The 72,089-nt window shown below is 48.9% G+C and overlaps 1 protein-coding gene across 1 annotated transcript; it reads right to left on the bottom strand.

Annotated features, from left to right (window-relative positions):
- Positions 1-27,625: 27,625 nt before the first annotated feature.
- LOC144160710 (uncharacterized) lies at positions 27,626-35,218 on the bottom strand. The gene is made up of 2 exons (XM_077691909.1): positions 33,757-35,218; positions 27,626-27,643 (listed from the first exon to the last, which is right to left on the bottom strand). Exons 1-2 carry the CDS (start codon positions 35,050-35,052, stop codon positions 27,626-27,628), a joined length of 1,314 nt encoding a protein of 437 aa, XP_077548035.1. The 5' UTR covers positions 35,053-35,218.
- Between the last annotated feature and the right edge of the window lie 36,871 nt (positions 35,219-72,089).

Here is a 72,089-nt window from a genome sequence, read left to right on the forward strand (position 1 = left end):
CGACGACCTCCGGGGAGCTTTGTACGGCGGGCAGCGTGCAAGCCGGGATCCCGGAGCATGCGGAGGCGCTGGCCATTGCGCTGGCGCTGACGAACCCGAGGTGTCCGACAGTTGTAAGCGACTGGCGGAGTGCGATCGTGAACTTGGCGACGGACAAAGTGGCGAGGGTGTGCAGGCGAGGGTGTGCGGCGAGGGTGTGCGGGGCCCTAGGACACAGAGCGGTGCCGGGGATGGTGAAATGGTTTCCCGCACACATAAGCCCGGTGGACACTGGCGGTAACCCAACGAGGAGGCGGACCGGGCGGCCGACCTGCGGAGGACGACGGCAAGATGCTGCTGATCGCCTCGTACAAGGACGTGCTGGAGTGGCAGCGGGGTGCAGGCGCACGTACCCGCCGCCCCACCGTAAGCTCACGAGACAGGAGGTGGTGACACTGCGGCAACTACAGACGCTAGCGCTGTGTACACCGGTGGTAGTGAAACATGTGTGCCCGGAGGTGTACGCGAGTGATGTGTGTGCGGTGTGTGGCGAGGACCGCGCCACCATGGCGCACATGCTGTGGCACTGCAAACTGGACGACGGTTCGGAGGCTGGGCTCGAGTAGGTAGCCAGCGCCGGGTCGCCGTCAAGCGTAACGTTTAAGCCGTGTCTTTTTTCCGGACAATAAAGATGTTGTCTATCCATCCTAATGTGCTGTTTTCTTCCTTCACCAGTACGACCGGCACAGGCCACGGACTTTTCGATGGCTGTATAATGTCGTCTGTACTGTGACTGTCGGGTAGGTCTGGCTCCCTGTTCGGTTATTATTCGGTGCATCGCTACAGGTGTATGACGTTGTTTCGAGTTCGACGAAAAACACTCGCTATAGCAACGCAGCAAAGCCAATAATTTGTCCCGTTGTTCCTGCGCCAGCGCCGGATTCACGTCGAAGGGCTGCTGAAGCTGGAAAGTGTCTTATGGTGTGCGTTCAAAGTCGGCCACCGCGATCACGTCTCTTGCTTCTGGCGTGTTTTCTAGGAACGCAATTGCCGCGCCCTTGTTTAAATGGTGGTACTAATCGGTGAAATTATTGAACAAAACGTGGGACTGGTGTTCCGTGAGGTGCGCAATGACTCTTGTGACAGATACCGCGGTCGAGAAGCAACCATTGATCACTCGGTACATAGCGTCGATGTCAGGAGGAGCATCTTCACTGTAGACCGCGATCAACAAGCTTGCACGAGGAGGGGGGGCGCAGGGTGACAATCATCGGCAATCTTCATTGCAGCACAATGCTCGGGGTTTGGTTCCGGCGTCATGGAGTGATCGGGGGGGAACCTTATTGGCTTGGTCCGCAGATAGATTATTGCACCGTTGTCTAATTAAAGTCCAATCCAAGAATAACGTCGCGTGAGCAGTTGGGCGAAATGACGAATGCAGCAGGGTACGTGGTGCCGTCTATGGTGACGCGTGATCCGCACGTTCCACTGGTCGTTACAAGATGGGGTCCTACTGCGCGTATGTGCGGACCGTCCGATCTGGTCGCAACATTCTTCAGCTTAGCCGCAAATGATCCGCTCATGACTGAGTAGTCGGCTCCCATGTCTATGAGGGCAACTGCATCAAATCCGCCGATGGACAAATGTACGTCGGGCGTCGCCTTTTTTGAGTTACGAGTGCGTCGTGGCGTGGTATCTCGGCTTGTGCATCTTGACGGTTCGGCCCTATGCGTCGTCGTTATCGTCGCTTCTCAACAGCAGGCTTCAACATATCAAGTACGCGTCGCGCCGTGTGGTGGTCGTCGTGTTCGGGAGCCACCTCCTGGTTATACGGGGTCGTCGGGCTGAGAGCAAGTCATGAATCATGGTCTTCGGCGAGTCGTTGCATCGTTGGAGGGCTTTCAGGTTTCCGCCGTTGTGCAACTTCACCTCCAGATGTTGCTGCTTTTAGTTTCCTCCGCGTGGGTTGAGGGAACTTCCATGTGCGCACTCAGCATTGATACGGGGGTTCGGTGACTGGTATTGGTAGGGCGCCGGTGAACGGTTGAAACGGGCTGCTCCATGGCTGGTGTTAGCCATGTACTCTTCATATCAGATTGGCGCTGGACGGGTTGGGAGCGTGGTGCGTCGACGGAGAAACTTCGCAAACCGAGCCTCTTGTACGGGCAGAGAGGGTAGATGTGGTCGGCCTCTCCGCAGTGATTGCACAGCGGGCGATTGTCGGGTGTTTGCAGCACGTGTTTCTTTCTTGGGATGGGGTGGTCGGGGTGGCTGCAAGGGGTATGGCCGGAAACAGGGGACGACGGTACGTAGCCTCGTTACGATAGGGCGGAGGTGGCCGTGGCCGATGGACAGCCGCCACATAGGCCATCGCTTGCGGCTCGCGGGGTGCTTCTGTTGTCGTTGGAGTTCCCAGCACTTGCTGCACTTCTTCTCGAATAGCGTCGGTAACAGAAGCGACTTGTGGTTGTGGCGGCGTTGGGAGAAGTTTCCGCATCTCGTGCCTGACTAATGCGCGGATAGTCTCGCGTAGGCTATCTTCCATAATCCGCATGCTGTCGACGTAGTTCGCATTGGCCGTGTCGACGAAGTTGCGGTCGTACTGCTTAGCGCACATTTCGAGAGCCTTTAAATTGTGCTGGCTCTAATAACGAATTCAGCGAAAGTTTTGGGCGGATTGCTGACAAGTCGAGCAAACCGTTCTCTCTTCACACCGCGCATTAGGAAGCGTAAATTTTTTCTTCCGCCATGCAAGGGTAAGAACGCACGAAAGAACTGTTCATTTCTTCGACGAAAAGAAGAATGCTTTCGTTAGGGTTTTTTGTCTGCGTCTGCAGCAATACTTCGGCCCGCTCTTTTCGCACAACCGTGGTGAAAGTCGCTAAAAAGTGTGTTCTGAATTCGTTCCCAGATTCTAGGGTGCTCTCATTATTCCCGAACCAGATCCGTGCTGAATCTTCAAGGTAGAAGAACACTTGTCTCAGTGTCTCCGCGTCATCCGATCGGGTAAACAGCCTGACAAGTTCGACTTGCTCCAGTCGGTCTTCAGGATCTTCCGAATGTGACCCATAGAATGATGGGGTTCCCTGGGTTGCTGAAGAACAAGGGCAGGATTGGTAGCGTTGGTCATGGTGCCTGCGTTGATCATTGTGGTGGTCACGACGTGTTTTGAATTCAATTTATGCGAAAGAAGCCCAAACTCCCGCTCAAGACCTTGCGGTCAGTGGCTAATACGAGTGGGGCTTGCTTGTCGGATTGGCGAGGACTTAGGGTGCATTTACCCAGCACCTACCAGGTGTCATGAAGTCAAAGACGACGCAGTTGTCTTCATGGAAAATACGTTTATTGCAGGGAACTTTTGCTCCCCTAGCAATTCGAAGAATACACAGGGGGTGAAGCGGCAGTCGACAAAGTGACCAGTGCAGGCGAGCTCCGGCAATTCGAATGCCGTAGCTTCTGCTGTACCGGATTTTATCTTTCGGCGCGAGTGTTTCTGAAAGCGTCGATTTGCACCCAGAACGTTGTAGATCAAGGGCTATTATTCTGGGCTAGGTACGTCAGGGCGACACAGTCTTCTTATCTGAATTGGATAGCCCGTGTGGCTTAAAAATAAAGAATGAAGACGCGCATCCCTTTGGACACAGATGTATGAGCAGAGCGTGGCCGGGCAGCAAACAAACAATAAACAAACCCAAACGTGGTTCGCAGCAATATTTACAAGACTCGGAGGGGACTAGCGAAGAAGTCGGCCACATCAGTCCGCAGAGACTGGCACGGTGGATGTAGCGGAGAATAATCGTTATGGATACTTTTTCATTTCCGTATCTCCCCACCAGGCCATGGAGAGAAGGCGGCCTACAGCGACTACACTCGCACGCCACGTGTGCCTGAACGTCCACGTCAGTGATGTGTGCAGTGTATGTGAGCGAGAACGGGCAACTTTGGCCCACATCCTCTGAGACTGTGCAGTGCATCCTGCAGAAGCAGCCGACCTCTACGGCCGGTTGTCGGGACACCATCGTCATTGCCGCGAACTCACCGGACCAGACCTCACAAACCTTCGCCGTCCAGCAGCTCGAGGCTGCTCTCGCCAGGTAGAGGCGGCGAGAGGCGCCGACGGGGGGGGGGGAGGGGGAAGGGTCGAGTTCCCGAGTACCTTTCGCGCGCAGCTGTCCCCGACGCCGGCGGGGCCTAGTCCCTAGGGCGACGTAAACGCGTCGGGGGGAGGGAGGGACTCTGCGTAGCCCGGACCTCCCCTCTGCTGGCATTGAATAGTCTTTCTCTCTCTCTTTCTGCAGCGACTCTCGTCACCGTGGCGCTGCGGTTGGGAGTTACGCTAGAGAAGCGAGCGTCGTATGCTAGTGGGGAGCGTTTCTAACGGCATGTCCGGTTCTCACCACTCCTGGCTGGGTACTAAAGAAGAAATAACTATTCTCGGAAGTTGCTCATCAGTTTGTTACGGCCATTGTAAATAGCGATTTATGTGAAACGGACGGTATTATGCAAGTAGTACCGTACGTATGCAAACGGATTTGAAGCGGTGGCTAAAATATCAAGTACGACAGCGTTTTAAAAAATTATTCGCGTTAGCAGCGGCTGTCAAGCGCACACGAAAATTCGCTTGCCATGCGACTTGCGAAAATTCATTGCATCACGAATAATATTTCCTCAGACGACTGTTGGAGCAGCTTCCAGTTTCGGTGGACCACATAGGTGTTGTCGTCCCGCCGAACAACGCTCTTCACGATTGTGTAGGCCCCGCTTTCATTCCGGCCACGTCAAAAACAATTTGCCGACGCTGCCCCGGTTCTTTTTGGAGTGCTGACGTTTTCCAGGTGGCTGGTATTTGCCGCACCATTCTCGTCTGTCTGAGCAAAATGGGTGCACTGCTGGGGAACAGGCGCCTCAAGGTGTGACAGCTCCTCTTGTAGCTCGGAGAGCAAGTGCTCTGATTTTGTAATCCCTTAGTTTGTGCGTAGATGTTGCCTCCTACTTTTCGGAAATCGCCGCAGAACCTGCTTTCTCAACAAGTTTCTTGGAAGGTTGGCAAAGTTAACGGAAACTGCGCCTTCCTTCAGCACTCAGTAAGCCCGGTCGGACAAAAGGAAGAAACTTGTCCAAACACGCAACTACTGTGCAATTTTGAACTCAGCCGACTGGAGCACTCGTATATGCTCTTCTGGAAGAGTGGACTCGGAAGTACCACACAAGGGGCAAAACCGTTTCGTTGCCTCTGTTTATTGTAGCTGTTTGCTTCCAAGAATGTACACAATTACCAGATGAGCGTGCGGTCCCACACACGCACAGCAAACGTGCGGAGCGCCTAATTAATAATGTGTTTTGCCATCCTGCCCCGCTTGGAAGGTGAGCAAAACTGAAACCGCATGTGAGCGCCGGGATGTGATCTGGCAAGAAAAGCTCAGTGCGCTTGCACCTAGAACGGGCAGGAAGAATAATAATCGGCACCTCATGAAAACGTCGACTTGACGGGGCGCACGTGCAACGCCTTGCAAATGCAGCGTGAGCGAGAAAAAAAAAGCGGCATAAAATATAACAGCCCGCAGTAAAAAAAAACTACGTGACGTATTACGTTATGTAGGGTTAGTGGTCAAGTGATATTTTCGCTCATGGACTACTTCGCCCTCGTCCAAATGCCTGCCCTCTCGTAGCGTTTCGCCCCGGCATCTCGGGGTGTGACCAGCTCTGCCTGCGTAATCCAAAAGAAATAACTGTTCTTGGGAGTCTCAACATATTGTTGCCGCGCTATTCCAGTTTGGCAATTTATTTCAAAGGGGATGTATCATGCAGGAGTAATGTAAGTACGCCCAGTAATTTTTAACGGGGGCTAAAATATCAAGAACGAAAGCGTTTTATTTGAATTTTCACGTAGCAGTGACTGTCAAGTGTATACACGAATTCGATTGTCATATGGCAGGCACTTTAAATAATTTCAGCACAAACGATATTTCCTCATACCCACGTGCGGCAACTGCATACTTTCATTTATCCTTTACCACGTATCCTTTATATTCAAAGAAATCAAAGCTAAACCGAAATCCTGGTTAGATCACGAAGTTTGTATGGAGATTTGACTTGTAGGTTTTCTGGTTGTATTATGTTAGCATTAGAAATTTTGGTGTTTTTTTTCATTAGTCTGTTCTGCTTTAATAATTGTTTTTCTAGCATGAGGAGGTAGATTCTCTCCTCTCATAATTACGTAAGTAAAACTGTATAGAGTTGTACATTTTGTAAAGGGCACAAGCATTACCCCATGGAGTATGCATGTCCCCAGCCTTCTCAAAAAATCACTGCTAAAGTGGGCTGGAAAATCTCATACAACCGGATGCACATTAAGCAGGTCGGCATTGAAAGAAAACACAGCCCGCTGACGCAGTCACTAAATGCTTTCGCACGAGGCCGCACTGTTCAATAGCACCCCAAACCAAATGCATTGAAAAGGCTAGGTCCTCGCAAAGGGGTGAAGACACACGCAAGCGAAAAGAAGAATCTTGTACAGCAGACATGCAACTACACCACGGTCGAAACTGAGCCCAGCGGACCGGCACCGCACGCCGTCAACGCTACCGCCGTAGCGGCCGCCACTGCTGCCGACACAGCGCAACGCGCTACCGGAGCGCCCTCTCCGCGCCTAGGGGAAACTCGCGCCCGCTTTGGTAGGCGGAGTTCCGAAACTGAAAAAATATCTATAAACGTTGGCGGAGACGGGCTGGTGACTTCGCTGAGTCGATGCTAGATGGCAGTCGGTCCACGGAGCTTACGAGCTTTGTGCGCCGAGAAATTTCGAGCCGGAGTTATGTTCCATAGCAAAGAACTTGGCAGTGCCGCGGCGGTAAGAGAGAGTTTAGGCCCGAAACGAGACCTCACTGCGCGCCCTCCGTGTCACCGGAACATCGCTCACTCGTGGGCCCGACACCGCCTTCTTCCGGCGGCGCCCACGGCTATCGTCGTTGTTGTGTTGTGGGCGACGGTGAGCGGCCTCGGCAGCGACAGGAGCGAAGGGGCACCGCGCCGGCCAACGCACAAGCCCGCAAGAAGGAGTGCGACCACGCTGTTACAACCCCAGACAAAGAATGATTTATTTTACATTACGACGGCACCACAGAAACGCATGCGCAGGTGATTGGAGCATTCCCCTCAAGTGTGTCGCACCGCAACGACATCTAGTTACAAACTAATATAACATAAGCGCACACAGTGCGCCGGGGCTCAACTAGAGGGCGCCACTACACCACACCACTACACCCCATACGCTCGATGATACAAGAGAAGTTCAGAAGAACGGAGAGAGGGCTACAGCATTCAGGGAGTGGGGCAAGCGAAGTGCGTACAGATAGAGAGGTAAAGTTGGAGAATCTAAACAGGAAAAAAGCCGAAGAAAATTTTCCAGCAAATACGGCAACAGGGACGGATGAAATTCCTATTCGGCTGGTCAACCTACTGTGCCCAAAAAGCAAGGCACAACTGATTCGAGCAATTGAAAAAGTGATAAAAACTAAGCAAGTACCGGACAATTGGCGTAAGAGCAGGATGGGGATGATATATAAAGGTAAAGGAGACAGGACTGATACCAATTCGTACAGGCCTATTACAGTTACCTCAGTGGCATACAGGCTGGCAATGCAAGCTATAAAAGCGGAACCACAGGCGTGGATAGAGGGGAACAGCATACTGGGAGAACTACAAAATGGTTTCAGACGAGACAGACGCTTAGAGGACAATTTATTTGTCCTCACCCAATGCATAGAGGTGTCAATGGTTCAGGGTCGACCTCTATGGATAGCATTTCTCGATATAAAGAGAGCCTACGACAAATTAGATAGAGAAATTCTATGGAGCATACTTGAGCGGGAGGGATTAGGCCAGGACTTTATACAGCTGTTGCAGGAAATTTACAACGAGAGCGAGGTGCAAATTACCTGGGAGGACCAAAAGTGCACGGAACCGGTAGTCACAAATAGAGGTTTGTTGTCCTCTGTCGCCGTTGCTGTTCATGCTGTACATGGCTAGACTAGAAAGAAAGCTTGAAATCATTAAATAGGTTTCAATCTATGTTATAGCCGCAAAGGACAGGAAGTGGAAGAACATATCCCGGGACTGATATATGCAGATGACATAGTTCTACTAGCAGATAGAAAACAGTGTCTGCAACAACTTTAGCTTTAGTTTTGCAACAGTTTGAGTTTTTAATGACAACGCCCGTAACGAATAGGCGTTCGTTCAAAAAGCAGCAATACCGTGGTTAACAAAATGCAAATATCTGGGCATACGGTTAAACGAACGTCAGGCGTATCTAAAAACTCATGAGGAGCATTTAAGAATGAAAGGCAGAAGAAACGCCTCTATAATGAAGCACAGAGCACTGTGGGGATGTAACAGATATGAAGAAGTCAGAAAATCTGGAAGGGATTAATGTTACCAGCACTCACCTTTTCAGACGCAGTAGTGTGTGTCAAATCAGGGATTCAATCATGGCTAGAAGTAAATCAGAGGGCCGTAGGTCGATTGCCATTAGGAGCACACAGCAAAACAACAAATGAGGCAGTTCAGGGAGATATGGGATGGGCATCCTCCTAAGTGAGAGAAGCACAGAGCAAAATATGTTTTGAAGAACGACTTAGAAATCTGGATGATCAGAGGGGGGCCGCCAAAGTGTTATGGTATCTTTAAATGAAAAGCGTGGACACACAATGGAGGAAAACAACCAGAAGGCTCAGGACAAAGTATATGAAACCTGGAAGTGCAGGCGAAACGACCAAGGCAATAAAAATCAAGTGAAAGAAACAGAAACAATGACCTGGAAAAAGAGGATGGATGCGAAGACGTCCTTAGATGTCTACAGAATCGGGAAGCAGGAGATCACAAGGGAAAAGTTATTCGAGAATACCAAAGGGAGTGCATTGCTTTTTGAAGCCCGAGCGGGTTGCTTGCGGACAAAAACGCTTATCCGCGAGTCGGTACAGGAAGAACTGTGCGCAGGCTGCGGAAATGAGCCAGAAACCATGCAACATATTGTAACGGAGTGCAAAAGTATCCGTCAAGTCCTCAGTGATGGAGCCATCCAGCTTCCGGAGGCCCTTGGCTTTAAGGTTAGCGGAAACGTGAACTGGACAGCAGTAGAGGTTAGTAAAAGAAGGTTAAAATGTTGGTGAGAAAAGAGCAGAGAACAATTAGGGAAGACATGCGAACAAAGAAGTTACACTAGCACAAAAATTTCAGAAAAGCTTTTTTTTTTATTTTGACATTTTTTTATTTATTTCTTTTTTTGTATTTTTGGCGAGGTGATTGTACAGTGGCGTTGCGACTAAGGCCCCTGTGCAACGCCACCCCGTTACAAAGGGGAGGCCCCTAAGCATCATCATCATCATATCTCCCCGTGCAAAAGAAGGTCGCACACTCTGTGAAATACATACTCCACAACATTCCCTTGTGCTTTAAAAGACTGACTGCATATTGCACATGATCCACACAAAAGCAATCAGTGGCTCAGGACAGTCCTACATAGTCCCACAAAAGCACTATCACTTGCACAGGAGCAGTGGAAGTATGATTAACAGATTCGCGAACACTCATCTAAGTTGCCACACGACACGCAACACAGTAAGACTTTTTTAGGACCCATTAAGAAAAATCGTCCAAAAACACTTTCAATTGTGATATGCGACCGAACACAAGACATGACACGTCCAACATGACACAAGGCATGAACCCTACGTCTACCCTCTACCGCACATAGTCGCGAAGACACTGAGCCTGCTTAGACTTACGGCGCGGACGCGTAGACGTTGAACTTCATTTAACGGCTTACTATACTTTAGAACGGCTTACTGTAAATGGCTTACTATACTTCAGAAATCCTTGCTTATGGAACTTTACTTTCACGACTTCTCCTACCTTTTGCGGGTCTGCTGCGCACCTTTCCTCCTGTCAAAGTACTGTTTAGCTTCATGCTGCTTCGCGAAGACGAGATTTCGATCATTAGGCAGAAAATTGTCCGATTATTCTGCTTTTTTACGTATCCTGAAGTTGCTAATATCCACTTTGGAATGAGGCTGACGTTTATGCAGCAAAAAAGCTGGAGAAAGACCTGTTACTGAATGTGGTGTGACCCTATACGACGCAAGAAATTGTGTAGTGCTTTTGGAAGCATCCTTGCCTTCAAGTCTGGCTACCTGTAAATGTTCTTTGAGAACCCTGTTAAACCGTTCAACCTGGCCGTGTGCCTGAGGGTAATAATTCGACGAGAACACGTGGCGGACACCTTTCTCCTTTAGATACTCTTGCATTTGTTTGGAGACAAACTGAGGTCCATTATCTGTCACTAAAACATCAAGGAGCCCCTCCCCACTGAAAGACCAGTACAAAAACCTAATGACATCCTCAGCTGAAACAAAATTTGTGCCCAGAACCTCAGGCCACTTATAGTAATCGACTAGTGTAACAAGAAATCGGGGGTACGACACATCTAACGAACCGACGATGTCCATTCCCAACTTTTGCCAAGGCCCTTCAGGCCATTACACTGGCTGCAACGGAGCTACATGAGCCTTAGCAGACTTGTCTGCCAGCTGAAAAACGTGACAATGCTTTACATGTTATTCAACATTACGATCTATTTGAGTGAGGCCACCAGTAAGGTTCCCAGAGAAGTTGTTTCGTACGTGCTATTCCTTGATGAGTTTCATGTGCTAACTGGAGGGACGTAGGTACAAGTACACAAGGAATAACTACACGGTCATCACGCATGAGTGAACCGTCCACCACAGAAAGTTCATTCTTCACATGAAAATAAGGTGTTAATTCACTGTGTACATTTTCTTATCTGGCCAAGCATTAGACATACACTCTACTGCCATCTGCAACGTCACATCTGCCTTCGTTGCCAGCTGCACGGTTTCTTTATCGACTACTGATGTTACTAGTGAAACCATCTCTTCCTCCTTTGAAAAGTTCCTGACCTGTCTGAATGGGTAATCTCGATAGAGCATCATCCACCAGATTTTCTGATCGTTTGCAGTACTCGATGTCAAAATTGTAATACAGCAGTCGAGCCGACCACCTTGAAATCCCTAAAGGCCTCCGACCTGCGTCTCCTGCGGCTAACAGCGCAACTACAGCCTGATGGTCAGTTCTAACTGTGAACCGTCTACGCCAAAAAAATGTGCCACTTTTCACACGAGAACAAACAAGACAGCGCTTCGCGCTCTCCCACGGAGTATTTTCTCTGTCTCCGACAAAGTACTACAAGCAAAGACTACGGTTTAAAGGCTAGAACCATACCGCTGCTGTAGTACCATGCCAATTCCAACATCAGATGCGTCGGTAGTAACTACTACAGGCAAGTCAGGTTTAAAGACCTTCACGGCAGGAGAACGAGTGAGGCACGCTTTCAACTGATTGAAACTGCGCTGAGCATCATCAGACGAACAAAACGTCTGACCCTTCCTGAGCATGAGGCGCAGTGGTGCAACTATCTCTGCATACTTCTTTATGAACTTGGCATAGTATCCTGCAAGACCTAAAAATGATTGCAGTTACTTTATGTCCGTAGGAGCCGGAGCATATACTATAACTTTTACTTTGCTTTCCAAAGGTGAGATGCCCTCAGCCAATATGCTGTGACCCCAAAAATCAAGTTCTTTGACCGAAAATAGACATTCGATGATGATGATGGTTGGATGTTAATGGCGCAAGGCCAACTAGGGCAAAGAGCGCCAAAACAGTGGTTAAATATGAGAGGTGAGAACTTAGACACTGAAATCAATAAGCAAGAACAAAAGTAAAATCAATAAAAGACAGTGAGGATGGCTGGTGTAAAGGGCCAGATTTCATGATGCGTGATAGGAAATGAGGTTTAAAAACTTCACGTCGGACAAATACTCAAACACACGTTTCACGGAAACAATGGCATCATCACCTAGGAAAAACGATGGATGTAGGGGAATATGTTGTCTGTAGAGTTCTCTGAAGTGTTTGCGTCGTGTTGTGTGAAGTGCCTTGCATGTTATTAGTATGTGCACTACGGATAGGGCCTCTCCGCACCTGCTGCACTGGGGTCTAGGAGATCCCGTCAGCAGATACGAGTGAGTTGCATGCGTGTGCCCTATCCGTAGCCTACCCAAGGCGACTTCCGAGTGTCTGTTGTGTGAGTCAGATATGTACCGTCCCAAGTGTGGCTTTATTACATGTAGTTTGTTGTCTGTCTGTTCGTCCCAGTGTGTTTGCCATGTTCTTCGCAGGTGTTGTCTTATGTGTGGCTTGAGGTCTGTGTAGGGTACTGTTGCTATGTCCGGTGTATTTGTATGTGCAGCAGCAGCGGCCATCTGATCAGCGGTCTCATTTCCCGCAATCCCAGAGTGGCCAGGAACCCAACACATGATCACCTCGAGATTTAATGCATACGCGGACATAATGGTTTTATAGACTACATTAAGAACATGGTTTTTAGAAGACTTGTTGGATGACAATGCATGTACAACACTCAGTGAATCTGTGAAAATGATAGACTTGGGTATTTCATGTTGCACTATGTGATTTAAAACAAGCAAAACGCCATGAGCTTCTGCCGTAAAAATGCTGGTCTTCGAGTTCAAGGTCTTAGAGACTCTAAAATCGGGTCCGTGCGCCGCACAGGACACAGTAAGGGCAGTTTTTGATGCGTCACTGTAAAACTCTGCACATTCATACTTGAACTGCAGGGACAAGAAGTGCTGCAAAATAGCAGTTTGTGGTACCCTGGTTTTATCAATTTTCACGAAGGACAAGTCACAACACACAGGTTGAAGCTCCCAGGGTGGTAAGACGTCAGTAAAAGAAGATGTGTGAATGTCTAAAAAGGAGATGTCGAAATTTGAAGCTTCCTGTCTCACTCTAAGTGAGAACGGCAAAGGAACAGACGGGCGATTTACAAACAGTGGCGATGTGGATGTATCATTAAAAACACGTTTAAAAGGATGGTCCTTCAAAGACGAAATTTTAAAGGCGTAGAGAAAGTCCACATACGTCCGTTGGTACTCAAGGCACCACTTATTACATTCAACATATAGACTCTGGGCCGGGCTAGTGCGGAACGCACCCGACGCAAGGCGCAGACCCAAGTGCAGTACTGGATCAAGACTTTTTAGCGTTGTTTTCGATGCCGACCCATACACGACACTGCCGTAGTCTAATCGAGACCCGACTAACGCGGTGAAGACCCGGAGAAGCAGTTCTTTGTCTGCACCATAGGATTGGTGGGAGAGGACCTTGAGAATGTTTAGTGTTTTGAGGCATTTATGTTTAAGTGTTTTGACGTGAGGTATAAACGTGAGCTTGTTATCAAATATGACACCTAAAAATTTGTGCTCCCGTTTAACAGGAATAGGTGCACGGTTAAGCGTAATCTCAGGGTCGGCGTTAATCCCGCGCTTGCGGGAAAATACAACACAAGTACTCTTGGCCGGGTTCAGTTTAAACCCGTTAAGGTCCGCCCAGCCAGCTAGTTTCTTAACACCGAGTTGTACTTGACGTTCGCATATTGACAGGTTACAGGATTTAAAAGATATTTGCACATCGTCTACATAGATGGAACAGGAAATGGTCGGCGGCAATGACTTTCGGAGGGAGTTCATCTTAACTATAAACAAGGTGCAGCTTAGAACTCCACCTTGCGGCACACCATTTTCCTGCAAATATACAGTGGAGAGTGCACCACCAACCCTCACTCGAAAGGTTCGTTCGGCCAAATAACTACAAAGAGTGTTCATCATGTTGCCAGAGACACCAAATGACTTAAGGTCCCTGAGGATGCCGTAGCGCCAGGCTGTATCATAAGCTTTTTCAATATCGAAAAATACAGTAAGGCAGAACTGGTTATGGACAAATGCATCTTTTATGTAGGATTCCAGTGCAAGAAGTTGATCATTGGTAGATCGCCCCACCCTGAAGCCTGCCTGGCAGCCCTCGAGAAGACCATTGTACTCCAGAAAGTACACTAGCCTACGGTTTATCATCTTCTCGAGGAGCTTACACAGGCAGCTTGTGAGGGCGATGGGACGATAACTTGCGGGAGAGGAAGGGTCCTTCCCCTCCTTCAGAAAGGCCACAACTATAGCCTCCTTCCAAGACCTTGGAAGCTGCCCCGAAAGCCATATTCTGTTGTAGAGGTGTAGGAGTGTCTCAAGAGTGTCTGTGTGTAGGTGTTGTATCATGGTGTATGTAATGCTGTCTGCCCCTGGAGCTGAGGGCTTACAGGTGGAAAGAGCAACCTTCAGCTCATGAAGTGTGAATTCAGAGTTGTAAGCAGAATTCGACTTGTTCTTGTCTCGTAAGGGCTTCTTTTCTGCATTAGTTTTGTGTTGCATGAAAGTATTAGTGTAGTGTGCTGAGCTGGACACGTGTTGGAAGTGTTGTGCGAGTGTGTTAGCCTGGTCTTCCAGTGTGTCCCCTGTTGTACTAACCAGGGGCAGGCTGTGTGTCTGTTGTCCTTTTAGTTTTCGTATTCGTGTCCAGACTTTGTGAGTGTCGGTGTATGAGTTTATGGAAGTGAGGAAGGCGCGCCAACTCTCCCTTTTTGCCTCACGACGCACTCGCTTCCCCAAAGCCTTTGCCCGTTTAAACGAAATGAGGTTATCTGACGTGGGGTACCGGCGAAGGACACCCCACGCCTTGTTCTGGGCCTCTCGCGCCCGCCTGCAGTCCTCGTTCCACCAGGGCCTCCTTGGGTTGCGGGACGCACTGGAGGCCTGGGGCATGGACTTTTCGGCGGCGTCGACTATGTGCGCCGTGACGAGTTGGGCTGCTTCCTCCACGTGTAGGTGTTTTATGGTTGTGTGGTGTAGTTTAGATGTTTCTGTGAATGTACTCCAGTTTGCTTTTGATTCATTAAACCTTTTATGGGCAGATGGACTGCATGGGCCTTTACCTCTGTATGTTAGGGATGTGGGGAAGTGGTCACTACCATATGGGTCCGTGCCCACGCCCCACTCAAGACATGGAAAGAGAATTGCAGAACCAATAGCCAAGTCGAGATATGAGTACGTATTATGTCCTAAGTTATGGTAGGTAGGCTGTTTTTTGTTGAAAAGGCATGCTCCTGAAGATGTAAGAAATTTCTCTATCAGGCGACCTCGGGCATCCGTTCTGGAGGAGCCCCAAAGAGAGTTGTGCGCATTAAGGTCGCCTGTTAGTATGTATGGTTCGGGCAGCTGGTCGACCAGCGCCTCGAAATCAGAGCTCGAAAGTGCATGATCAGGAGGAATGTAAATGGAGCACACCGTTACCAACCTATTAAATATTATTGTTCGAATTGCTACAGCCTCGAGGACAGTGTTCAGAGTGACAGGGTGGCAGGCTAAGGATTTCCGGGCGACAATTGCCACACCTCCTGAAGAGTGTGTGCAGCCAACCCTGTCCTTTCTGAATACCATGTATCTATTTAAGAAATTTGTCTGTTTGGAATTGAGGTGAGTCTCTTGGAGACACATGAGACTTGGCTGATTGGCATGCAGGATATCATACACATCATCAAGATTTTTAAGGAGGCCTCTGCAGTTCCATTGAATGATGTTTTCTGTTCCCATTATTTAGGTTTAAGAATGAATGGAGTGTGTGTATGTGTTCATGTGTCGTCTTTCGGGGCTGTTACTCTGGGGTTAGGCTTTTTAGGCCTGTCTGTAGGCTTGGAAGTCGGTGGCCGCTCCTTGCGCTGCGTTGCAGGCAGGAACGGCCCGACATCCATCTCGTCGTCGGATGTCCGAGGGGTGCCCGACGGACCGGGCCCCCCGGACTTGGCCCCCCCTCGGGAGCCCTTCGTTTGAGCCGCCACCGCCGAGGGCGTCCGGGGCACCAGAGGTGGCACGGGCGGTGCGGTGACGGTGGGAGCCGGTGCGGGGCCCGTGGTGTCCATCACCTCGGTACCCTCCAACGGACTGGAGGACGGGGAGACAGAGGCGGGAGCGGCACCGGTCCCGACAGAAGTGGTTTGCACCACAACCGCTGCTGCCTCAGCAAGCGGCGTGGTGCCGGGTTGGGCTGCGTGAGGCAACCCAGCGGGGGGCGGGGGCGGGACCAGGTCAGACTCGCTGAACTGGGTCCCTGTGGAAACCAGACGCCGCTCCGCCCCCCGGCGAGCCGCGTCTGCGTACCTCCCCAGAGGAAAAGAGGCGAACCTCTTTCGCGCCTCTGGGAAGGTGATGTTCTCCGTGACCTTGATGTTAATTATCTTTTTTTCCATTTGGAATTTTTCACACTTGCGGGAGTACGCTGCATGCGGACCGCCGCAGTTCACACAAGTGAGGGTTTCGGATGGACAGTTGTCAGTCGGATGATCGTGCGCCGCGCATTTCGCACACGTCGTTCGGCCACGGCAAGAGGTTGTACCGTGCCCGAACCGCTGGCACTTAAAACAGCGCCGCGGATTCGGGATGTACGGACGGATGGAGCAACGGATGAAACCTGCATTGATGTGTTGTGGAAGAACTGCGCGGTCGAATGTCAAGATAATGTGCTTGGTGGGAATCTCCTTGTCGTCTCTGCGGATAGTGATGCGTCTCACGGCAGTGACGCCCTGATCCTTCAAGCCGGCAAGGAGATCCGCATCCGTTTCGTTCAGGAGATCTGTTTCGGATATCACACCCTGGGAGCTGTTGAGGCTCCGATGGGGTGTGACCCTGATGTCTAGATCAGCCAGTCTAGTCTGAGCTAGAAGCTTCGTGGACTGCTGCTTGTCATTTGTTTCGATGAGGAGTTCACCAGACCTTTGTTTTTTGCACTTATATGATTTTCCTACTATGGCTTCAAGATACTTGGCGATCAAGAAGACTGACTGAGATGCTAGAGGGTGGGTTGGATTGAGCGATTCCATCACAAGAAATCGAGAGAAATTATCCGGTTCAGGAAATGTCAAAGATGGCAATAAAGGAAAAGATACTTCGGTGCGGCCCCTTTTCAGGGACCGATCACGTTTGGGGGGGGGTTTAGAGAATGCCATACATCATAGTATAGAAGCAGGGGACGGGGGTTCTTTCTTCTCAAACCTTACCCTGATAGCCTGAGAGGTCCCGGAGCTCCCTGCCTGGTAAACAGACAGGGAGCCCATCCGCCGGAGCTTGACCTGGGCTCCGACGGCCACCGTTCATGGTTTCTAACCCTCCACCTATAAACACATCGCCACGGTTGGATCCAGCTTATGTTTGGGGGCTCGGGGTCCGCGGTATCGCCAGTACCGTCACCAAGATTGCTCAAGGTGCCCCGTGCGGGGGAAAATAGACATTCGTCGTTCAACTTCATGCCACTGTTTGCTAAACATGTTACGACTTCAACCAAGCTCGCGTCATGCTCAGACTGAGTCGTTTCCTGCACAAGAATATCATCAAGATAGCAAACGACATTTTTGATATCTTTCCAGATCTGGGCCATCACTTTTTTAAAGACCGCAGGCGCCGACGCCAGACCAAAACACTCCCTCTTAGACCTGAATAGGCCTTCATGAGTCACGAAAGTAGTTAAGTCCCTACTTCCCTCTTCCAGCAACAACTCATTATAAGCCGACGCTATGTCGAGCCTAGAAAAACAAACAGCCCCATAAAACATGTGCAACAGCTTCTCGACATGCGGCAAAGGATACCCATCAATGATAATTACCTTATTCGGTTCCCGGAGGTCCACACACAGCCGAATGTCACCGTTCTTTTTCCGGACGACGACGAGTAGCGAAACCCACTCCGAGGCGCCGACACGTTCCATGACATCATTGTCCTCGAGGCGTCGCACCTCGCTGGACACTGGATCACGGAGAGCAAGAGGCAATCTTCGTAGCTCAAACTGGAGTCAGACCTGGCCGCCGTTGGATCTTATGCGAGACGTCTTTGACAAGACCCAACTCGCCGTTGAAGAGATGTTCGAAACCCGGGGGCACGTTCACGGGACACTGCACTGCACACACCGATGCTATTCGACAGGTAAGAGACGCACCTTCGATCTGAGCACCACTTTGCTGGATGACGTCGAGTCCAAAAAGCGATGTCCCTTGGTCTGTGACGTAGAATGTGATGGAACAAGACCATTGCAGGACATGAACAGGAGCTTGGAATGACCCACAGATGCAGATACGCTGCTAGGAAAAATTCCACAAATCAACGGAGGCCTTCGAAAAGGTATGCTGTTTACTGAAATGACCCTTGAAATCTTCGGCGGTTATCAACGACACGGATGCTCCGGTATCGACCAAGAGTTGCATGGTCACTCCGCTGACTTCGGCGTGTACGACTAAGTCTTTTTTTGGAGGATTGGTGATGCTGACTTCCGCTTGGACGACTAAGTTTTTCCTCGAAGAAGTGCTGACTGTTAAGACCGAATATCTCGAAGATGAATTGATCTTCGTAGATGTTGGATGCTGTACAGGTTCCCGTGCCGGAGCGGAGCCCGTAGCTCCCTTTGAAGAAACTGGATACACTGGTGCCGGCTTGCGGCACATCCACGCAAAATGTCCCCACTAGCATGGCCACTGGATGAAAAGCGCACTGACGTGTGGCCTGCCGCGCGCCTCCAATGCGGCGTGAGTGCGCCTAAAGGCAAATACTGCCACCGCGGCGCCACCGTTCTGGGACTGGTTGCGGTGAGCACGGCCAGCGGGACCCCGGCTTTCGGGCCGCTTATTTCGAAGTGTTGGCTTATCATCGGCGTTCCACGCTCCACATAAGGCATTTACCAGCACTAATGTTAGGCCTGTTAAAAGACAAACACAATTAGCGGCGGCCGAGACTAATTTGGTCAACATAAAAATTAAATTTCGTTCGCAGCAGCAGCATTACGCGTTGATAGTGTGCCCTCTGTGTCGCATTGATGTGTCGTTGTGTATCACATCGCCCGGAATGTACTTTGTGACCTCACGCCCAGCAGAGATTTACGTTTTGTCTGCTAGCTGCGACTGCACAGAATATATCAAAATTCTGGACAAACAGAAACAATGTTTTTGTGACGGCGCTTGTTGTAGCACTTAAACTTCGCTCGCTGTCGCACTTAATTTTCGTCTGCATTCTTTGGCGCACTTCGAGTTATCTTTGCTGATATTTCTCCCATTTCAGTTACACCTCCTCCTGATGGCTTCCTGCCCTCTTGGCTTGCCTGTGCCATATAGACGCTTGTTTACCCCTCCCTACAGATTCCTTGATTTCTGCATTCCACCAGCTCTTCGTGTTTTCTTTCCCCTTTATCGATTTGCCCTGTCTGCCTTGAATACTTTTTTGCTGCCAGGTTTTCCTGAACCAGCCATATTCCCATTTTACGCCAAGATTTCTTTCTTTTGCAGCCTCTATGCGTTTGGCTGTACTCACAATATGTTTACTGGTCAACTTTGTGTACAGCTTGGATAGTTCTGGTTTTGCACTCCCCATTTCCCCAAAACTCACGTGTCTACGTCTGTGGTAAATGACCAGACTGCAACCCCCTTCTTCGTCAATACTCATTCCTTCCGAGCATTCACAAAGTACCTCCGAGAGGAGGCAGTCGCCAAATACTCGACTGTGTGCTCCCACACTTCCACGTGATTTAACATCGCATTTTTGTTCATGTTTACATGACCAGGATATGGCCCTTCAACATATCAAGAATAAGGTAATCCATTGTTGTCTGCTTTCCTGTCTACATCTCCAATGTTGGCGTTCACGTCCCCTATCATAGCAGCTCCCCGGACCCTACAAATGTCCCTCTTTGAATGCGCCACCACAATTTTTGCTCTTCGCTCTCCTTTAAATTCCACAAATACGGAACTCCTAAAGCCACCATACAACCAATAAGCACGTTCTTTACATTCTTCTTTCACTTTTATCCAATTAGCTACCTGCCGCATAAGCATACTAAACAACAACGCCTGTTCTCCATCCAGCTGCACGGTTACAACCTTCCCATACATACTCTCCTATTACAGGAGGCTCTGCTAGGTCTCGTATGTGCGTCTTTGTGGTGACGCGCAAGTTTAGACGGCCACCGCTACGCAAGTGCAGGAACATAATCATGACGAGATTGCCCTGTGCTGGCCTTGCGGATAAAGAAAAAGTAGCGATGCACACGAGCGGTTGGCGTGGGCCAATGAGATACGGCCACAACTGATGAGCTTTGGAGGTGAGGCTGGAACGGAGGATAACGCCAGGAAGAGTGGACGGAGCAGATTGCAGGAGCACGACGTCCAGGTTGAAGACTCGAAGCTCGTCGGTTTTCCGGATACGAGCTCGAGAACAGTGTAGATGCGGCCTTGGCATCCTGGGGTCGAGGCGCTACTTTGGAATCGTTGAGGTGCTCAAAGTTCGCTAGCTCCGCTGGTCGATGACCCGCTGCCTGCTGCAAGTCGGCGACCGGTAGTGCACGGTTTCTTCCTGCATGCTGCTACGGGGTGCCCAATTGTGATCCTGTGCCGCGCCGACCGTTGTCAATGAGGGAAACGGTACCTGTTCCTAGTCAACGTTCCGGCGTGCACGACGCCGTCGTCGTTGCTTCGGAACGAGAAACCCCGCATCTTCACCGGCACCCATGACGCACTGCGGACAACGCCTCATCACCCTGAAGAGCTGGTGGGGAATTTTTTGTGTGTTTTCTTTCTGTTTATTATGGTTTCAGTTTATGTATGCGTCACGTAACTTGGAATTGTAATAACTTCCATTGTGTGTTGGTTTAACCATATGCATTTTTGTGTCGTCATTAGAAACCTCGTTTAATTATTGCCACTCTGGCAGGTCCCAAAAAAGAAATATCTGAAAAGAATTAATTGAAAAGAACCTGCAATCTTCTGATCCAAAAAATTACGCCATCTTCCCGTGGGGAACCCTGATGAGGATGCGAAGCATAGTGGCGGTTCCGTGTGGTCTATTGTGTTGCCGTTATGTTGAGTGATCTGGTTTTTACTAGCGCCAGAGGGAATTCCGCGGCCGGGTCCACATCGGTGGCAAAGGCACGCAAGCACGCAAGAGGCGCTGCGGAAGGGGGCTGGTTGAGCTGCAAGGCGCGTGGCGCTTCCCGCCACAGCTTTCCCACGGAAAATTCAACATCCTCCTCTGATGTTTTCAGTTCGTTGTTTCCATTGACGTTCAGCTTCGCGTGCCTTCGTCGTATCAGTAGCTTCTTTACGTAGTTTGAATGAGTCAAAGACATAAGGCGCGTTCGTAGCACTTCCTTCTTTCCCGGATTTGTAGCATAGTGGGAAGAGTACCGCGTACCACCCCTTGCGGCCAGAGTCGTGGGATTGAAACCGGGCGCCGCTAAAGGTTTCTTTTTTTCTAGGAGAGTTGCCGATGCGCAGTGTGATTGCGGACGCCGACTCGGGATATGCCGACACCATAAGAGGCTTTCGCAACTAAAACCAGCATCTAAAAGCGTCCAAAACCCAACGTGTCATTTTCTTTACACCGAAGTGTCCACTTGTGGGACTCTTGTGAGCCTCCAGCAGTAGTTTGGCGTAGAACTTTCTGGGTACGAGCTTCGAGTCTTCAACCTGGACAATGCGCTTCTCTAACCTGCTCCGTCCACTCCTACCGGCGTTCTCCGTTTCAGCCTCTCCTTCCAGCTCCTCGGTTGTGGCCGTCTCTTTATAAACCACCTAATCCGCTTGTGTGGATTGTTACTTCTTTATCGGCAAGGCCGGATAGTGGGCATCCTTTTATGGTCTTTTTCCCGCGCTTGCATGACCGCGGTGGTCAAAACGAGCGCGTCACGTCACAGTGTCTCGACAATGGTGTACGCCCAGATATAACCCAGTTAAGGCTGCTTAAAAATATACCAGCAGTTTTCATTTTTCCTGTCGCCCTGAACTTTTAGGAACATGGTCTACAGTTTACCCCATCCCTACTCTACACCCTGTCTTCACCCCTTTCGTCTGTCCCCAACTATCTGCACTAACCTAGCTATATTCCTTGGCTCCCTGCCTGCATCGTCTTCGCTAAGGCTAGATACCAACAGCCAGTGACGTCGCCTAATATCTTTGACCACTTGCCCGCTGAAGTAGACCCCCTTACGCTGAACAACCACTTCCGGCCCATTCCGATGCCTTGTTCAGCTGCCGTATGTCCAGATATCCCGGCAGAACACCCGTTTGTATATGCACCCCTTTCCCAATGAACTCAAGTACTGTGCTCAGGATGGCGTGCACAATTGGGCACACTGTCCGTTGCACCATCAACTCTGTACTAGGTGCTTCCACACTCCAGCGCCGATGTCCTGCAGAACGTCATTGGTCTGTCTGGCTATAACTACGAGATTGCGAAGTATGCCGTTTTTTTCTGGAATGTCGCCCTGCGTACACAGTTGTCCCGGCATCCACGCGAACCTCTCTTCCAGTGTCTCCCGCTGTTTTCTTCACTCTTCAGCTCTTTCTGAAGCTCTGCGACCACAGAACTGAGCTGCTGCTTTTCATCCTAGAGCCGGTCGACGCGCCACGCTTGTACACACACTCTGCACCTGAAAGACTGTTCTTCAGCGTCCTCGACCGTTTAGAATATCGTCTCCTCGAGAAGGAAATTGTGCTTGCACTACTTGAACACATCAACCGACTTCTTCGTTGCAGGCCTGTTCTGCCCGTTACCAGGCGTGTCCAACCCTAACCTATCGCTCTGAAGCGTTCTCCCGCACATTTCATTCTGATAAAAACTAAGACACACCGTGCTGTGCGTTCCTAGAGCATCAATTCTTCTATCACTAATTACTAAGCAAAAAAATAGATCGCACCTTTGAACCACCACGTGCTAAACCGAGTGTAGCGTTTTATTCAGTCACGTCCCTACGCAAGAAGCTCCTCAGAAGTCCTGCTTCTTTCCACTAACCCCTTTGACTTACACTACATCTGATTTCTCTAAAATATTGACACTCTAAAAATATTAGAATTCGAACACATCTGTGTTCGTCCTCGATGCCTCCACCTTGCTCCCCACGTCGGCACACCTAGACAGTTGAAAAGGGCAATAAAACAGCTGCCCTGGAAAGAAGTGACACACCGACGCAGCTCGGTGAAGCTCCGTCAAGACGAACTCGCGAACTCTCGGGCAGCCATGCAATTTGAAGAAATTTACAGAACGGGAAAGAAAAGATACTTTTTAGCTTTATGGGGCGTAGGGGGAGGTCACCTCACGTCGGCAGTTTGGTAAAAAGTGAATTTGCACCTCTAGGTCTGAGCTCACTAGCGCCTCCTACCACACTCTCAATACGGAAAACGAGGGGAAGGGTATCTTTAGAACGCCCCCAAAATATGTGGGCAAGGCTTGGTAGCGCCGCATATAGGGCCTTACGGGGAAGGTAATGATAAAGGGTGGATTCAGTGGAGCATAGCGGGATTAGAGAATGTGTTCGTGTGAAGGCGACACCACGTGTGTTCGTGATTTGTAAGGTTGCCTCATGCCGGGGCATCTACGGTGGTCAGGGCGGTAATGGACAATAAACTCTTTGTATGTAAACAGTGTGTAGCTCTATCAGCAGCCTGTATCAGGCGCCGTGGTAGGGTTAGGGGCTTGAACCGGCTCAGATTGTTAGACCTCGAGGCGTAGTGTGGGCAGCCTAAATACCCGCGAGCCAGCGTGCACTGGAGTACACGCAATTTCTCTAGGGGAGTCATTCGGGGGGCGGCGGAGAATTCCGGATGACTCGGTCGAAACATGGGCGTAGGCGAAATTTTGATTGGCTGCTTTTATATCAGAGAATGTTCTCAAAGTTTGTTCTGGAATGCCTTTGGATTATGGCTTAACTATTCCGCTGTGTCGGGATGGGCCCTATTTATTTTAGGGAGTGGAGATGGGGATTATCAAGATTGTTAATGGCTGCATTGGTAACGGCGGCGGGTGCCTGTATTCGCAAGCATCCGCATAGACTAAGTTGGATGAACCGGGGATTCGTTTTTGAAGAGCAGGCACTTTCTGTTTCTTGTGGCTGGTGTGGTATAGGGGATGCATTTGGCGGGGTATTTGGGGTGCATTGATGTAAGGCTTTGCATGTCCTTCAGTGGGGATGGAAATATTAGCCTCACGGCAGTCAATGCCAACTATACCTAGCCGCCTCAGAATAAGACTTCCAGTAGCGCTCTTGAACAAACGAAGAACCTGATTTCAAAGCTGAGCGTTAATAAGCTCCTCTGTCATATTACGCACACCAAGACCATCGATTCGGCCAGTTGGTGTGGTAACAGGAAAGTGGAAGCGACCTTATTATGCTGTTTGGATGAGCCAATTAACCTTATCTATTTCAGTGGAACATCCTCTTGTAGGGTGTCCTCTATACGGAAGTCGATTCCGCCGTTTACTCACAGTGTGATGTCATTGGCGCAAAAGGTAAATTTAAGATTCGAAACATTTTCAGGATGGCGAAGGGCATGAAGTCTCGGAAAAAAAGAAAATGGGGTTAGTACAGGCGCTTAAGGTGTGCTTTTAGAGGTGAGATCAACCGTGCTCGAGGAAATGCCCAGAATTTGAATAATGCCACTTCGTTTGGACAAGACGCTGCGTATGTAGTTGTACATACGAAAACCGGGCTGATGAATTACCGTCAAGTCATTTGCCGTCGCGGGGAATGTTATCAAAGGCCTCTACTCAGAGATAAATATGCGAAAACAAATACTCAATATAAAAAGTTTTATTTAGGATGGTGGGTAATTGTGGTACGCAAAAAACATCTTTGGACTTATAATTTATTTATTGACTTACAGTGCCCTCAGGGCGACAAAGCAGGTGTGAGGGGAGCTGTTAGATTCTATTTGGAAATTATAAATTCTGTGAACTAAAAAAATGTCTACAACACGGCTTCTAATTATACAATAATAGGTGACCCATCGTAATTGAAGTAAAAAGGTAAAGTCGGCTCCTAATTATACAATAATAGCTGATTCATAAATTGAGACGGAGAAGAACAAAGAACCTATAATTAAACAATGTAACGTATTGTGGCCTGAATTATTCATAATAAATATGTCAGCGGTTAATGTAGGAAGTGGTTCAATTTGACGGAAATCTTGGGTATAAAACAATAAATATAATGCATTTGTTCATGATAATGTTATTCCAACTTTATAACATTATTCAACCGAGGCGAGATAAAACGCGGAGGCAAACAAAGCCGACGACGTAGTTCAAGATATAAGACATAATATGGAACAGGCAGAGACGAAAAGTTTTGCGTCGACAAGATAATGGTGGAAGTTCAACGCTACACTTTATCCAATTTACGCTAGCAATGCGAATAAAGTAAAAAGAACTAATCGAAGAGATTTTTTTGTACCAATTTTAGTGAATTAAACATAGTATTATAGCAAAGATCCCACACTTACACCGCCAACACGAGCTCGGGGCGAATGAATGTTTTGGTAATTCGTAATTTAGGTTATGGTGGTACTTCTGAAAAATTGCGCTGGAGTTATAATAATCTGCAATTAGCATTGGCAGTTGAACACTGGGTGTCAATGGCCCAGGTTAGATCGGGTGAAATTTGAACAATAGAGATTTATTATTTGAAACGCGATCCAAGTGGCCGTTATCAATCAAGTATGTAGTTAACTGGAGAATTGTTATGGTGGCACGTAAATGTTTACACTCTTTAGAGTTCATTGCCGTGAGCAGAGTTCCGCACACTGCAAATAGGGTTAACATCAAATTTCAAAGTGCTTATGTTATGGCCACAAGTTATTTGAAGGTACACAACAGTGTCAGCGGTAAGTAAATGAACATTAGAATAAACGCATGCAAACGTACTGATAATGTAAATAAGGAAAAGACGACCAAGCACTCAGGCTTGCGGCACACCAGAGTGGACACGTGTTAGCTCAGAGTTAAATTATTAGCAAACACAAACTGAGAACAGCTGGCAAGAACAACTGAAGCCAAGATACGAGTTTGGAATCAAGCTTATTCTGATACAGTATAAACAACAATAATTTGTTACACACGGAATCAAATGCTTTGAAAAATAAAAATACCAATTGCAAGTAAAGGACTGCTGAAAAAAACTGTGGACTTTTAGGAACAATAGAAGCTGCATTTTGCTTGTGTAGGTTATTCTTAGCCTTGTAGTGATAGAAATAAATACTAGTCGCATTTAAAAAATTGGCTAGATGGAAAAGTAACATAAGTTTAATCAGTCTGTATATATTATGTGTTAATAAAATGGTGCGGTAAATAATGGGTGAATTTCTGTTACAAGATTTGGAGGTGGAACCACTGTACCGATTTTAATCTGAGCTGTGGGGACCCCGTGGTCAAGCTACTGCTGAAACAATGTTTGTCAGTATTATGAAAAAATTGTATCTAGCACTGATCCATAATTTTGATCTGACCAGGTAGCAACCAGGTGGAGTTGATGGTTTTACTCATCTAATATGTTTTTAGACCCGAGTGATCTATGATAAGAGGAGGTGTCTGGCTGTGGTCGAAGGGGTACTAGCACAATCGTGATCATAGAGGTAGGTAGGGGTATTAGGACAATATCATTTCAAAAAAAGTTGGATGAAAAGGCTACCTTCCCAGCATCAGAATACTGCAGTAGGATGGAGAGTTGGGCCAGTTGGTAAAGCGTCGTGGTTGGTTGAAAAAACGCGTTAAAAAGGGAGCACTCCCGTTTTAACGCGCTGTTTCAAACCATTCATGTAAGAATATTGGTTAAATGAAATAAAGGTATTGCAATTATGGGAACCACTAAAGCTTCACCATGTTTGGTGCAGGGCGGATGGTAAAACGCGCCAAAAGGTTTCACCATCAGTCGCTACCATCGATGGCAATGTATTTATAAAAACTCTTTGGGATTGTTAACAGTCTTGACATAACGTTTCATTGCTGCCTTGTAGGCAGTCCACCTAACAGAACTGAGAGATAGGAGGAGTGCATTGTACAAACGCTTCGTCTGGTTATATTTTTCGCTTAGAAAGGGCAGCATACCATACGATGCTTTCATTACACAGTAAAGTGCGAGTGGGTAATACTTTGCTGTTAGTTCATTTCGTTTTTTATGAAAGATACGTAATTGTTGGTACAGATTGATGGTCAGCCTGTGCCACGAAGATACCAAGGAAACTGGATATTGCTTGGTCATTGCACTCAAATAATGACAAATCGTTTTTGTCACAATAAAAGGTATGCGGATGTGTAAGTTGATCTTAACGATAACATACAGCGGTTCCAGAAGCCAGTGAACTGACCAATCCTGTAAACGTACCTTGCATGAAGGTTACTACAAGATAAAGGACATTGGCGTTTGCACATGTTAATCTAGTTGGGTGCCAGAGTCAAACCACACAGAAAAATAATCTCAGCACAATTCTTCCAACCACAAGGGTTTTCGATACGGAGCTTATCAAAACAATTAAAGATAGATGCTTTGGACACCCGGCATGGAAGGTTTTTTGCTACCCGAGAAAGACAAATGACCTCCTTGATCGAACCATCACGTTATGCGGAGTCCAATAACCCCTCTTGCACCTGTCCCCAGGCCCAGACGGCATCACGAATAAACGCTTCAAAATCTATATGATAACTCAGTTTAAGCCCTCACCCAGTATGTTAACGTGTGCTGCGAGCGGAGCCAAACACTGGACTAATGGAAAACGACAAAGGTGATTCTTGTGCCAAAACTAGGCAAGAAACCGCAACTCGAAAATCTCCGACCGATATCGCTCACCTCTTCGGTAGGTAAGTTAGTAGAGCACGTCATACTGGAGAGGATCAACGGCCACATAGAGAACATAGGTCTCTTTCCGCATACGAGGATCGGCTTCCTACCAAATGTTACTGCGCAAGACGTGACGCTTTACCTCAAATACGTCATAGACATAGCGCACTGCACCCCACTTTACACTAGAGCCATTTCGGCTAATCACGTTTCAAGCACTTTTGTAAACACAGACGTGGGTGAAAAGGGGGCCATCGCAATGGCAACTATCGCATCCGCAAAAATAAAATACCCGTTTTGTGATTTAGGCCTGGCCAGTGACACGTGCACGCACGATGCAGCTGGAGGATTCACCGACCGAGCTGACATCGACCATAACGCCACATTCGCTCGTTCGCTCCGATGGGAAGGCAGGGTACGGCGCGTGTCCTACTATGGCATAACAAATCACTACCAACTGGAGCGGGCCCTTTACATACCCTTGGACTACTTCACACGAATTCGTATCAAATCACGGTTACGAACAGTTACTGCTACCCAGGGCAAGATTAGTACAACCACCTCGGATGTGGCAGGTGGCTACCCCGGCACGCAGAATCAATCAAGCAGAGCAATGGGAGACCGTGTTGCTCATCTCCGACCCAGCGGAATACGTCTGGGCCATCCAACTAGCCGAGGACGCTGCTACAGGCAGGTCGGCAGCTTGGCCGACGTCAGGGATCAGCTGTCATTCCGATAAAGTTATTTCTCCCTCCGTGTGCCCTTCCAGACTGCCAAGAACGAAGGCCTGCGAAGCTCGACCCATACCGCGAAGTGCGTAAAAAAGCACGTTTCTTTATGATGGAACCGCGCATACTTAACGGGACGAGAGAAGGTGACAATACGAGTGCCAGAAATCAAAATTTACCACGAAATGATTGCATCTTTTTTCTAGCGGACAATCCAGGGCCTCTTCGTTTCCCTTCCACGTCGTAGGCAGCTTACTGCCTTTGTGACCCACCCGTCCAAACTGCTAGACAACGGAGGACAGCAGCAAGGTCGCATAGGGACCCGAGGTATAGAGGTTGCGAATTTTCAGTTTGGTCTATTTTGTGTCCGCTCAAAGTGCTCACTTCGGGCAAGCCCAGATTGGCTGAGAGCAAACAGCCTAGTGTAATGCAGAACACCTATTGTTCAGAGACCCCGTACGTGCGACTACGACATGATTTAAACAAACGCGGAATTAGCGCTTTCGAATCGGATGTAGCAAAGAATAAGAGTAGCCCCTAGGTTTAAATCTCCAACAAGCCCAAGCGGCGTTTAAGGGATACGTGAATGAAGCCTAGCCACGCGCCAACGCCCCCTTGCTTTTTATCACCCCCACGTCGCGCCCATAAACTGTCAACTCACGATGGACGTGTCACTGTATTTAAGTGCGAAATACACGTCGAAAATGTCCCGAGAAAAGCCCTTAAAGCAGAAGAATTATGAGCTCTACTTGGTCGTCTAAGAAAACAAGTGGCTCTAAATTCATGTGGAGTGCAGAGCTGATAGAAGATGGATAACTTTAGGTGGCAGAATTCGGACTGTGCACGTTCGCGAAGGCGGCTTTCTGTCGGTTTGACGCCCATTTGCGCTTGTCTGTGTTCTCGGCAATCATCTGGTAACGCCTCTCCTGCCGTTATCAGCCGTTATCGCAACTTGCAAATGAGGCACCGGTAGTGGATAGGAGTGTAACAGTTCTGAAAGAGTGGCTAGAAATAGCAATGAAGAGCATAGAAGCAGCACTAAGTGAAGCGACTTCACCGGAATGAAATTAAGGGGGCCGAGACATATACTGCTTCGCTGCAAAAACAAAACACTTGTATAAGATTTCTTTAGCAAATGTTCAAATGTGGAGCAATCTCGTCAATTTGTTTTACCAAGATATATTTGGCATGCTAAAGGCAGCAAGTAGGTATAAAGGGATATCAGGAGAACTCGTGTAAAGGAGGTAGATAGCACGATGTAACTACTTGAAAAACCAGGGGAGTGATGAGGCCGACATTAACAAACACCGATAAGCTTTTGTGAATGTAACACGATGATAGACAAAATTATTGCCATGTTATTTAAAACGGGAAAACATTGCGATGAGAAATCGATATTACAGGATATACCGTAACCGGCCCCCCGTCGGAATGTGCATTCACACCGAAGAAGAAAAAAGGGGCGTGCAGGACAAAATATTTAAAGATCACTTAATTTGCGGCCATAACAATGTCTGAATTAGGACTGAAATTTTCGGTTTTATTGTATCAAATCCAGTGAACCTCTCTTTGTAAGGCTACTATGAATATTAGTGAAAGTAACCGATACGGGCGACATACCCTACCAACTTCTCCTAGCGCAGTTATACAGGACGTAAACGGGCTCAAGCGAGATTGATCGTTGTATTTGTGGGTTGTCGTACGACTTCGACTTCGAATTGAACTCGAGGTTATCTGTTAGCCACACCCAGGGTTAAGATGTATGCCTCCTCCTAGAGTGTTTATTTTGTCGCTTACAGCCTTCATACTTGATGTGTTTTTGTTGTGGGTGTCTTCTTTGTTGCCTAGGGTGTGGATGTAAGCCTTGTGTTTAAGTAATCCCCGCATTGTGTACTCGGGTATTTGTTTTAGGGTTCGCCTGTCTAGTTCACGCCATGCGTGAGCCGCCCAGTGGGCACGTGCGGTGATTGCAGTGCGTGCTTATTGACTGTAATAATGGCTTGATAGATATACCTTATCGCCTCCTGCTTAGTACCGGCGCGCATAAAGACGATAGGCACGTAAAGATATTTTCCCTCTTGTCATCTTTTGCCTAGCGTTGTCTGTTCATATCTAATTTTGTCTTGTGTATCCAGTAAAAAATTTGTTTAAAACGTTCTCCTGCACCCCTGTGAACTCTGAGTTACTCCAGCAAATTCGGAACACGTGCACAAGCATGGGCCAGGCGCCCTGAAAATATAATTAACTGTTGTCGCGCCTCTTGGTTTCCGCGAGCGGGCAAAGGGGATTGTGACAATAAGTGGCGTCCACGAGAGGACTGGTCGGCCATGGGTCGATGTTGCTGGGATCCGAGAGGTTCATTCGTAGCTAAGCTAGCCGCGGTCTTCATGGTTTGTTTGTCCACATGGTGCAGGCAAAAGTAGAGAGGTTGCTAATTCTTGGACTGTTGTTGTTAGACCTGAAGGGAGTGTACTTGCTGGCATGGTGGGATAGAGAAATAGCACGTGACGACGCGTGGCGTGACGGATTGCGAGTACAAGGGACGGCACACTAGCATCAAAGAGAAGTTATCCGAGGGGGAACTGCATTTTTAAATGCAGAGCATTTCTTTAACTCACGATGTCACCCAGCGTTTTCGGCGTACCTCGGCGTCCGCAACAGCCATTCCAGGTGCGCCCTCTCCCCCACTCCTCCTCTCTCGCAACGCGCTACCCTCCTCGCTCTCAGCTGTCGTGTCCGCTCCTTTGGGAGCGGTGATGCGAGCAAAAGACTGACGCCACTCCGATGTAGCCGCAAACAAGAAAAAGGCCCGTGTTTATTTCACAGCCGCGTTTTATACAATCCAGCCAGTGACGTCACCTCGGCCCGCGCACCCTGGTGCGCAGCCGCAACAGAGATAACAGATAACACGACATCTCCCCCTTTTTTTTAAGGGTTTTCAACACAACACAAAAGTAATCTACAAAGCCCCAACAGAAACAAGTGAACGTATCAACTGTAGCCATATCGCTCTGGCGGCCTTATTTCGCGGCCGTAACATGTCACATAACCGCCCGGCCTTTGTTTATTCAGCGGAGTGGCCGGCGTTAGATTCAACGTGGAAGGCTCTGAAGAGGCGTTGCCTTCCTCGGATTGCCCCGTAGCGTTGAGAGTGGCAGGAAAGTCGTAAGACGGGGCATGCCCGCTGGTTCGCTCACTGTACCTAACCAATGTCCTCCTGTTTCTCTCCAGCTCGGCTCCGTCATCGGTCCGCACCCTATACGACCGAGGCCTCAGGGCTGAACTCAACACCGTTGCCGGCTTTTTGCAGTCTTTTATCCACACCCGGTTTCCTGGTGCGAGGGGTGGCAAAGGGGTAGCCGCATGGTGACGGTCGTAATCGATCCTTTGCTTGTTCCGAACTGCCTCGTCTCTGCTTTGAAGGCTCCTGAAACCCCGAGCCCTTGATGGTACAAGTTTTTTCGGATGCACCGGGAGCGTAGAGCGTAAGCGCCTGCCCATCAGTAGCTGGGCTGGACTTGTGCCCAACGGCCCAGGTGAGTCTCTATACGCCAGGAGGGCTAGGTACGGGTCAACCGATTTTTCCAAGAGCCGTTTTACAGTTTGTACCGTACGCTCGCCTGCCCCGTTTGATCGCGGGTACCTGGGGCTGAATGTGACGTGATGGAAGCCGTAACTGGCCGCAAACGCAGCAAATTCTGCAGACGCGAACTGAGGACCGTTGTCAGTCACAACAATTTCTGGGATCCCGTGCCTGGCAAATACTTTCCTGCCACTCTCAACGCTACGGGGCAATCCGAGGAAGGCAACGCCTCTTCAGAGCCTTCCACGTTGAATCTAACGCCGGCCACTCCGCTGAATAAACAAAGGCCGGGCGGTTATGTGACATGTTACGGCCGCGAAATAAGGCCGCCAGAGCGATATGGCTACAGTTGATACGTTCACTTGTTTCTGTTGGGGCTTTGTAGATTACTTTTGCGCAACGGGGCCAGCCTGCCCTACAATACCAGCGAAGTTGTTTGCAAGTCTCATCTTTTTCTTGCGCCCTCTTCATTTTGTCCCAGTGTGCTGAAAATTTGAGTTCGCCAATACAGCCTTCTACGTGGCTCGACACTTCGCTGCAACCTAGCTCTCCCATCGCTAAACCAGCTTCCTTGCACGGTGCCCGGGAAAGAGCGTCGGCGGTACCAATCTGCTTTCATGGGACATAAGATACCGAAAAGCAAAATCGCATGAGCCTTAATCGGAACCTTTGTATTCTGGGGGGCAGCACATCAATCGGCGACTGCCCCAGCAGCGATACAAGCGGTTTGTGGTCTGTCTCAAATTGAAATTCCAGCCCTATCAAAAAACACTCGAGCCTTTCTGCCGCCCACGTCAGCGCCAGCGCTTCCTTTTCTATTTGCGCGTATCGTTGCTCCGTTGGTGTTAATGACCGAGAGTGATACGCAACGGGCCGCCTTTCGCCGTCCGGCTGCACTTGCATCAGCACACAGCCGAGACCTACCGACGATGCGTCGGCCGACACAATGGTGCGCAGCTTGGGGTCGAATTTCGCGACGCATTGCGCCGAGGTGATCAATGCTTTTAGATCCTCGAATGCTCTTTGCTGAGGCGGGCCCCAATGCCACTCTCTGTCTTTCAAGAGCAGACTGCGGAGCGGTGCTGATACGTCAGCAAGATTGCTCACAAACCTTGCCAGATAGTTTATCATGCCCAAAAACCTGCGTACATCCGCAACACTTTTTGGCGTAGCCATCTCGTTTAAGGCGTGAACTTTTTTGGGATCTGGCCTGATTCCTGAAGAATCGACCACGTATCCTAAAAACGCTACCCGTGTGACACAAAAAGAACACTTTGCCCGATTAAGTGTCACGCCAGCTTTTACGAGCCTTTCGAGTACTGCGTGCAGCCGTTCGTCGTGTTCCTGTTCCGTTGATCCGTAAACCAAAATGTCATCCATTAGGTTCACCACCCCTGGGAGGCCCTCCAAGATTTCAGCCATTTGCTTTTGGAAGTATTCCGGAGCCGAGCTGATACCGAACGGCAGTCGCTGGAAGCAGTACCTACCGAACGGAGTGATAAAAGTTGTCAGCTCCTGGCTTTCTTTTGCCAACTTAACCTGGTGGAACCCGGAATTGGCATCCAATTTCGAAAAGTATATGGCCCCCGCCAATTGCCCAAGGGCGTCGTCTATAGTTGGCAACACAAACTGTTCACGTAGGACGCTCTTGTTCAGCTGGGTTAGGTCCACGCATATTCGCACTTCCCCGGATGGTTTTACTACTGGCACTATTCCTGCACACCATTTAGTCGGACCGTCAACCTTCCGAATGACCTCACTTTCGACCATTTTGTCCAACTCTAGTTTGATAGGGTCCTTTAACGGAATGGGTATTCGTCGAGGTGTAAAAATTGCGAAGGGAACCGCGCCCTCCTTCATGCGAATGGTGTATTCGCCGGGCATCGTGCCCAGGCCACGAAAGAGCTGCGGATACAAGTACTCGTACTGTTTATCATCAACAGCATCAACAAATTTGACCACACCGAGGGCTTCAATTGCTGGGAGCCCTAGCAAAACACACTGCAGTGACTCAACAACGTACACTGTTTGTCGCGCGGTTTTGCCTTTCCAAACTATCTCAGCAGGAAAGGAACCCTTAACATCAAGGCGCTCATCTGCGGCGCTTCTCAACACAGCTTGTGATTTGTCTATGCGAGGCGGGACACCGGCGAAATCGGGCGGAACGACAGTGACCTCGGCTCCCGAATCAATTTTTGCACATACGCGTACATTGTTAATACACACTTCCGCGTATCTGGCATTACAGCTGCCGAGTGTCCCGAGAAAAAAATTTTGTCCTTCGCCTTTTAGCACAGACACGCCCACCTGGTTGTTTTCCTTGGACTTCTGGCAGACCACGGCGAAATGTCCTTTGGTTCCACAAAGGTGGCACCGTGATAACCGTGCAGGGCACCGGGTTCTCGCATGATTCTCACGTCCACAGAACCGGCACCCTGGTAGTCGGCGGTTTTCTCGTGACCATGGCTGCAGCGACTGTCGTTGCTGTTCGGTGGTGCGCCCCTCCCGGTTGATAAACGGCTCGCTCGGTGTCCGTTGAATGGTGCCCAGTTCTCCAGTCGTTGCCTCGTTGCTGTCGGCCCGAAGTTCCAGTTGCTGTCGGTGGACTGTTTCCTTGAGTCTGGCCTTCGCTAGAGCGGTCGCTAGCGTAAGAGTGGCATCCATCTGGAGAGCTTCTGACAGCTGTGCGTCTCGGAGGCCTACGACAAATCTGTCCCTGATCATGCGCTCCCGGAATTCTGCAAATTCGCAGCGGTCGGCTAGCTCATGCAGGGCTGTCACAAACTTGTCCACGCTTTCTCCGGGCTCTTGCTTCCGGCGATGAAAATTAGCGCTTTCGTAGACTATGTTCTTGGCGGCCACGAAATGAGCGTCAAACTTTGTCTTCACCACCGCGTAGCTTCGGGACTCTTCCTCCGTCAGGCCGAACGTTTGGAAAATTTTCCTGGCCTGCCTGCCCATGGTGTACAACAGCGTCCTCACCTGGGCTTCCTCCGTTCTGTCGTTGAGCCCCGATGCGTAGCGGTAGTCGTCGAAGGACGTAATCCATTCTGGCCACTCGGAAGTCCTGTCGAAGTTGAACGGCGCAGGCGGTGGCAGGGCGGCCGCTGGTGGGCTGGCTGCCGATTTCTGGTCCGTCATCGTACGAAGGAGTGCAGGGTGAATGCCGCAATGCCACCGAGGGAGAGGAGGCTCATCCCACTTCTGACACCATGTCGTGTCCGCTCCTTTGGGAGCGGTGATGCGAGCAAAAGACTGACGCCACTCCGATGTAGCCGCAAACAAGAAAAAGCCCCGTGTTTATTTCACAGCCGCGTTTTATACAATCCAGCCAGTGACGTCACCTCGGCCCGCGCACCCTGGTGCGCAGCCGCAACAGAGATAACAGATAACACGACATCAGCAACAGGTCTGCACCCCTCCCCCTACACTGTATAAAAAAATTTAAGTTACCGGCGCCTGGTTTCGATCCCACGACCCTGCGGGCGGAACGCAAGGTACGTGGTGCTCTACCCACTGCGCCACAAAGCCGACACAGAATGGAAGGCTACGAACGCGCCTTATAGCCTTGACTCATTCAAACTACCTTAAGAAGCTGCTGATACAACGCATTCACTACCTGTGGGCGGAACGCGAGGTACAAGGTGCTCTTCCCACTGTGCCACAAAACCGACACAGAATGAAAGGCTACGAACGTGCCCTATATTCTTGACTCATTCAAACTACGCCAAGAAGCTGCTGATACAACGCATTCACTACCACCAACTCCCTAAACACTAAACGTTAACGCAATACACCCACCCCCTTTGCGACGCATCGGCTCGAGTCCCCCTCGCGGTGAGATGGGCCCTTTTTGGACGGAGCAGGAATGGAGGAAAGAGGTTTATTCTATATATTATTGATAATAAAGTTTATGTCAACAAGCGTAGTGCCTTTTGTATGCTGACGATACTGCCGTGAACCAAGCATTGTGTTTATTTATATTTTGCTTTTGCCGCCGGGCTGCGCCGGTCTGTTACCTCTGTACCAAGGGAGGCGCGTGCTAAATTCTTTCTTTCTGCCTCATGTGTTATCTGTTGTAACAGGGAGAGCATGCCGATCTAACGTGAACAGCCCCGAATAATATTCCGGGATCTACAATGTTCCAGATGTGAATCGACGGTTCGAGAACCACGCGCGCCGACAGATAAAAAACCTGCAGACCAGACGCCGGGGTATTTGACTCGCCGTAGCTCGTATGCGTACGTCACATTGTGTACTGCTGCTTCACCGCCTCTGTATTCTTTGAGTTGTTAGGGGAGCACAAGTTCGTACTAATAAACGCGTTTTCCTCGAAGGCAACTGTGTCGTCTGCGGCTTGGTGGCATCTATTGGTGCGGCGGGGTACATGAATCGTACGACCTCGTCAAGCCGACAAGCAAGTCCCACTTGTGCCAGCCGCCGACAACAAATTCTTCAGCGGGAGTTTGGACTGCTTCCGGATAAAGTCTAGAAAGAAGACGTCGTGACCACCACTATGATCAACACAGGCACCTTGACCATCGCTCCCAATCCTGCCCTAATTCATCAGCAACCCAGGGAGCCCCCATCATTTCATGGGACACCTTCGGAGGACCCCGAAGACTGGTTGGAGCAGGTCGAATGGGTCATGCTGTTCAATCGATGGGACGACGCGGAGACACTGAGGCAAGTGTTCTTCTACTTTGAGGACTCAGCGCGGATCTGGTTTGAAAACCATGAGAGCTACCTAGAGTCTTGGAACGATTTTAAACCCAAGTTTTAACGACGTTCATCACGGTTGTGCGAAAATAGCGGGCCAAAGTGGAGCTGCAGACGCGGACGCAACACCCTAACGAAAGGTTGTTGTGTTCGTGTAAGAGATGAAAAGGCTCTTCAGGCGTGCTGACCCGTGCATCGCGGAAGAAACGAGGTGACGCGTCTTAATGCGCGGTGTGAATTAGAAATTGTTGGCTGGACGTGTCCGCAACCCTCCCAAAACCGTCGCGGTATTTGTGACTGAAGCCAGCACAATTGAGAAGGCTCTTGACATGCGGACTAACCAGTATGACTGCAATTTTGTTGGCACGGCCAATGCGAACTATGTTGACAGCATGCCGATTCCGGCAGACAGCCTACGTGATACTATCCGCACAATAGTGAGGTAGGAGCTCCGGAAACTTCTTGCCACGCCGCCGCAACCGCAAGTCGCTCCCCTCACCGATGTGATTTGATAAGTCCAGCAAGCGCTTTGAACTTCAATGACGTCAGAAGCACACCGAGAGCCGCAAGCCATGTCCTACGCGGCTGCTGTTCGCCGGCCTCGCCCAACTGATCCCCACCGTCCCAAATCTCCGTACCGTCGCCCCCTGTTGCCGGCCCGACAGCTGCGGTGGAACCCCCTGGCCCAAGGAAGACCTAGATGTGGCGAACGCCCGATAATCGACCGCTGTGCTACCACTCCGCAGAGGCCGACCACATCTACCGTCGCTGCCCCTACAAGAGGCTCGGTTTTCTAGACTTATCCTTCGACGCACCACGACCCCGACCCGGCCAGCACCCTTCTGAGATCAAAGACTACCTGTGAAACACCAACCGCGGACCAGCCCGAATCAACCGTTCACCGTCGCCCTACCCGTACCAGTCGCCAAACCACCACAGTACTGCTGACGTTTCACGCGCGGGAAACTAAAACCAGAAACTTCTGAAAGTAAAGTTGCAGGACCGCGGAAAAATGAAAACCCTCAAACGACGCAGCGACTCGCTAAGGACAGTGATTCACGACATGCCCTTATCCCGTCGACCGGACCTAACCCTGACGAGACTACCGAACACGATCACAGCTACACGGCGCGACGCGTACCCAGCATGACCGAGACTGCCGCTGAGAAAACGACAACAACGACGCCCAGTGCCCGACCATCAATACGCACAAGCCGAGATGCGACGCCCCGACGCACCCCGAATTCGAGAAAGGTGGCATCCAACGTCCAGTTGTCCATCCACGGCTTTGCAGTAATCGCCGGCATCGACATAGAAGCCGACTACTGGGTAATGAGTGGGTCATTCACGTCCAAGCTGAAAAACGTTACGACAACATGGGACGGTCCGCATATACGCACAGCAGGAGGTCACCTCGTGGCGCCAAGTGGAACGTGCACATCGCGCGTCCCAATAGACGGCACGACGTACTGTCCGGCGTTCGTAGTTCTGCCTAACTGCTCCCGCGACGTAATTCTTGGATTGGATTTTTTGATGGACCACGGCGCAACCAAGTCAATACTTTTTTCCCGCCATCACTCCAAGACGCCGGAACCGAACCCCGAACGTCGTGCTGTTGTAAGGATTCCCTATGATTATGTCACCCTGCCACCCGCGCAAGCTTCATGATCGCAGTTTACTGTGAAGATGCTGCTCCTGACGTCGACGCTATCGTAGACAGGGATCGAAGGTTGCTTCTCGACCATGGTGTCTCTGTCGCAAGAGTCATTGCGCGCTTCAGGGAACACCAATCGCACGTTTTGGATACTCATTTTACCGAGGAGTGCCAGCATTTTAACAAGGGCGCGGCAATTGCATTCCTCGAAGAAACGCAAGAAGCAAGTGACGTAATCGTGGTCGCCGACTTTGAACGCACACCCGTAGAAACCTTCAAGCTCCCGCAGCCCTTCGACGTGAATCCGGCGCTACCGCAAGAACAAAGGAACAAATTATTGGGTTTGTTGCGTCGCTATAGCGAATGTTTTTCGTCGAGCGCAAAACTACGTCAGACACCTCTAGCGAAGCACCGAATAATAACCGAAGATTAGCCCGACCTAACGGACAGTCACCGTACCGTGTCTCTTCCCACGAGCTGGAAGCCATCAGGACTCCAGTCGAAGACATGCTCAGTAACGACATTATACAGCCTTCAAAATGCCCCTGGGATGCGCCGGTCATACTGGTATAGAAAAAAGACGGCACACTAGCAATTGGCGTTCACTACCGGTGACTGAACAAAATCACCAAAAAGGACGTGTACCCCCTGCCCCGAATCGACAACGCCCTCACCCACCTCTTCCATGCTACGTACTTCTCATCGATGGATGTGAAGACCAGCATCTGACAAATTGAAGTCCACGAGAGAGACTGAGAGAATACCAAATTAATCACCCCGGACGGCCTATAAAAGTTTAAGGTGATGCCATGTGGGCTGTGCAGAACACCAGCGACGTTTCAAAAAGTCATGGACACTGTGCGAGCAGGCCTTAAGTGGCACACCTGCCTCGTATACCTCGACGACGTTGTGGTATTCGCCCGGATTTCGACGAACACCCTGCTAGGTTGGAGTCTGTACTCGAGGCCATTCGTACGTCGGGATTGACGCTGAAGCCTGAAAAGTGCCGTTTGCCATACGATAAACTCAAGTTCTTGGGCCACGTCATCGACGCCACGGTTTTCCCAAAACATCAGCCATTGCGAACTTCCCAAGGCCGAAAGACAAGTAGGAGGTGCGAAGATATCTCGGGTTGTGCACATACTACTGGCGCTTTCTCACAAACGTCGCACTCATTGCACAGCCACTCACGCGCTTGACGAAAGATAGCACTCCTTTCAGGTGGGAAAAAGACCACGAAAAAGCATTGGGCGAGCTGCGAAAACGCCCGCGAAACCCGCCCGTGCTCGCTCATTTCGACGAAAACGGCGAAACGAAAATGCACGCGGATGCCAGTGATATAGGCTTTGGTGCCGTCCTTGTCCAAAAGCAAAGCGGTTGCGAAAAGGTAATCGCCTATGCCAGCCGTGGTCTGCCAAAGACGAGAAAAACTACTCTGCCTCTGAGAAAGAGTGCCTGGCTATTATATGGAAGATTTTAAAATTTCGCCCATACGTGTATGAAAGACCAATCAAGGTTGTGACAGACCACCACGTGCTGTGTTGGCTCGCTAATTTGAAGGACCCATCTGGCGGTCTTGGGTGGTGGAGCTTGCGCCTGCAGGAGTTCGACGTTATATTAGTCTATAAGTCCGGCAGGAAACACTGCGACTCCGACTGGCTGTCCCGCATCCCCGTCGACCCACCACCAGAAGACTGACGAAGACAGCGCGTTCTTCGGAATCGTGACGCACAGCGACCCAGCCGCCCAGCAGCGTGCGACCCCGACTAACGCGTCATAATTGCACCCGCGTTGCACCCCCCCGAGGGATGCAACGTTGCCGTTCCTAGGACCTTCAAACGCAGCTTACCAGCATTCAGCCTGACAAACTCCGCCCTCGTGAAGAAGAATTTCAGCCCCAGAACAAGAGCGAATTTCCTTCTTGTCATTCCCGCATACCTTCGTGATGAAATTTTGGAACCGTGCCACGACGACTCGTCTTCCGGACATCTCGGCACAGCTCGCACAATTAGAAAAATTAGGGCGAGGTACACTGGCCCCGCCTCACCACTGACGTAACCAACTACGTCCGGAGCTGCCGTGACTACCAGTGACAAAAAACGGCACCGATGAGACCAGCCGGACTTTTATAGCCAATCGCCGCCCCATCGTGGCTCTTCCAAAACGTTGGAATGGACCTTCTGTGCCCGTTCCCTGCCTCACGATCCGAGAACAAGTGTATTGTCGTAGCTACAGACTCATGTCGCGCTCAGCAGAGATGGCCGCTCTTCCGAGGGAGGACCGCAGAAGAGGTCGCGCAGTTCTTTATTAACCAAGTTGTGCTGCGACATGGAGCTCCTAAAGTCCAAATCACGGACCGCGGAACGGCCTTCACTGCGGAGCTGATGCAAGGAATCTTACGCTACAGCAACACGGATCACCGAAGAACGAGGGCGTACCACCCCCACACGAACAGACTTACGGAACGTCTGCACAAAACGATCCTGGATATGCTATGTACGTCGACGTTGAACATAACACTTGGGACGAAGTCCTCCCGTAGGTCACGTTTGCGTACAACAAACACAGCGACCCAGGAGACCACGCAGATGACACCGTTCGATCTCGTCTACCGAAGACGGCCGACTACATGGCTTGACGACATGCTGCGGCACGTAAAAGACAACGACCTAAACGCCGACGTCCAAGGATGCCTTCAGCGTGCGGAGCAGGCCCTCCAGCTCGCTCGAGTTCGTGTAATGGACCAGCAGCTGGTGGATGCCGGGCGTTACAACCTCCGACGCCGAGCCGCCGAGTTCCACCCAGGGGATCGTTTGCGGGTTTGGACTTCCATGCGACGACGCCGACTGAGTGAGAAACTTCTGCCATGGTATTTCGGACCCTACAAGATTTTACGACATGTTGGCCACCTTACCTACGAAGTGAAACCCGATGGTGACTCCGGCACATCACGACAACACACGCTGCCCGATCTCGTCCACGTGGTTCGCTTAAAACCTTTCTACGGACGATGATGAACTTTTATTTTTATTTGTTCTGACTGTCACTTATGTTAGCATCGGGTCGATGCACCCTTAGTAGGGGGGTAATGGCGCGAACCATGCATTGTGCTTTTTATGTTTTGCTTTTGCCGCCCGGATGCACCGGTTTGTAATCTATGTGCCAAGGGAAGCGCGTGTTCTATCCTTTCTTTGTGCCGCATGTGTTATCTGTTCTAATAGGGATAGCATGGCGATCTAACGTGAACAGCCCAGAATAATATTCTTGGATCTACAATGTTGTTGATGTGAATCGACGGTTCGAGATCCACGCGCGGCGAAAGATAAAAACCTACAGAGCAGACGCCGGGGTATTCGACTCGCCGTAGCTCGCATGCGTACGTCACTTTGTTGACTGCTGCTTCGCCTCCTCTGTATTCTTTGAGTTGTTAGGGGAGCACAAGTTCGCTCCAATAAACGCGTTTTCCTCGAACACAACTGCGTCGTTTGTGGCTTCGTGAGAATATGACCATAGTTTTTTTGTTGGACTAGTCAGACCAGATCTGAATGAAAACTAACGCTGTCTTGCAGTCTATTCAATGCTGGTAAATTACTAATCGATTAAAAATAAACGCAGGTAAGTATAAAGTTATACTGTTTCGACCCCGAAATAAACAAATCATTGTTCCGCAGTATGTTAAATTTGGTTCCGACTCAATAGACATTGTGGAATGCCTGAAGGTATCAGGAGTGCACTTCAGTAGTCCCCTTACTTGGGATGAGCACGTTAATTCTGTAATTATAAAATTGTCTCAAGTTGCAGAAATTCTTAGCAAACATCGTCACCTAAAGTTAATTTACTGCTTTATAAATCCTTCTTTGAATCTTATTTAAATTACGCTCACCTAGTTTGGGGAACTACTACACTTGCAAATAAAAACAGACGTCATTTACTGCAAAAAAAAATCCTTACGTTCCATTTTGAATCTCACCTTCTCGGCCCGCACTGGTCATTTCTTACAGAAATATTGCATTTCCAAAATTTTCGATCTTTATAATTAAGATTACCTCTTAGCTTTAGGAAAGAACCAGCGGAAAATTGCAAACGTTTATCTGAGCTGGCCTGCCTTTGCCCTAATTCCCGTGTACACTTGAAGAAACACTGAACGATTGCACGTGCCCACTTTTCGTACATCATACGGCCTGCAAATTTTATCTAATACTTTACAGCGCTTACTGAACCAACTGGAAACACGAAATATAGATATGCCACGTACTTCCAAAAAGGAAGTGTGCAGATTGATAGCGTCATTCTGGTAATGTTTCTTTTTTTATTATTTTACATCACCCATCTTGTTATCTCCAAGCAAGCACCTATCAATGCTGCCTTGCAAAACACTTCTTTGCGTGCCTTCTTTTTATTCTTTCTCTTCTTTGCTACTCTTCACTTTTTCGGGCCTTCATTATTTACAATACTGTTTTTCCTATGTGTAACGTTCCAATGTATTATACATCTTACTGTGGGTAATACACTAAATGGTGTGACCATTTTTCTTGAAGCGCTTAGTCCTGTTTAGTTGTATGCAGTAGCTCATATGTATGCTTCTTTATCACTTTTTGTTTACCGGTGCATTTTTTGTAAACTGGCACTATTTTGCATTTTGTATGTTTCAGTATGTGCCTTGTCATTTCCCTTTTTCTTATTGGTCTTTTTTTCTCAGCAAAAACATGATTTTCACCTAGCGTTGATCCTGTTTAGGATGACATGCTTCAGGAGTTTTCCTAGACAAGAGGTGAGAGAAATTGGACGGAAGTTTTCACTTTGGACCTTTTTTCCGAGTTTTGGGATGGTGGTTACGGTGGTCGTTTTCCATTGAACGGGAATGTACCCCGCGTCCCAACACACGTTAAAGTAGCGCGTGAGAGTCTTGATGGAGTCGTCATCTAGGTTGCGGAGTATCTTATTTGTTATGCCATCTGGCCACGGCGCTGAGCCGATCCGGAGGGCTGCAATGGCATTTCGTACCTCCCTTAAGGTAATGTGACTGTCGAGGAAGGCGGTATCACTGCCCGAGTAAGGGGGGAGCGTTTCGGTAGCCGAAGGGGCAATGAAAAGATTCTGAAGGGCCTGGAGAAGCTGTTTGTTGGTTCCCTTAAATTTGTGGAGGACAATATTTATTCTGTGTCGTTGCGTGGTCTTACTTTTGTCCGGGTCTATTAGACAACGCATGTTCCGCCATGTCTTAGCCATCCCGATCTCTTTCTCCATGCGATCACAAGTCGCGTGCCAATTTTGTCGCAAGAGTTGCGTATAGTCTTAGATTTCCCTTTCAAGTTGGGCAAGCCGACGACATAGGTGGCGATTTAGTTTATAGTTGCTCAGTCGATGTCGTAGACTGTTTTTGGCCTCCCACATGTGAAGAAGCCATGTGTCTGCTTGAAACAGGCCTGCCTCTGCGGGTATGGTTTTGGTAGCTGTGTCAGCATCTCGACGTTGTTGCTCATCCCATACCTCAATATCGACTGTCTCTGCCTCTCCCGAGTCGAATATCGAGTCAGAGGGGAAAGCTCGTTCTTCTGCACGAATTTTTCGAAACGCGTCCCAGTCGACCAGTCGAATAGTTTTTCAAAATTTATGCGTAACGCCGCCAAGAACGCTTGTGATGGCTACCACTTTGGAGCAGACCAGGCAGCCGCCCAGTTGCGCAGTGACTCACCTGGTGTTCACCCGTTGCGCAGGTCCCACCGGCGGAATCTTCAAGATTAAAGCATCGAAGCCGATGACCGGACCAAGTGCCTATCCTGCCTGAAACCACAGCGCTTCACACGCGCAACTACGACCACCACGAATTTGCCACTGCAACGCCTGCCCTGCTCTGTTTCGTGACACGACATGACGGCAGGCGGCGTGGCATCTATATAACCTCGGGCAAACCTGGGGGGACCATCACTTCGGAGCCGACCAGGCAGCCGCACGGTTGCGCAGTGACTCACCTGCTGTTCACCCGTTGCGCAGGTCCCACCGGCGGAATCTTCAAGATTAAAGCATCGAAGCGGATCACCGGACCAAGTGCCGATCCTGCCTGATACCACAGCGCTTCACACGCGCAACTACGACCACCACGGATTTGCCACTGCAACGCCTGCCCTGCTCTGTCTCGTGACACGACATGACGGCAGGCGGCGTGGCAACTATATAACCTCGGGCAAACCTGGGGGGACCATCACTTCGGAGAGGACCAGGCAGCCGCACGGTTGCGCAGTGACTCACCTGCTGTTCACCCGTTGCGCAGGTACGTTGGTTTTTTTAGCCACAATTTTGTAGCTGCTGGTCTGCTCCAAGTGGCGTGGGTGTTTTTCGGCGAGTGTTTTTCTATATAATGTTGTTAGCGTAAATTGTCCGGTAAAATGGCTGACAAGCACCTTCCACGATAAAAGAGTTGGCAAAAGCATTTCCCGATTTTGAGGCTCGCTTCAATGGCAAGGAGGGGAGGCTGAAAGAGGCCTTGCCAAAAGTTATCGAGAAAGAACTAGAAAGTGTGAAAGGGTCGCTGAAGTTTATAAACCAGAAGTTCGAAGAATTCAAGACAGAAATAGTGACGCTTAAAAAAGACTTTTCCTCTGTAAAAGAGGACAACCGCCACCTTAAGCAGGAAAACAACCACCTTGTAAAAGAATTGAAAGAGGTAAGGAGTGAGGTGGTTGACCTCCAGCAGTACAGTCGGAAGACTAATTTGGAAATTAAGGGCGTCCCTTCGACACCAGATGAGAATCTCCCAGAAACGATGCAGGCCATTTGCTCCTCGCTGAAAGAGGATATCACGGAAGCAGACATCGAAGTTATACACCGTGTTCCAACAAAAGATAAAACTAAATCAAATATCATTGTGAAGTTTGCCTCCCTGAAGTACTGAAACCGTGTCCTACTAGCAGCCAAGAAATGCCGGCTTAATACATCTGCGCTGGGTTTTGTGGAAAATGATCCTATCTTCATCAATGAACATCTTTGTCCTGCGAATAAGCTACTACTAGGAAAGGCTCTGGCAGCGAAGCGAGAAAAAAAAAACTGGAAATACACTTGGGTTTCTGACGGAAAAATTCTAATGCGGAAAGCAGAAAAAACAACAGTACTCCATGTGACATGCGCAGAAGACCTGAACAGAGTTGGTTAATCCGATGGCTTTTACCATTTCCGAAATAGAGCAAGCTAGGCTTGCGTTTGATGATTTATCTTTTCTACAGTGCAACGTAAGGAGTATTCGTAAAAATTCTGATAATCTTCTCGCTTACCTGTCACAGTTTTCTTTTCGATATGACGTCATTGCAGTCACAGAAACATGGTTGAAGGGAGGTGAATCTGATTTTATACCAGGCTACAAAATGCTATCGATGCCTAGGCGCAGCACTACATGCGGTGGTGGCGTAGCCTTTTTTATCAAAACTGGACTTCTCTTTTGCGCTTCTGAGGTTAAGAAACATTGCAGTGACACAACTGAAGCCCTTTTTGTAAAGTTGCAGTGTGGCCTCATAATTGGTGTTATTTACCGTCCGCCGCATTCTAGTGTGCAAAAATTCGTTTCTGAAATGGAAACCATTTTGATGTCATTAGCGACAACCAAGGATACCATCGTAGTCTGCGGTGATTTTAATGTTGATCTTTCATCGGACGATTGTAGTGACTATGTCTTCCTTTTACAGTCTTTCAATTTAAAAAATGTCATTAACTCCCCAACCCGAATTACCAGTAAATCTGCCACTCTCATCGATCACATGTTGTGCAGCTTAGATATGAATTTGCGAGCCGGTGTGCGTGATGTCGTTGTTGCCGATCATTGCCCAACATTTATGTTCTTATCACGAGCCTGTATGAGACCCTCTTTTCAAAGTCACCCGAAGCGAACTTCTCGTATTGATTATGTGAGTGTTAGAAAACTACTTGAGCGTGATAAGTTTGAAAACCTGGGTAGTGACAATGTAAACATTAAATTTGAAAATTTTGTTTCTTACATCACAAATGTAATTACCCAATCTACGCGCGAATGCGTCAAACATAATTATGAAGACCCTGTGTGCCCGTGGATAACTCGAGACATACTTGCTGTTCTGAAGAGTAAGGATTCGTACTACAACAGATGGAAAAGACACAAAACAAATGAGTATTACCGCAAGCAGTTTAAGTACTACAGAAACAAGTCAGTAGCAATGATTAGAAAATCGAAGAAACTGTATTACGCAAAAATGGTTACACAAAACAAAGGTGACAGGAAACGACTAGGAAAGATTGTCAAAAACGTAATTGGAATAGATCGACCAAACAAAGTCACACCCAAAGATATCTCTCAACACGTTGCTAATAATTTTAACGAGTACTTCATTAATGTTGGTTCTGGCCTCAACCGGAAATTTCCTTTACAGTTATCTACTACTCCTTCACCCAGAACTGTAACTAATAGCTTCTGTTTTCATAACATTTCTATAGAGGATATGCGAGCCAGTGTCAGTAAAATGGCAGTAAATAAAGCATCGGGTCTTGATGGCATCCAGATGCGGGTTATAAAAGAAAACATTGATATCATTGGTCGTTATTTATGCCACCTGTTCAACCATTCCCTTGAAAATAGCTGTTACCCGGATATACTCAAAGTTGCAAAAGTGGTCCCCATATACAAAGATGGAGATCCAAACGAAACAGGTAGTTACAGGCCGATATCAGTACTGAGTGCGCTCAACACTCTCTTCGAAAAACTAATTGCGCAATAGGTTAAAAATTTCTTAAAGAAAATAATATTATTGCACCCCAGCAGCATGGTTTTGTAGAAAATAGATCTACCTCAACAGCCGTACTTACTTTATCTCAGGCTCTCAATTCCGCGATGCATCAGAATAACATAGCAGTCGTTGTTTTTCTGGATATTAAAAAGGCATTTGACACGGTTTATCATCCAATATTGCTGCAGAAATTAGAAAGTTATGGCTTTACAGAGTGCACACTTAAATTCTTTCATAGCTATTTATCCTCCCGGAAGCAAAGGGTTGTTATTAATGGTTTTTTGTCAGACGTTAAAGAGATAACTTGCGGTGTACCACTGGGTTCCATTATGGGTCCCATATTGTTTTCACTTTATATAAACGATCTCCCTAAGGCTCTTTCCTCCTCACAAATAATAATGTATGCAGATGATGCCGCTCTTGTTGTTTCCAGAACATCTCTTCTGGAAATTCAAACCAGAATAACCAGTGAGCTGAAAAACCTATCTTCTTGGTTTTTTAAAAACCGCTTAACACTTAATGCAGACAAAACTAAGTACGTCATTTTTCACTCTAGGTACAAGACCACCCACAATTATTTTACACTTACTCTCGGCAGCTCATTAATACAGCAAGTATCGCATTTCAAATACCTAGGAGTAATTTTTGACTGTCATTTACACTGGAAAGAACAAATAAATAGCACATGCAAGAAACTAGCTTTTGGTTGCCACGCGCTCTTTAAGGCGAGATATTATTTTCCGTACGATGTACGACGCTCACTCTACTATGCGTTCTGTCATTCACATATGAGTTATTGTTGTGAATCTTGGAGGCAAACGTATAAAACCTACCTGTCGCCTTTACTTCGTATGCAAAAACGAGCATTGACTGCGTTGATAACTGATTCAGGTCTTTTCAGAAACAACGTTTTCCATGATAATCACGTACTGTCGTTTTGGTCCTTGCGTAACTACAAAATTTCGCTCGTGATCAACAATATAATAAACACCAATTCTCCCTTTCCATTAAGCCTTTTCACCTTACCCTCTCGTAGTACAAGGCAAGCCTCGAATTTCAATTTCAACCTTCCCAATTGTAACAATGTATATGGTGAACGCCTGATCGAGTTCAGTGTAGTCAAAATATGGAACGACCTTCCGATAGAGGTGAAAACAGCGAGAAATTTCAAGATGGCCGCTAAACAGTATTAAAAGTCTTGTGAAATTTTATCTGAAACTCTTGCTAGGTGAATCATCTTTTTAGTGACAATATTTTTCTGTTGTATTTGTTGTGTCTATCTGTGAATATGTACTTTTCCAGTTGAATGACATGTAGCCCTGTGTACATCTCAACTTTTCTTGAGCCCTCTACGCTCTGACGTTTAAGTGCTTGTGAATTGCTTGTGAATTGCTTGTAATTTTATATTGGACCGGCCACTAGCCTATGCAGCTATCGGTCCAAACAGTGTCTGTACATACTTCGTGTTTTTATGAATAAAGTTTCTCATTAAAAAAAAAGGTCGCTACCAATATTTTTTTCCGTGTTAAGCCACATGGCCTCTTTCCTCATGTTTCTGGTGAAGCATGGTCAGGCTTCGTGTCTCCACTCACACTATGGCCGATTCGGGTTGGGTACAATGAGTCTGTAACAAGGCTGAGACCTTCTTGCTGGGCGTCTAGATAGAGGCTACGAACCTTAACGGTGTCCCGTTTGTATCCCCACTCGGTATGGTGGGCATTGAAGTCGCGGGAGATTTCGAGAGTTTTAGTTAGGATGTTGGTGAATTTGGACTTGTCCTTGCGCGGGCTATATACGTTTAGGACAAACATGCTACCACAGTCTTTTTTTCGGGTTGGAATTACCCGTACGAGAACTTGAGCCGCCGACGCTGTGTCCGCGCCGGTCTCGTGGCGAATGGCCCTGAGGTTGCGCCTAACGAGGATGGTGACAGCCGGTTTTAATTTGGATGATGTTATGGCTGTGTCTTCCTCCATGTCGGAGAAGGATTTGCAATTTTTGAGCCTGGCAGAAGCGCCAGTTTCTTGGAGGCAAATTACATGAGGAAAGGCGTCCCTAGTGGTTACGTTTTATGTGATGTTCGAGGATCAACGCCTACATGAAAAACAATTCTTTATATCTACACACCATGATTGGCTTCCGCTCCAAGCTCTCGACACAGGATGTGATCCTCCGACTGAAACACGACTTTATTGACGGAGCGCGCTCCTCGTCAACAGACACTCGGGCCGTTCTCGGGCTCGACCTCGTTAAAGCCTTCGATAACGTCAAACATTCGGCAATCCTAGAAAATCTCTACAGCCTGGGGATCGGAAGGAGGGTGTACAACTACATTCGCAACTTCCTCACCGATCGAACAGCACCTATCACTATTGGCTGACTTAAATCAGACAAAATTCATCTTGGCAGTAGGGGAACCGCCTAGGGCTCGGTTGTTTCCCCCTTCCTTTTCAACGTGGCAATGATCGGTTTGTCCAATCTCCTCAATAGCATTGAAGAGCTCAAGCATTGTCTTTACGACGACGATGTAACACTGTGCGTGTGCGGCGGTAGTGACGGTCACATTGAGGACACTCTCCAGGAAGACATAAACACAGTCGAAAAATACGTTACACCCCGTGGCCTGAGCTACTCACCCAAAAAATCAGAGCTTCTTATCTAGCGTCCCACCAGTAGAGGGTGGAAATCCACTTCCACTCCCCCTTCAATCCAACTTTTTGCCGCCGGTTCGCACCGTATTCCCATCGTCTCAAGTATTCGCGTTCTTGGGATTCGAATACAAGCGAATGGACAGAATTCCGAATCCTTGCTAGCGCTCGGAAACGTTGTGCACCAAACAACCAGGCTAATATCCAGGATAGCTGGTACCAACCACGGAATGAAAGAAGCCAACCTCCTACGCCTCGTACAGGCCTTTGTAATACGTCGGGTGACGTACGCCACTCCGTACCGCCGGCTACAGCGGCAACAGGCAATTAAAATAGACGCAGAGCCTGCCAGCGGGCCATCGGTCTCCCACTAAACGCGTCAACCGAGCGATTTTAGGCCCTGGGCCTGACAAATAGTGTGGACGAAATCATCGAGGCTCAACGGCTAGGACAACTCGTACGGCTGACCTACAGCACAACGGGGCGCCACGTACTCGACTCGCTTGATATAGCTCACCCCCACACTGCGCCTACTAGTTTCGCTATCCCGTCAACAATACAGCAAAATATTTAGGTCTCTCCGCTCCTGCGTAATATGCATCCTACACATAACAAGGAGCGGCGAGAGGCCAGAGCCCGTGCCCTTGCGAAAGTCGAGAACGTTGCCTATGCGGACGCGGCTGATTACGCTGGTCGCGAGGCAGTGGCCATAGCGGTGGTCAACAATCAGGGCAACTTTAGCCATTGCTTTAGCCATGGTTGCCTCCCCAAAAATCAATACAATCATCAGCGACTCCAAATCAGCAATTCTAAAGTTCTCACGAGAACCCATATCAATGTAGGCGTTCGCCATCCTCATTTCTGGTCTCCACCTCGAAACCCGGACAGGCAAGATCAATTTATTTGGACCCCGCCCACTCCGGCATTGCAGGGAACGAGTCTGCGCACGAAGCCGCTCGAGGCTCTACCGACCGTGCGGACGGCCCTTCCGATGCGCAACTCGTCCCAGTATAAGGCAGGGACAGGCTTTTGTCATTATGGGTCATGGGTCATTACCATTTAGGCCGAGCCCGCCTCCCACCCGCGCACCCATTCCTCAGTAAACGGCAATCGGTGGTCTGGCGACTGCTACAGATCCACTCGTACCCAAATCCGCTGGTGTATAGCTATTGCTACCCAGGGCGCTATTCTCCCCAGTGTCATAGATGTCAGGAACGAGCGGACGTGGCGCACATGCTATGGCAGTGTCCGCAGGCGGTCAGAAATGGCCGCACAATCACTAACGGTAAGCAGTGGGAGACCGTGCTGCTCAGCTCCAGCCCGGATGATCAACTCTCCGCCATCCAGCTGGCTGAGTACGCTGCCAGAGCCCAAGGGCTGACGGCCCACGGCTGAGCTACACAGCTGGCAAAATAAATAAAGTTTACTCTTTCTCTCTCACCTAGCGTTCTCTTGCTTTTTGAATACGATATCGTTTTTTGTTTTGTTGTTAGCGTGCATATATATTTTTTTTACTTTGCACATTTTTGTTATCGCAATAGAATTGTGATAGTTTTGGTGTGTTTTGTGTTTATTACTGTAGAAGCTCTAGAGCATGCATATTTGCCGTCTGCTGCTGACGTTTGAATTGGGCTGACGGGCTTGTCAAGCTGCTTCTATGCAGTTTTTATCGTCAACCTTGCGATGTAACAACAATAAATTGAAATAAAAGACACCTCACCTCACCTCACCTCAAGGTGGGACTAGACATCAAAGTTGACAGCCATGTGCTCCAGCACGAAAGACAGAGATTCATTGTAGAATCCGAAGAGGAGAAGAGGAATAGTTCTTCCCAGATTGAGCAGGGAACACTCAGGGAGAAGAGAGAGGCAGAACTTGAAAGTCATAGAAAGGTTGTCTTCAGGGCGCAGGCAAGGTTAGACAGTTTGCTGTCCATGGGACAGGGGTTTGATTTGAAGGCAATGCGCTTGCCAGCATGCTTGAATGGCGAAAACGCACGTGAGCGAGAGTGCTGAGCCGAGGGTTAAGCGTACATGGGGTGACAAAATAGTGGCAAAGAGAAATTATTCGCCATGGAGCCAGATTTGCGGATGCAACAGGAGTAGAAAAAAAACACGGCCTAGGCACCAAGGCTGACATGGATGTGCTCGAGCCGCAAAGGGAAAATGTTCGGGAAAGAACCGAAGATGCAGACAGGAAACGGAGATCGAACACAGAGGGCAAAGGGAGATGAAGGAGGCGAAATTAGCGAGTCCAATGAAGGAGATAGGGTTGGAACAGGATGCAGTCATAAGCAACCAAGAAGCGTTTGAGCTGGATCTCTCGAGAGAAAAATGGGAGGAGCAGTGCAGATGAGGATAGTTTGAGCGGGGGCTCGAGAGAAACGTCTTTGAAGCGCGGTTAAGGAGGAGTGGAAAGTCTGAGCCAGAGGGAAAAATAGAAGACTGTAGGGGTCAGAAACGGTGTCGAGAAAAGCGGGCTGATGCTCCGTGCGTTAATCTTTGTTGCGAGGTGCTGAATATTTTCATCTGTTTTCCGGTAACCGAATGTTTCACTACCAGTTGGTACGTGCAAGTGAGAGATCGATGGTCGCTATGCGCGAGGCAAGTGGAGACCGGCAGTCGGAGTGAGGACTACCGCGAGAGAGAAAGAGAGAGAAGTACCTGTGGGCATTTGTCATGCTGGTCACGCCATCGCACGTGAAGTTCAGAAATCTTCTGCACGATTGTCGTTTTTTACCCCCTCGGAGGACTGCTCACGCGAACCGTTTGCCGAGAAGTGCAATCGGGTTGAGCGTATGAGTCAGCTTGCCGTAGCGTGAGTGCTTCGGTTCGTCGAACAAATTTTGCATTTTTGGTTTGCACACACGCAGCGTGATCCTGCGTGTGTCCTCGAAGCACGCAAATAGAGTTCTGCCATAGGGTGAATTTGTGCATGTGTGTGTGTGTGTTTGTGTACGCGAATGAACTTCCCGGTATAGTCTAAGTCCGGTCTTTGTCTTGAGTAGTGTAGGGCACCTGCGTTTTCTATGCACGCGAAGTGTGTTTTAGCGGAAGATGTGCTTGTTTTGCGGAGAATCTCGAGAACGAAGTGTGCGGTGTTACCTATTTTGCGTATTTTCGGGCACGTTTACTCAGGGTGTGTCAGTGGCGGGCACGAACGGTGCGCGAAATTCTGGGACAGTAGCGTGCGCGTGGTGGTGGCACGTAAAGTGCTCTGGTGAGACAGTGCTCTGTTTTGTTTAAGCGCGTTTCAGCACTGCATCGGATATTTGAAGTCAAATTAACACTGACTCTCGTGACGGACTTTTTGTTTATTTTTCTTATTAACTGTTTACGGTGTTGACTGTTTAGATTGTTGTGTAAGAGTGGTGGCATGTAGATTATGCAGGTTAGAATTTTGTTTAACGGTTCCTTAGGCGGGAGCGGTGTCACAAACGCCCGGCCAGCCCAAAACCTCTAATTCGTTCGGCCGACATAAAGGCTGCTTAGCCAGGGCACGGCCATGTTTGGTCGCACCTCGGCCCTAAGTCAAACCGTCTGATTTTAACGTGTTTGTTTTTTTGCTGCTTTTCGTGGTCACTGCTCTGAAGGGGGCCCATGGCGGGGTCTTGGCAATGCTCGCTCGCGGCTGTCTTCATTTCTTGGGCGGCGAAGTTAGTGCGCAAGGGGAACCGGTATTGTCCAGCTCGGGCTGCCCCTGTAACTCTGGCAAGGTGACGTCACAATCCGGAAACCATACCTTCACCCGCAGGTGGGGCGTGTTGGCGGGGGCCAAGGAAAAAAAAACAACCAATGGGAATGCGGATCTGCAAATGGGCAGAACATTCGGGCGATCAGGCGAACTGTATTTAAAGTGTGGCGATGAGTGGCTTGGGCAGTGAATTGAAGATTCATCAAAGTGCAAGACGCTGGGAAGGGTCCGGGGCGATGCTGGTTCAGTCGCAGCCTGTCGGTAGGCCGGCGGCAGAACGACGAGCGCCTCGTTTTCGGGACCGAGCTCCCCTCGTCGTCATGCTTCCCAAGGCCAAACAGATTCCGCACCCCGGAGTTGCGAAAGCGTAAGCGGCTGCCCGGCGAAGGCGACTCTATTTTTCCCTTACATTCTATCATTGAACTCAAGGCTATCCATGGCCACACCTAGGGTTAAGATGCATGCCTTCACTTTGAGTGCTTCTTATGTCGCTTACAGCCTTCGTGTTTTATATTTTTAGTGGTGATTGTTGATGCCTTAGCTAAAGATGTAAGCCTTGTGTCTTTGTATTCTCCGCATTGTGCATTTGAGTATTTTTGTTGTTTGTGCAATGTGTAGTTAACGCGGTGCGTTAGCCGGCCTGCCCACACGTTGGCACATTGTAGTGCCTGGTTAGTGCCCATAGTTATTACTTAGTAGCAATGGCTTATAGCCCCCGCTTTGTGCCGGCGTGCCAAAGACGATATCCACGTAAATGTTTTTTTTCTCTTGTCTTTTTTTCTGTCATTGTCTGTGTCTATTTAATCTCGTCTTGTGCATTTTGTTCAAGACGTGCTCGCGCTCCCCTGTGACCACGCATTCACTCCAGCAACTTCGGCACACCTGCACACGCCAAGCCGGCCGCCCTCTAATATAAATAACTGTTTTCGCGCCCTTTGTTTTTGCGAGCGCCAAGAAGTGGTTGCAACAGGGGTTTCTAGGAAGTATGGTACCGACGCATTATTCCAAAGGCATTTCTACTCCTGTGATCAAGAAAAACACGTTTTTACGTGTTGTATTTGGCAACAAACACACCTTCAATCCTCACGTCATGCCTCATAAGATTAAGTGTCTCAAAACAAGAAATAACTTTAGGGTCTCTGAACGTCCTCTTAGGGGCCGACAAAGACCTCCTCTTGCGGCTGTACAGGGCAGTGGTTGGGTGTACCTCGACTATGGCAGTGTCCTATACGGGTCAGAAATAGAAACGGTATTGAGGCGGCTAGACCGAATGCTCAAATTAGCGGTTCGAGTTTCGTCGGTTGCTTTTGCAATATTCCGATTGAAAGTCAGTATCTTATGTGCAACAAATGGTGCCGAGAGTATTAGAAACCATCCATGGCCTCACTGTATGCTTCTAAAATCTCATGAATATTTATCCATCATTTCAAACCTGGACTTGAGTATACATCTACACCCCACCTTTACCAAAATCGCCCATGAGTTTCTCCCCTTCCAAAATATAGCCAGAAAGGAAGCTTCACAACTAAACTTCTCCTTTTTGTACTTGCACACATAAAAAATTTACTGATAGTTTGACACAATGAAGTTTTAATCTCGTATCTTGCGATTTGTTTTTTTCTTATTTTTATAACGCAGTGCAAAATGAATTTTGCAGAATTTCTTGTCTTGCCATGACAAGTACCAGTGCCGCGATGCTTCTAAAACTGCCGGAATGGTGCCATAGGCTCGTCAATGACATACCTTTTATAGATGTAGGACAATGAACGTACACACCAGCAGCTTCGCGGAAGATGAGTTTCGTATTGTAGAGGCGCCGCAGCCGGGCTGTGCAGATCGCTGGCGCTGGGGCTGAGCGACAAGCGATGAGTGTGGGGCACGCGCCGCCGGTAAGCAATGAGCCACGAACGCCGCGAGCGTGTAAATAAACATGGCTCAGCTTCTGGGCGCACGGCATAGCGTTCTGACTTGTATCAGGTTGTCTCTCGATCGAGTTCGCGACACTGGTGACCTGGACGCTGCAGCCGAGGTAAGGAGCCGGAATAGACCCTTCTCGCGTCCCAAACGGTAACTTTGCGCCCGCCGTTGCCTGTTCACAAGGCACGTCGCCTTCGCCTGCCGTTTGCCCACCTTCAGCGCTCAGCATCCCGACGTTTGTTCAAGCGGAGGCAAGTTTCCGAGTTACCCACATCACGTCACTAAAGACCCGCTTCAACAATCCCCGACAACCACAACTAATAGATCGCTTTCGAGGTACGTGCCATCCTCGCACTTACGACAAAAAAGGCTGCCATCTTAAGCCGCATCGGGACTCTGAAACGGCAGCGTTTCCAGCGGCTGCTTTGGTGATCATCGACCTTCGCAGCTCATTCTCGAGCTACAAATCTTGCTCAGTAAAACACCTGCCATGGACTCCCGCTCGCTGAAGGCACTTTTCCTGCAATGGCTTTTCTCGTCTGTCCAGGTGATACTCGCAACGGCTTCTGACCTCACCTTGCCGCAATTGGCAGCGCACACCTTCAAGGTAATTGAATACGCTCCATTACATTCATCCCCTTGCATGGTGGCATCCGCGCGATCTTCCGAACATACCAACGTGGTGGCACCTATCACCTTACCGTCACCATTATCCTACGACGTCACCGCTCTAGACGTCTGCATATGGAACCAGGACGAACTGGACGCGCCTGCTGTCTACCACCCGTCGCAAGGGGGTGCAAAACTCGTACATTTTGTCATTCTCCCCGTCCCTCATCCCCACACGTTTGCCTTCAGAAATATACAACACGCAAGCAGGCTCAGCACACTGTTTTCTTGTGCTGGTACAATCTTCGCTCAGGTGCAGCAGCGCAAACTTGCACCCGTAGTTTTGGCTTGTCGGGAAACGCGACGAGGAATCGTTAGCGGCGGCGACCGATTGCGGCGACCCCGCCAACGACGATCCCCTCTTTTACATCACGGAGGCAACAAAAGGTCAACGTTTTCTAGTTGACACTGTTGTTGAAGTGAGCCTGCTCCCCGCTAATTTCTGTGACCGCACTCCCCCACCAATGTGCCATCTCGAAGCTATTAACAATTCTAGCATCCCTGTGTACAGAAAAAAAATCCTGGTGGTAAACATTGGCCTGCACCGTGCGTTCCGCTGTACTTTCTTCGTGGTCAACGTGCGTCACCCCATTCTAGGAGCCTATTTCCTTTAAAACTTCGGGCTACTTGTTGACATGGCTCGAAAAACAATCCTGGACACCGCAACCGGCGTTTGGTCACCGGCCAATAGTCGTATCGTTTACCCGTTCTGGTTCACGCTTCTTTGCGACCTACCTTCTTTGTACCGGGAGTTGCCGAACGAGATTTCTTCCTTGACTTCAGCTCCTTACTGGAAAAAGCCAGTCAAGCATGACGTTTTTCACCGGACCATTACAATCGGCCCACCTCCGCATGTCGTTGCGCGTCGCCTTGCTCTGGAGAAAAATAAATTAGCACAGCGTGCATTTCCTCACATGGTTCAGATCGGGCTTGCTCGTTCATCTTCGGGCAAGTGGTCCTCGTCGTTGCGTAAGTTCTCGAAGAAATCGGGTGACTGGACCCCTGCAGTGATTATAGCTCCTTGCACGTGGCCACTGTACACGACATGTACCCCCCACCTAATATACAGACCTTCACAAATACCAGCAGTGGATGCACCATATTTTCAAAGCTTGATCTCCAGAAAGCCTACCGGCAGTCCCTATAGAGCCGGATGGCGTCAAGAAAACTCTCATCATTACACCGTTTGGCCTCTTCGAATTCACCCGGATTAGTTTCGGGTTGTACAACACAGTTCAGACTTTTTAACGCTTCATAGATGTCATCCTCCGTGGCTTGCCATTTATTTTCACCTACGTAGATGACGTTTGTTCAGCATTTCACCGTAATTTAAGCATCTGAAACATCAGCGGATAGTTTTAGAACGCCTAGAAGGTCATGTCCTCATCCTAAAAAGCGAAAAGTGTGCATTCGGTTTGCCATCGTGATTTCTTGGACACTTCGTTGACCGCCATGGAATTCGCCCTCTACTGGACAAAGTAAAGGCCATCATCGATTTTGCTCGGTTTGAGTCCTTACGCCAACTGCGTTATTTCCTACAACTGAGAAATCACTACCTTCGTTCCTCCCAAGCTGTGCGTCTAGTGTGCAACCTCGCAAGGTTTCCCTTCAAGCTTCCATGTCTCCAGAGTGCAGGCTGAAATTGTCTGAAACTGCTGATCGCGCTTTCACTACCATCAAGGAGCATCTGGTCTCTTCTGCCCTTTCTGTACACCCCTGTCCCATTCCTCCAGCGAGCCGGATGGTAGACGCTTCCCAGTGTGCGGTTAGAGGTGTACGAGGATTAGAATCTGTCGAGATAAAAACTGGTAGCGGAGAGACGCTCCAAGGGTTTGTTCTCTCTGCCTTTCACTTTAATCTCGCCATAATTATTCTACTAGAGGAGCTACACAACATGAACGGACTGCAATACAGCATACCTGCTGACGATGTCACACTGTGGTTTGTCGCTGGTAGAACCGGAGAAATTACACAAAAACACAACAGCCCATAGATGTGGCACTGTCATGTGACCTCTACGGGTCTGAGCTGCTTGCCACAAAAAGCCGAGAGGCTGCAAACGAGGCCGCAATATTTCTAATATCCAGCTCTATGCGGGCGGCAGACCCTTTGACTTCTCACAGAGCACCAGAGTCCTGGGTCTTCGCATACAGACCAATGGTTGCAATATCGAGGCCATAGAGGCGCTCGAAACGAGTATACACCAGACGGCCCGCCTCATCGCCAGAATTGCCAATCGGCATCATGGTATAAAAGAAGGTAACCGCGTCAGATTAGTGCAGGCTTTGTTCTTAACAGCATAATCTACGTGGCGGCCTTTTTGGCGCTATAGGGCGACGAAAGACAAAAAATCATTAACATATTTATGCGAGCATACAAGCAGGCACTCGGTATACCCATTATGGCACCAAATAAACGCTTTGGAGTGTTGGGGCTGTAGAACACTATAGACGAGCTTGCAGAATCCCCAAAAATAGCCCGGATAGAAAGATTCTTCAAAGGCACAAAAGGCAGACAAATCCTACAAAAGCTTCGAATCACCTATGAGACTCAACATTGAAAAAAGATTGATATCTTTACCGAGAACAGGGCACGTGTATACACAACCCCTGTGCCGAGAAATATGCAACCCGTGCCTAACCTACAGCCCGAGAATGGAAGAGCCAAGGAGCTCCCAAAGCGATTCGAATGCCCTGATCACGTGGTCCGCGTGGACGCGGCCGCATTCCGTGTACACAACGCCACAGCCATGGCAGTAACCGATCGGCAGGGCAATTGCATAACCTCCGCAATGATCCGCAGGGACACTCCTGTGATAGAAGGAGAGGCAGCCATTGCACTTGCGCTTTCATCTACAAAAGCAAAATTTGTAACAAGCAATTCCAAATGTGTGATCATAAATTTCGCAAAGGAAGGAATCTCACCTGAGGCTCAAAGGAATCCTTAGAAGATTCAAACAGTTAAGCCTGCAAGGGGTACGAATTATGTGGCAACCGGCGCACGCTGCACTTTCGGGGCAACAAAAACGCTCACGAGGCAGCTCGAGGCCTGAGCTTCCGAGACTGCCTAGAAACACCTGAGGCATGGTTTTGTGCGGGGAATAGGGACCGCATGGTGACCTAAAGGGACATAATCGATCAATATAGAATAGGGATGGCCAGATATCCTGCAACGCATCGCACCTACGGAAAGTGGAAGTCCGTAGTATAGTGTCTACTTCAGTCGTACACTTTTCCGAACGCGGTCACGTAAAGTCATTTTTACCCCCGACCATACGAAAAAAAGTGTAAAATATGTCCAGCAAGGGTCGACCTAGAACACATTTTATGGTCATGTCCCCTTAAAGGTAACACCACACATCATACTCTAAACATCACTACTTCAGAGCAGTGTGAGAGTGTGCTGCTCAGTTCAGACCAGGACTTTCAACTCCAGGCCGTCCTGATGCCCGAAGACGATGCCAGGGTGCACACACCTCACCGCCGTCTGACGGGAGAGGAATGAACGTGACTCTTATCTCATTTCTTCCCTTACGCCCGTCTCAATCACAATCAAGTTATCCTCTCTATCTTCAGCAACACACACGCGGCACCTGGTACCCGCTCGGTTTCTTTTCGAAGAAGTTGCTCCAACTGAGCAACGCTAGAGCACTTCTGGTCTTACCTGCTGGCGGTATACCTCGCTGTTAAACATTAATGTTTTTTTTTTCCTTTGGGGCTGCATTTTCCTGATATTCGCCGACCACACGCCTATTACGAAAGCCTTCAAGTCATCGGAGAAGACATTTTCTCCCCGAGAGATGCTACATTTGGCATATCTTGCAGAGATGGCGACGGACATTCAGCATGTCCTCGTAGTAAACATCCCAGCCTACGCCCACAGCCGCATTTCGCCTATACAACGCTCCGGTTTTAGTAATAGGGATTTGGCTCAAGCCCTACAAGATGACGATAAGCTCCGTACGCAGCGTTCTGACACCCATTCCTCGCTGCAGCTACAGGACATCTGCCTGATTCGCGAATCAGCATTGTTTGTGACATTGACATGATTTCAGGCCGCAGACGGCGGTACCTTTCTCTTTCTCTCAGGCGCATTGCTTTCCACTCTATTCATCTTTTCTTGAATCTTGGTGTTCGTGCGTGGCGGCGTTTGTTTGCCGAGGAATACGTCGGGCTTGGCATGAATAGTGACGTACCAGCAAGGGCCCGTTCCTGACTCGCCTGCCAGCAATGCCAGGTCTCTCGGCACACCACATCGTCTTGGGCCACTTTTTCCCTTGCTTGACATTGGGTTATCCACAACTCACGTGGATCTTGTTTGCCAGCTACCAACATATAAGGGCTACCATTACACCTTGACAGAGGTCGGCCGTTTTACTCGCTGGCCGAATTCTATTCCAATCGACGACATTATGGCTGAGATTTGCTTCCGCGCTTATGTCCACGTGGATGACCCGGTTTGGCGTGCCGCCGGGGAATATCATGAACCATGGCCCTCAATTAGAGTCCACTCTCTTTCAGTTTCACATGCCTACTCGGTGTAACTCACCTAAAAACAATGGCCTATCATCCTCAAACCAACGTAATGGTTGGGAGGTTTAATCGACAGCTAAAAGACTAATTGATAGCTCACGAATCACCTGAAAAGTGGACAGGTCATATACCTCTTGTGCTGCCAGGATTACGCACTGTAATCAAAGAAGAACTTCGTGGTGCCGACTCTCAAATGGTCTATGGCACGTCTTTGGGCTTGCCAGCAGACGTCTGGTTCCTCTTTAGCGGCAAGATAACCTTTGTCCACCTAGCCCGCCCTACGTAAACGATTCAACCCTGTTTTTCAGCTATTTCCGTCCCCAACCGTGTTCAGTTAGGACGTTTTATTCATCGAAAGCTTTTGCACAGCCATTCCGTTTTCATTCGCGTCGACAGTGCCCGCGAGCCTCTTCCACTTCCCTAGACCGTCTCGCATGTCGTCATTCCAAGCTCTGACAAGACGTTAACATTTCACGGCAGTGGCCGAAACACTGCTATTTTCATTGACCTTTTCGAGGCTGTGTTCACCGATGCTGCCCTGCCTGCATTCCACTTCAACATCCACCATTCCCCCTGAACACCATGACTCTCCCCTCCGTTCGCACCACCATCTGTGGACCTCGAAACACAAAAACTGTGCGTTTTGCATTCCACTTTTCCAACAGGAATACGACTGTCTTTACTGCTACTCCGTGTCTTCAATCGCACCTCCCGGGCGGATAACCCTGACTACGTCCTTTCAATTGACATGCGCAAAGCATTCGATCGTGTTAGTCAGGCTGCTATTCTCGAGGAGCTAGCTCTCATGCATTCGGTAGTCAGAGGGCAAAAAACTGGGTACCAAATTTTCTTGAGAACCGGCCCATTCGTCTTAGCAGCACGCATCCGGGATGGAGCCGCATGACCGTCTACTTGAATAGGGGTGTGCCCCAAGGCTCTATCTTCAGGCCCGTGCTTTTCAACTTACCCATATCCCGGGTTGCTCGTACGATCGAACGGGACTCTGCCGTTTGGTTTGCTATATACGCTGATGATCTCACGGTTTGGGTAGAAGCCGCTGACGTTTCCGACACGGATCATATGTTGGACGTACTTCAAGCAGCCGGTAACAGCCTCAATGATATCCTTCCGGCACAAGGACTTGAGATTGCCCCTGAAAAGATGGAATTTCTGTTTTTTCATGGTCGCCATAGCTCCCACCGGATATACGCAAGGTGATCTACCTCGGCGACACGCCAGTCTCCCCTAAAAGTGGGGAAATTCGTATTTTAGGTGACCCGTTGACCAGCAACAATAGCCCTAACCGTTGATCAGCCAGCTTAAGTGCAACAGCAAACCCATGCTTCTTCTAATTTTGCGTATGTCGAACAAGTACGGTGGAGCATGCCAGTCAGCCTGCCTTACGCTTACTCGAGCCGTGCCAATGAGTCGACTTACGTATGGCGCACCTGTGTACAAGCTCAACTAAGTGCATATGAAACATCTTCACAGTCTTCATCTGGCCGTTCTTCGCACCATTAGCGGACTTCCGCACCTTACCCGCGCCATACAATGAATCCGCGCCATACCATGAATCAATGAGCCTCGGTACCCCCGCTCGAACTGCTCCTCCAAGAAACCCCACCACTGCACGAAGATGGCCGTTCCTTGACCTGGCAGGGTGTCCTCTTACAGCTTGGGACCCGCAAATGGCGCCCCCACAGGCCCTACCGCAGCCTCCGCCTCTTCCATGGAAACGACCCTTAGGGGTTGACAATCTGCAACGCATAGGCGTCTAAATATCCCGATTCAGAGTTCGCCATCATGCTGTTTCTCGCAATCTGGAAGATAAACTCCCTGATGAGCAAGACATTTACACCGACGCTAGCGTGTCTGCTAGTCGCATGGGACTGGATTGGTGATGTCTAGATTTACCTAGTTTAGACGGCGCTCGCACTCGACGAACATACACTTCTATAATAGACGCTGAGCTACATGCAATCCTCGCGGCCTTCGACCACTTAACCTACGAGATGTCTACCCCATTACCACTCCGCATTGGGTTCCCGAGTGACTTCCAAATGGCGCTGCGTGAGTTCTGGAAGCCCTTCTCCGATCACCCTCTGGTTCACTAGATTCAACAGATGATTAGTGTGCTTGCTCCCAGTGGTACGTCTGTACGTGTTGGGTGGATACCGGGACACCTGGCTCGACGTTCCGGCAACCAGGCTGCCCATGACGCAGCGCAGGAGAGTCTTCAAGTAACTCCTCCACTGGTTGACAGCCGCGTTGCCCCACTCTCCCTCATGCAACAGCTGGATCACGCTCGCCAGGCTAGGCACAACCGCCTTGCCGCTGCCACTCCTGCATTTTTGCTGCATAACGCCCCATCATTAACTCGTCCTGCCGAAGTTTTTATTAAAAAAGTTCGCGCGAACGCTACATTGACTCCTCACATAACACCCAAATTGCGTCACCCGACCGGCCATTTTCCGCCCTACTTCATATATTGCAACACAGCTACAATAGCAAACCTGACCCACCTCGCTGGTCTATGTACAAATCCTTCCGCCCCATCCTGTTGAATGCCCTATCCAATCAAAGCGAGATACCCCTCACCACGCTCAGCGACTCCAACTACCTTGCTGCCCTTGGGCGCTTCGCCCTGGAGAGTAGCCTCGTCACAGTAGTTTAGCCGTGGTCTACCACCCAAACGTGTGCATTCAGCAACTGACTATTCCTCTCCAGTATCTTCAAATGAACATCACCTCGTGACCACCTTTCCCCTTCTCTTTCATCCTTCTTCCTCTTCCGGCCCCTGGGCCTTCCTTGTGTTAATTTAAGACTTTCACTCACCCACTCACTGCTCCTCCAGATTCAGTCTCAAGGACTGGGGGCTATGTCGCGGCATCGAAGCCATGCGCTGCAAAAGTGATGACGCTGTGGCTGAGCAACAAGCGATGATTGTGGGCCACGTGCCTCCTTTGCACAACCAGGCACGAACGTCAGGAAGGAGGCATTCAACGGGGCCCAGTTTTTGGGTGCAAGGCATAGCGTTCTGACGTGTCTGCTCGTTTCTCGGCCGCTACTATCTTAATTACTCTAAATTATATTGTCCAAAATGAACCAACCATGTTCCTTATTTATACTGACCGCCTACGTTTAGTCTAGCCTGGATCATGCCAAAAGACTGGCGAAAACAAAATCACAAATTTTGTTTTTATCAATACCCTGGCTTTATAAACTCAAAACCTTGAAATGAATACTGGCTGTACACTGGACAAGGACAGAGGTTACGGACACGGCTGGGCACGCGCGCGCTGCTGTCCACAGAAAGAAAGTGACTAATGAAGGACGAATTTATGTGCATAGGAACACAAGTGACATAACAGACACATTACAATAACATAACAGACACAAGGAGGTTGCCGTAGCTACGCTACGGATAGGCCACACACATTTACAACCTCATAACTGCTCACTGCGTCATCAAGGCCTCTCTGAAGCAGGAGTGTGGAGGGCCTATTTGTTGTTCACTTATTACTACGTGTAATTCACGGAACAGAACCCGACACAGATATTTCCCTGACCTCAACACGCAACACTATCCGCAAAATCTATCACGTTTTAGTTTACGGCATGATCCAACAGTCTCTTGCAAACGTGTTTGAAGTATATTTCAGAGCAGAACTTCTTAAGGAATAAGGATAGGAAAAACTTTATTTGTTAAGGAAAACGACGATTTTTAGGCTCCGCTACGGCGCCCGACGTCGGCGTTGGGTTTGCCGCTAATTGGCACGCCGCCAATGCTTCCCAATGGTGGTTCGCCTGGTGTGTGCGGTTTCACCGCACCCCGAACATGCTTGACGACCCACAGTTGGGTATCTTTGTCGTTACTTCGTGCAGAATCCTGGAGCTGAGCCGGATAAGTCTTTGATTGAGCGTCGCTTGGAAACCAGGCACACTACCAGAAAACGTGCCCGTGATCTACCAGGCCCACACTGCACCCTTGACACAAACCCGTTGAATAAATTTCTGGATGAAACATGTGCAGGGTTGCCAGAGCGAGGCTGGATCTGGTCTGGAGCTTCTGTAAAAGCAGCGCTTCCTCTCAGCTTAGATCCTGGTGCGGGGTGGAATGTCCCGTCGAGCAAGACGGTAGGTCTTGGTGCTCACGTTAAAACTCGCGAGCCGATCTTTATTCTAAAACACCATGGACGGTCGGTATCGCAGGAGCGGAGGGTACGTGCTCGCGCCTCTGAGTGTGTCGTCTTGTTGTGGTTGGATGTGTTCGTGCATTCACCCATCTGGGATAAAAATCACGTGACACAAACTTCTCTGACATGGAGCCAGGCCTTGCCGATGATATCGGCCATTTTGGCGCCCAGTGGGTTCCGCCGCACACCAGCGATGGCCAACCGTCATTTTCAATGCTTGGTTGGTCTTTGTGGAGCTCCTGGTCTGCGCCATTCCACTCAGACTTCACGGCGAGCTGTTTCATGCTGACGTTATGAATGTTTTCTTCCCGATACAACTGATCCCAGTCATCCCATGCCCCAGGCCAGAGGTATCGGCCATGCCGGTCGTTCTCGCAGCACTTTTGGCCAGTGTCCTTTGGCGCGCCAAATTTTCGACCGTCCTCAGCCAGTTCGCTTCGTTGGTCATGTGCTACCGACTCAACCCCTATGTCATATCACCCCTTTAAAAGTCTATGCGTTATCAACACGGTCTTTAGAAGGCCCGGCAGCACACCACCGATGGCCAACTGTCATTTGCAAGGCTGTGTCTTTCTGCAGCTTCTGTTCTTGACCTTTTCGCTCGGACTTTTTTTATTTATTTATGTGTTTATTTTGTGGGAGCTGTGTAATGCGGCCGAAGGGAACATCTTTCTCCAAACACAAGTGACCCGCGTCATTCTAACCAGCCCGAAGAAGGACTTTACGCCTACGCCGAAACTGCCAAGCAGCAACTTTAGCCAATGCTCATTGGTACCAGTGGAAGATCGACCCTTTTGCACCCAAGTTTCTTTGGTGGTCACGTGCAACGCACTCAGCCGCTACGTCACATTATCATATAAAAGGCTCACTTGCTATCCACAGGCTTCTCAGTGGGATCTGCAGCACATCAGCTATGGCCACCCGTGTGTGCAATGCTTGTTTTTTTCCACATATAAAAAAAATCACAAATATTTTACTTGTGTTGGGAGGCAAACGTTCTTTTCGGCAGCATTATACAGCTCCCAGAAAACAAACAAATACATAAATGAAAAAGTCCAAGCGAAAAGGTCCGAGAGAACAATCATTTTACTAAACCCACTTTTTACTATGCCTTGCTAGAGCTGCCGAGCCCACGTTGTCGGCGCTCGTTCTTCTTGCCTCCAGCTTGTTTTCCGAACTCAAACGGAGGACGTATCTGCCCCGGCCACCATCGGAAGTCCTAACGGGTCTCCCCTAAGTCCACTGTTGTATACCATTGTAATACATGGTCTCTTGACCGCAACACTTAAGTTATACTTAAGATGTAAAACGTTTCCCATGTGCTCTTTCCGAATGAAGAAGTTAAAAGGGCGCGTCACCTACAATCTATTTGTTTGGGTGAAATAAGCTTGAAAAGAGTGACAGAAATGAAGCTTCCAGGGGTCATCCTTGATGCTTGGTTAATATGTATGCAACATGAAAATATTTAAAAACGAAAGTAGACATCACTCAAAAATAATTCGACTCTTATGCATGCACTACAGAGTCATTATTCAAAAGTTCAAGCTTTTGTATTCCCAATTTTTCTCCTGTAATTACGTATACTTCACAGGATCGGTGGCCTGACTCTCCCTCACCGTATTTCAAAGCCAAACAAAAATCCACACAACGCATTCCGCTTCTAGCAGTAACCGGTACTGGTCGCACATTCAGATCCAATGCCTTGAACGTTCTCTCGGAAACGCCACCTATTCGTTGTATTTTACGCGAAGAGGTGCATGTTTACATGGTATGAGTTTCACCAAGACGTCACCTTCGAAACTTTCTACATAGCAGCACGCCAAGTACAAACTCGTTTCGATCGCTGGGCTTTCTATCCATAGCAAAGACGCGTTGCCCTTTGCCGTGTTTATCCACTGCAGAGAATATGCGTGTGGCCCAAATTCAGGGAGTTCACGTATTTTTTGACGGAGCTTTCTCGGGAACCTCAGCGGGAGCAGCATTTTTAGCGTTCTTGCGTTTTATCACGATCATGGAGTGCAAACGCTTCAAACTCATCCAGCCACCTAGTGCATACAATGCATAAGTATTTGCTTTAAAGGAAGTATTCCTGTACTTTCTCGATTACCCCGATTTACAACCCTTTTCGTATATTCGGATAGCTTATCGTTTCTGATGGCACTTCGAGAGCTGCAGCCAAATAGTCACGATGTATTGGACACTCGACAACTGTACAGGTTTCTTTCAAGGAACGGACGAGTCTGACCATTGCACTTAGAAGGGGACAAGGGGCCGCTAGAAATGAGTTGGCTGATGACCTAGCCGCGCGTGCTTTACAGTTGGATTGCTGAGAGATGGCCGACACCTGAGAAGAGTCATTATATCACTTACATGGCACCAAATTATTAAGCAGTGGCAAATCGCTTGGCCGGCACAATTCTACAGAAGCATTTAAATGGATTCCTTATGTCATGAACATACCGTCAGATTTCCCACCGCCAAGGCTGGTGGTGTTTCCAACCACCGGACACGGCCTCTTCCCTTTTTATTTAAAAACAATCGCAATGTGGCCCTCCTCTTTACGTTTTTGTTGGGTCGACTGTACAAACATCGATCATTTCATGAATTTATGTGCCGGTACTACTTCGTACGGCGGCGAATTACAGCGGGAATGTAATTTTGTTCTCTCCACAAGCAATCACCCTGCCATTGATAGAAGCGCTAAGATGGTTGAGATACTGCGTGCCATGGTCAGGCGTATAAATGATTTGATGCCCTCAAAGGACGCCCTACACACGTAACGCGATGCCCCGGAGCGCTTTCCCTTTCTCGTAGCAGTGGCGGCGCCCCATGTGACGCGAAGGTTAAGTCATGCCTAGTTATCTGCCCGCCGGCTCGCCCTTGGGCACCAGTGCGAACGTGCGTGCGGGGTTCCGCCGTCAATGCTTGGCAGGCACACAGAGGCTGGATAATGGGGGCTTGCTCTGGTGCCACTTGGGCACGTTATTCTCGAATACTTGTTCATGACGCTTTGGACTTCTCTGTATTCATGGGGGACTTATCTGCCCACTGATTCGCCTTTGCGAAGCGATTTCTCACAGGTGGCGGGCGGAGCATGGTGATGAAGATCGGCGAATTTATCTGGAACGTTGGGCGTTTGCAATGGTTGACACAAGGGTCTAGCATCACTGCCTGCCCCACGAACTGTCGACCACGCATCACAATGGTGTTGGTGGTGAGATTGGGGTGACGCGCTGTCATTTCTGCGGAAAGACTAGCATCATTGTTAAATTTCATTCTCGGTCATAGAAGTTTTTAGGCGTTAACCTGGACTTTGCTATTGTAATTCGCTGCACCCATGATAGCATCAAATAACTCTAAAAGCGATGTTATACACAACTTCGTAGCGCAAAATCCACCGCAGTATTTCGGATCTGTCTTTCGGCAACCTGTTCTCTCGACACTCCCATAAAATGTGCAGGAGAGGGACAATAAAAAGAACTAATCTGTTGTGTCACCTCTATTACTCAGTTCCGAATTGTTGTAAATGACTTCTCAATTTCTTACTTCAGTATACAATTTCAGTGGGTCATAGCTTGTTGCTCGCGTGGTACTTCGGATGGTGTAGACGTCCCGAATTCGATTTCACGTTGTGCGTCAGAGATAATAGCCCCGGCATCGATCATATCCGCAACTAGCGTATTGATGGGACGGTCGCAGTGCCGCGTACAAATTTTCAACGTCTTCTCCATGGAAGCCGGCTCAGGTGCGAATTCGGCCGCCGTTTTAGGGGGGTTGCGGACAAAACGAGCAAATTGTACTCGCTTTACTTCTCGCATCAGAAACCTCAGTTTCTTTTCTTCCATCTTGTCTTGGTCCGGGCGTCGAAATATTCGGTTTATTTCCTCAACGAAGATTACGACTCCTTTGTTAGGGTGTGGCGTGCGAGTTTCCAGCAAAAGTGCCGCTCGTTATTTTCTCACCACAGTCGTAAAGTTCTTGAGGAACTTGCTATTAAATTCTGCCCAGTTTGTCAAGGTGCTCTCGTGGTTCTCTAACGATGTTCAAGCCGCATCCTCCAAGTGAAAGAAAACATGCCGGCAGGTTTCTTCATCTTCCCACCTGTTGAAGATTCGGACGCACTCAAGCTTCTCAAACCATTCCTCCGGGTTTTAAGCGGATGCTCCGCGGAATGTTGGCGGTTTCCGGGGCTGCTGCAGCACAATTGGTGACGTTGTTTCTTGCACCATGGTGGTGGTTGCAGCGGTCGTTGGTATAAGTCTATCTGGAAGCAGTCCGAACTGGGGCCGCAAACGTTAAAGTCGGTGGCTGGCTTTAGTTGGACTGGAGTGGCCGCTTCCATAGGTCGTAGAGAACATCATCATCATCACCAGCCTACCTACGCCCATTGCAGGGCAAAGGCCTCTCCCATTATTCTCCAATTATCGGGGTCCTGTGCCAACTGTGAGCAATTTATCCCCGCAAACTTCTTGATCTCATCTGCCCATCTACCTTTCGGCCGCCCACTGCAACGCTTGCCTTCTCTAGTGATCCACTCTGTTACCCTTAATGACCAGCGGTTATCTTGCCTTCGCATTACACGCCCTGCCCAAGTCCATTTCTTCTTCTTAATTTCTACTAATAAATCTTTAACACCAGTTTTCTCCCTGACCCACTCCGCTCTCTTCTTGTCCCTTAATTTTATAGCTATCATTTTCCGCTCCATTGCCCGCTGAGTCGTTCTCAATTTAAGTTGAACCCTCTTAGTGAGCCTCCAAGTTTCTGCCCCGTATGGGAGTACCGGTAAGATGCACCTGTCATACACTTTCTTCTTCAGCGACAATGGTAGGCTGCTATTCATTATCTGAGAACGCCATATGCACCCCACCCCATTCTGATCCTTCTAATTATCTCTGCCTCATGGTTGGGATGTGGGGTCACAACTTCGCCTAAGTAGATATATTCGCTTACCACTTCCACTGCCTCGCCACCTATCTCAAACCGCTGTGCTTTCCTGAGGTTATTGATCATTACTTTGGTTTTCTGCATATCAATTTTCAGGCCCACGGTCTACTCTGTTCGCCCAGTGCGAAAAACATGCTTTGCAATTCGTCCCCCGAGTTACTTAGCAAGGCAACGTCATCAGCAAATCTGAGGTTACTGAGGTATTCTCTATTAACCCTTACTCCCACCTGTTCCCAATCCAACGTTCTGAATACTTCTTGTAAACATGCTGTGAATAACATTGGAGAGACTGTGTCTCCTTGTCTGACACCCTTCATTATAGGTATTTTACTGCTCTCCCTATGGAGGATGATGGTAGCTGTAGACCCATTGTAGATATCCTCTAGTATTCTTACATAATGCTCACCTACGCCCTGGTTCCGTAATGCCTGAATGACTGCTAGGGTTTCGACCGAGTCAAATGCTTTCTCATATTCTATGAAGGCTATATATAGGGGTTCAGTATACTCAGCGCACTTCCCTATCACCTGATTGATCGTGTGAATATGGTCCATTGTTGAATAACCTTTACGGAACCCTGCTTGTTCTTTAGGTTGACTGAAATCTAAGATTGCAGAAATTCTGTTAGCGATTACCTCGGTAAATACCTTGTAGACGACTGACAGTAAGCTTATCGGCCTGTTTTTTTAAGTCCTTCATATCGCCTCTCTTATGAATTAGAATGATGTTCGCGCTCTTCCAAGCTTCCGGTACAATTTCGATCATTAGGCATTGCGTATACATGTTTGCCAGTTTTTCAAGTACAATTTCTCCGCCATCCTTCAAGAGGTCTGCTGTTATCTGATCTTCACCAGGTGCTTTGCCCCTTTTCATTTCTTTCAAAGCGTTCCTTACTTCTTCGGTTGTTACTGGTGGGATGTCTATCTCCTCTGAACTACTCTGTTGTTCAGGATTATCCTGTATGTCCCAGCAACTGTACAGATCCCTATAGAACTCCTCGGCAACTGTGACTATTTTATCCGTATTTGTGATGACATTGCCTTGCTTGTCCTTAAGTGCACACATCTGATTTTTTCCCACGCCAAGACGTCTCTTCACTGCTTTCAGGCTTCCTCCGTTCTTCACAGCGTGTTCGATCCTCTCCATATTGTACTTCCGTATGTCAGCGGTCTTGCGCTTATTGATTAACTTCGAGAGCTCCGCTAGTTCTATTCTGTCAGCTGCGGTAGAGATTATCATGGTTTGCCATTTCCTGATTAGATCTTTTGTCTCCTGTGGAAGTTTACCAGTATCCTGTCTAGTCATAATGCCCCCCACTTCTACTGCACACTCCGTGATAATGCGTATAAGGTTGTCGCTGGCTTCCTATGTCGTAAGCTCGGCTTCCTCGTTAAGAGCGTAAAATCGGTTGTGCAGCGCGATCCTGAATTCTTCTACTGTACGTCTTACTGTTAGCTCATTTATCCGCTTCTTTCGTACTAGCTTGTTGCGCTCCCTCCTCAAATCCAGACTAATTCGAGATCTTACCATACCGTGGTCACTACACCTTACCCTTCCGAGAACTTCCACATCCTGCACGACGCCAGGGTTATCGCATAATATGATGTCTATTTCATTTTTGTGCCCCCCGTTCGGGCTCCTCCAGGTCCACTTCCGACTCTCCCGTTTACAGAAGAAGGTATTCATGATGCGTAAGTTATTCCGTTCTGCAAAATTCAACTAGTAGGTCCCCCCTGCTATTTCTACAGCCCAGACCATAGTTCCAAACTTCCTTGTCTCCAGCCTGATTCTGGCCTACTTTAGCATTGAAGTCCCCCAACCCTACGGTATACTTTGTTTTTACTTTAGCTATTGCCGATTCCACATCTTCATAGAAGAGTTCCACTGCTTGATCGTCGTGGCTGGATGTGGGCGCGTAGCCCTGCACCACCTTGAGCTTGTACCTCTTATTGATCCTAATTACAAGAACTGCTGCCCTTTTGTTAATGCTAGAGTATTCGTCAATGTTGCCAGCTATGCTTTTATTGTCTAGAAATCCCTTTCCCAGTTCTCTCCTGTCCTCTAGACCACGGTAACATAGGACGTGTCCATTTTTCAGCACCATAACGGCTTCGCCTGCCCTCCTAACCTCGCTAAGCCCTATTACATCCCATTTAATGCCCTCTAATTCCTCAAACAACACCTCCAGATTTGCTTCGCTAGATAAGATTCGCGCGTAAACGTTGCCAGGTTAAGATTCCGTAGAGAACATAAGGCGTGCGTATCCCGCCCCTCCACCAGATATCACGAAGCCGAAGACGATGCAGTTGTCTTCAAGGGAAATAAGTTTATTAGAGTTAACATGTGCTCCCCTAACAACTCAGAGAATACACAAGCGGCCAAGCAACATTCAATACAGTGACGTGCGCTAACGAGCCTAGGCGAGTCTAATGCCGCGGCTTCTGAGTGTTTGTGGAACC

This window comes from Haemaphysalis longicornis, unplaced genomic scaffold (assembly GCF_048455015.1).
Source record: "Haemaphysalis longicornis isolate Haplotype H1 unplaced genomic scaffold, Haemaphysalis longicornis Haplotype H1 scaffold_11, whole genome shotgun sequence".
NCBI lineage: Eukaryota > Metazoa > Arthropoda > Arachnida > Ixodida > Ixodidae > Haemaphysalis > Haemaphysalis longicornis.

What these genes read in the sequence shown, in the direction of transcription:
- LOC144160710 (XM_077691909.1), bottom strand. Translation starts at nt 35,052, where the DNA reads ATGACGGACCAGAAATCGGCAGCCAGCCCACCAGCGGCCGCCCTGCCA.